This window comes from Gobio gobio (genome assembly GCF_949357685.1).
Source record: "Gobio gobio genome assembly, chromosome: 8".
NCBI classification, from domain to species: domain Eukaryota; kingdom Metazoa; phylum Chordata; class Actinopteri; order Cypriniformes; family Gobionidae; genus Gobio; species Gobio gobio.
The window spans coordinates 48,087,868-48,159,956 of NC_137114.1; the positions used below are offsets into that span (position 1 = coordinate 48,087,868).

Genomic DNA, 72,089 nt, shown 5'->3' on the forward strand with positions numbered 1-72,089 from the left:
TTAATTTACAAATTAATTGCATTGCTGCTGAAAAACGAAAAATGTTGGCTATAAAAAGTATTGTGCGCCTTCTTATCAAACCCGCTAGCCTGACGTTGTCATACTCAATTCTAGTCAGAATATGAGTCTGATACTGCTCCATTGGGCTGTGATTATGGGGCATGTTTCAACCGAACCAGGAAAGACCTCAATTGGATAGACCTACAACCAATCAGAGCAATGACGTTAGTTGTCAAATGTCAACAGAACTCAACTGCACACAGTGTTGTCAAGTCTGCGTTTTTACCGCGGGCTGTTTTTCCACGTCCACAGGTTGAAGCGACCCCAATTATGTGATATTTAGACCCAGGAATGCGAATTTTAGCAGGCAACCCTGCCAATAGGTTTGAGTAGCAATTGGGCAGGTTTTGTTGTGAAAACTTGGTAACCCTGTCTGCACGCACACTGGAAGAAGTATAATCTTTACGATCTTTGCCGATGTTGTAAAAAAGAATTTAAGGATACACAGAGTACTTACCAACACAATCATACTTTCTGAGAGAAATAGTAAAGGTGAATGCATACGAACAAGATCTCCGTTTAGGATTAGAACAAATTCGACCCAAGCGCTCTTTGGTGACGTGGATGATTACGTTACTGTTTATCATCTCATCTGTCCATCATCGTCTACAGCCCGCCCAGGCAATTTCATTGGTCTGAACAGCTTCTGTTGCTCCACAACGGATCAAGTCCAGACCGAACTGCCCCACCTCAAATGTTGTCAGTGGGGCTAAGTTCGGCTGGCATCCAGGCTACAAACCCGCCACAGCAATGATCAACCTCTCCTCCATTTTGCTTGAGAACTAATGTGGTCGGAACCAAAGTTTACAGGACTTAGTTCTCTGTAATCCTCTCAAGTGGAGCACTTCTACATTCAGATTGGTTGCCGCCAAACAGCATCATAGCTAATTACCATAAAGTGTACCTGATTTCAACTCTCCTCGACGCACAAATCTTCCAAGCCGCGCTGCTCTTGTCGGAGCTTGCCGCCAACTCCCATTGAAAATGAATGACTTCCGGCCACTTTGACGCTCTCGCCGTCAGCGACGTGAACGCAGTTACTTAAGTCCCTCTTTTTTTTCAGCTGAGAGAGAATGTACTGACGACTTTCTTGCAGATAAATGTCATGCGTTCAACCCAAGGGTCTTTGGAACTTTTTTCTAAAAATAAAAACAAAGCAAAAAAACCCCAGGTAAAATGTGTTTTTAATTTTCATTTACAAATGTTTATATTTTTCAATTGTAATATTTTATTGATACCAAACAGATTGTGCTACAATAGCATCATTGTTTCATATACAAAACATTCAAATATAATAAGGCAATTTATATTGTAAACTAATCTCATAATTTTAATCTTTTCAGTGTTCCTAATGTAATTGAGGGAGCTCATGTTCGCATCTTTGTAACTTTAAAGGTGATGATGTATGGGGCAAATTTTTGAGCAATGTGGCTTGTGCACTTTTCCCGTTTAGAATGGGCAACAAATTTCTATCTGGATACTTTAGATCAGTCGTGGGCTCAGTGCCCAGCAACATTGCTCAAAAAGTTGCCCCGTGTATCATCAACTTAACTCCAACTGTAAATCAGGGCAATAACATGAATGATATGAAAATAGAAAATCATTCATAGAAATCATAGAAAATGATTCCACTACATCAAAATTAATTTGTGATCATTTTGTACAATGCAAAGCAATTACAAAAAAAAACGAATATTAAAGTTTCAATCTTAATTAAGTGTTTTATTATAATTGCATTAAATGATTGGTGTCATGCTGCTGTGACTTCACCCTTGCAGGCTCACTATTGGCTGATTCAGTGATGGAGGGTGGCCATTTTGTGTTGACATCATTGTAGTCCTGAGTTTGCAACACTTAAGTGCCACTTTAGTCAGCATTTAAGAATCAGTCTTAGACTTGCTTTTATCTTCTTTATAAAAGTCTCCTACTCTTAGACAACTTTTAGTAAGAATCTTTTGACACTTAAGTTAAAGCTTAAGACTAAAAGCATTTCTGTAAGGTTTTATACATACGGCCCCTGATGTCTTGTTTTCTGCTGAGTGTTTTTAATTTTCACATTTAACCTCATTGAACTGATTCTGACTACTTTATATGTTTATTTTAGACCAGATGGAAGTGAAGGAGCAAGGACACAGACTAAATGACATAAAGAAACTCTGTGACTTCAAAACTCAAGAAACAGAAGCCAAAAAGCTGCACACCTGCTCTCAGTGTGGAAAGAGTTTCACACAAAAACGAAGCCTTAACAAACACATGAGAATTCACAATGGAGAGAAACCGTTTACATGCTCTCAGTGTGGAAAGAGTTTTACTCAAACATCAAGTCTCAGTAAACATCTGCTCCGTCACTCTGGAGAAAAACCATTCAAGTGTGATCAGTGCGGGAAAGATTTTATTTCATCATCAGATATAAAAAAAACACCTGAAAGTTCATTCAGGTGAGAGACCTCATGTGTGTTCTCTCTGTGGAAAGAGTTTTTCTCGGCTGAGCAATTTTAAACAGCACCAGAAAACACACACAGGTGTGAGAGATCATGTGTGTTGTGACTGTGGGAAGAGCTTTACTACATTTAGTCATCTGAAAGAGCACCAAAGAACTCACACTGGAGAAAAACCTTACAAGTGCTCATATTGTGACAAGAGTTTCAATCGGTCTGGAAACCTGAAATTACATGAGCGAGTTCATACTGGAGAGAAGCCGTACCACTGCACTCAGTGTGAGAAGAGTTTCAGAGATCCAACAGGTTTCAGAAATCATCTGCGCATTCACTCTGGAGAAAAGCTGTTTACCTGTAATCAGTGTGGTAAAGATTTTAATTTGTCATCAAATCTAAAAAAAACACCTGAAAGTTCATTCAGAAGAGAAGCCTCATGTGTGTTTACTCTGTGGAAAGAGTTTTAAATTGCACCTGAAAACACATGATGAAGTGAGAGATCATGTGTGTTGTGACTGTGGGAAGAGCTTTCCTACATCTGGCAATCTGAAACTGCACCAAAGAATTCACACTGGAGAAAAACCTTTCAAGTGCTCATATTGTGGCAAGAGTTTCACTCAGTCTGGAAACCTGAAAACACATGAGCGAGTTCACACTGGAGAGAAGCCGTACCACTGCACTCAGTGTGAGAAGAGTTTCAGAGATGCAACAGGTTTAAAAAATCATCTGTTTATTCACTCTGAAGAAATAATCCTTCAAATTCATAATGAAATGCACCAATCAGGCATAACATTATGAATATTGTGTTGGCCCCCCTTTTGCAGCCCTGACCCGTCGAGGCATGGACTCCACTAGACCCCTGAAGGCTTCTAACACATCAACTTTGAGGACAAAATTTTCACTTGCAGCCTAATATATCCCACCCACCAACAGGTGCCGTAATGATGATAATCAGTGTTATTCACTTTACCTCTCAGTGGTCATAATTTTATGCCTGATCTGTGTATGTAGCTAGTATGAATAACAAAATGTTTTCTGTGTCCAGATTTGACTTTAATGCAAAACTGATGCTTCAAATCAAACAAAAACTCAACTTTGACTAAAAGTATTCTTTAATATTGTGTAAATATACATATACAAATCAAATGCAGTTATTTATTATGTCTGAATCAAAACACCATGTTGATATGTTTATATATAGGGCTATACAGCCATCTAGAGGTTACACAATGGCATTACAGTTGATAAATTGTGTATAATTTAGAGATGCCCTTAAAATACATGTTGAAGGGGAAAAAACATTATTATGACAAATTTTAGTAAAATAATAAATCAAATAATTCAGGAATTACGCCATATCAGGTGAAATTATGCATGCATAGTGCAAGTTCAAGAATCAAGCAGAATCAAGATTACAAACTAATATAATGGCCTGTTGAGGAGGATAATGTTGAGCAGGATACATGCACTGAATACACAGACATTTTCTTTCTCAACACACCAGCTCGGAATTCAGTATGAACACATATAGTCAGACTAATAGTGCACAGCGTATTAAGCAGCCATGCTTTATTTATTTGTTTATTTATTAACATGTATGTGTGCATCAAAAACGAGAACGATGCTGAGCCAAATTAAGATAAAGATGTGTTCTGTTGTCTGGGGTGTTTATTTAACCAATCAGATACACAAGTTAACGCGCCAAATCATGGGCGGCGCCATTACTCTACACAAATGCATTTCATTTCCGCCGGAAGGGGTTTGCGCAGCGTCTGCCGGTGTAAACACAGCGAACACAAAATTGGAACTATTAACGGTTTGGATTCATATGAAATTTGCAGTTCACAAATGGATGGGTTCAGGAGCTGCAGATCATGAAGCCTATGTAACGTTAACCTTTTACCTTGAAGCATTCTGCACCGTTCTGTGTTCTCAGGTTGCACTACTTGCAAATAAACACTGAAAAATATCTGATTGTGTGACACTTCTTGCTTTTGCACATCATACGGTTATTGCGATTGTGTGACACTTCTTGCTTTTGCACATCATACGGTTATTGCGATTGTGTGACACTTCTTGCTTTTGCACATTATACTGATTTAAGTATATTTATTGTGAAGATTGTGGGTATGGATGCAACAGACACTTATGGCTGTATTTAATGCACATTTATTTCAGCACAACGCTAGGGCTCATGTTTGTCAGAGCACAACATGCATACACAATCTTATAGAGGAATGTCATGTCTTCGTCCTTGCTTGGCAACACCATGTGAATCGGTACTTTATCTGACAAAATAGTGTACTTGTTGCGGACGGTTACAATCACCCTTTCCACGTGAATTCGGAGGTGGGCATTTTTTCTTGTGCTCCCCACATCTCTTGCATCCAGCTGACAGCGTCCTTTTGTGAAAGCAGCGATCTTTACCTCGGCACACATAAGTCCCACACACTGTCCTTTATGTCAAAGCCGCGATCAGCCAACACCATATCCCCAGGTAACAGTTTGTCTTACAGCCGCGATCCAAGCGAGCCGACGACTCTTTGTTACCTTGGATACTTGGTCTCCGTGGTTGCGTCTCCAAGCAGGAAAGCGGTGGAAAGTTAATCCCTTTTCGACCTTTTTCCCATGGCGATTATGTGATGCAGTGTTACACCCCACAATGCAGCAACGGTTTACCATGGTTTCCAATAATAACGCCAAATTAAGACACACGACTGAGAGGGAGCACGTCTACTACCGCACACGTCGTTCCCGAGCCACTTTTCTTCATGTTGTAATTGTTTAACGTTATATCCTCTTTGTAACTGCGATATCAGTGCTTTGTCGGCACAACGGATCCAGCTAGAGAAACAAACCCAGCCCGCCAGAACGGAAGTGGATTGCATCGATGGGAGGAGTTTACGATGTTGAGCGGAAACGGCTCAAAAACTTGTGTATAAGAGTAAATCGAGCGTCAGCTAGAAGCTCATTTGATTGGCTACAGAAGAAGTTGGACCCGCCTTCCTCTTTGTGCTGCGTTCGATTTAGTTTTTAGTTTCTCATTTTCAATAAGTACTTCCTTAAAGGACAACTCCGGTGAAAAATGAACCTAGGGGTAATTAACACATGGTTACCGAGTAGATCGTTCTCTGGGATGCGTTTTCATGAAAACCGAATGTAAAGAGTTTTATCTCTAAAAACAGATTAGCTTATAACGCTAGTATATGGGGCATTGAATAAGTAAAATTAAATCGCTAGTTAATACCACTAACAAGGCTCAAAATAGCTTCACACTAACACGGTAGCATAATGAGGGTCCCTTGTGATTTTTAGATCAAGATTAACTTAAAAATTCACCGGAGATCTCCTTTAATGTTCCTCAATTTATCATCAGTACTGATGGACAAATAAAAAAGATAACTTATGTTTAGTTACTTTATGTATATTTATTTACACTACTGACGTTCATGTAAAGTAAGCAGTGTTAACAACAGTGAACTTATCGAAAATGTTCCTGTCAGATGTTAACTAAACATGTAGTAAGCATCTTTTAGATGTATATGTTTTATGTAAATCCACTTTGGAGATGTGCGTGTGTTACTGGAGCTCACACATAATAAAACGTGTTTTTACAGCCAAATCACAACTATACTATAGCCCAGTGGTTCCCAACCACGTTCCTGGAGGACCCCCAACAGTGCACATTTTGCATGTCTCCTTTGTCTGACACACCCACATCAGGTCTTGGAGTAGCTACTAATGAGCTGATGACCTGAATCAGGTGTGTTTGATTGAGGAGACATACAAAATGTGCACTGTTGGGGGTCCTCCAGGAACGTGGTTGGGAACCACTGCTATAGCCTACTGTCTGTCAACTTCACACCTTCAACAATTCAACAGTTTACTCTACAGTAGCTCAACAAATGCCATTTTAACACAAGGAACCATGATTTTGTTTTGTAATACTCACATTTGAAAACACCCGCATCGCTTTTCTCTGCTGATGTATAATTTCCTGTGGCCTCATGGAAAGGCAGGGATAGAAAAGTATCCGACGATGAGTGCTTTCAGGGTTAGTTCACCCAAAAATGAAAATTCTGTCATTAATTACTCACCCTCATGTTGTTCGACACCCGTAAGACCTCCGTTCATCTTCGGAACACAAATGAAGATATTTTTGTTGAAAGCTGATGGCTGAGAAAGGCTTCAGATAGGCCTCCATTGGCATTCAGTACATTGACAATTCCAATATCCATTAAAAGGCACTTAAAACATCGTTACAAAGTCCATCTCACCACAGTGACTCTACAATAATTTTACAATACGACGACAATAGTTTTTGTGCGCAAAAAAAAATCTAAATAACACCTTTATCCAACTTGTTCTTGTCTTCCGTGTGTGCCTCCACGACGCATGTGCGAGAATATGATGTAGCGCCGGTGTTCGGGAATCCATGAAATGCACACTCTAACCCCATTTTGAGAACTATGCCGAGACCTAAAGCACGATCAATGTAGAATTCAACAGCTTAGACACGCGCGTCTTCCTCTGCTTGTAAACAAATCCCTTCTGGGTCATGTGTCCGAACGCCGGATCTGCGTCATATTCTCACGCATGCGTCGTGGAGGCACACACGGAAGACAAGAACAAGGATAAAGGTGTTATTTTTTTTTTTTTTTGCGCACAAAAACTATTGTCGTCGCATCGTAAAATTATTGTAGAGCCACTGTGGTGAGATGGACTTTGTAACGACGTTTTAAGTGCCTTTTATGGGTCTTGTGAGTGTAAATGTACTGAATGCCAATGGAGGCCTATCTGAAGCCTTTCTCAGCCATCAGCTTTCAACAAAAATATCTTCATTTGTGTTCCGAATATGAACGGAGGTCTTACGGGTGTCGAACGACATGAGGGTGAGTAATTAATGACAGAATTTTCATTTTTGGGTGAACTAACCTTTTAACAATCTGGGTGGAATCAGTAAGCCATCCGGGAACTTCTCGTCTACTCTTTTATGATTACTGAGGTTTCGAACATGCTACTCTTTTCACATACTGTTTTCTACTACTATATAGTAGGTAAGTAGACATATTCGAACGCAACATTATTATACGCACGTCAGAATCTCGCGAGAAATTGTCAAAAACCCTGGTAGTTCTCGCACTCTTTTATGAAAACTATGGATTCGGACATACTATTCGCTCGCCAACTGCTTTTTACATACGATATAGTAGGGAAGTATGCAGTGTCGAACGCAGCCAGTGATGAGTGAATCGTGCCAAAACTATAAGGGCAGCTAAAAGAAAGATGGGACTGTACAAATCTGAAAAATAAAATGTGTCAAAAGTGTTAGCATGGAAAAATGGAAGTCAGAAGAATACAGCTCATATTTGTTTTGCGTTAGCATTAAGCTGCTGTTTCACAATACATGAATTACATTAACAAATAACAGTAAAATGCTGCAAATATGTTTTTTCTTACACTTGAAAGCGATTTATACCTTTACAAAGAATATGCTTTAAGGATATGCGGCCCCTTTAAGAACCATGACACCGTGCGCACGGAGCATGCGCAGAAGAGATAAACGCGAGATGAGACGAGAGCAGACACAACTGATGAAGCTGAAAGCGACGCTGTTAACGATCGTGAATGAAGGACAGAAGTGGAATATTTCTGTCGGATGCCTTATATTTCCAGTCTGCAGGTGAGAGATGTTTCTCAGATTACAGAGTTTAACATTAATCAGCTCCAGAGTTTACATGTTAAAGGACCAATGTAATGAAATGCGTTGTGTGTCCTGGTTTATTATTAGAGTGTAATAATATGTTGGCAGAGAGTTTTTCACACACTCTTGACTCTATTACACCAATAAAATGTGCTTAATGTGCCACTTTACAGAAGATCTCAGACATCGGCATAATGAATGAGGGGAAAACAGGGAACTTTTGGAGACAAAGAGGCTTTTCAGCAGCTCAGTTAAACATGATGGTCCTGTTGTTTCTCTCAGACTTAGGACAGGAGTTGAACAAAACTTTTTTTGTTTTAATGCAATTTTTTGTTTTAATTTCTAACTTATACCAAACTACTCCATATTCCTGACAGAAAACATGTTCACTCACAAGTTTAAGTGTAAATGTAATTGTAATTAAAGTAATCCAGTGTAAATTCAGTAACTTCTCTTTGATTTTTCCAGATCTGGTCCTGTGGGCGTCAGTATCTCAGAGTGATCACAGTTCACACCTGCAGTGAAGCCCCTCCCACAACAATTCACCAATAAATACTGTGAATATTCACATCATCCTACAAGAGAAGGACAAACTCCCGGTGTAGAAGCTGAAATCTGCGTGACTGTTAAAGATGGAGTTTATTAAAGAGGAGATTGAAGACATGAGTTATCCAGATCCATCCAGAATAAAACATGAAGATACTGAGGAACAAATAGGTTGGTGTCCATTCTTGATTCTTGATTTCGGACTGCTTTAGTAGCTGTGAAATAATAAGCAGTAAATAAGAAATAATCAGCAAAAGTGCATCTTTTTTAATTTGGGATTTTGTGTTTCAAGTCAAGTACATCTTTTTTTTTTATACTGGGGAAATATACTCTTGTTCCATGTTGTTAGAGGGTAAGTGTGACATCTGCTATTCTGTATTATGCATTAAAAGAAAATACAGTACACCCAGAAATGTCCTTACGATTTACTCGTTTTTTACCCTCTTGCCATGTGAGATGTATACAACTTCCTTTCTTCAGACGAACACAGAAAAAAAAGAATCCCTGCTAAAGAAAACTAATTTGGGTTCCTAAAAGTTGAAGCATCAAACTGCACATACAGCAATAAATACAGTAATCCATACGACCCCAATGGATGAATCAATGTCTTCTGAAGTGAAACGATAAGTGCTTGTAAGAAAAATACCAATATTTTAAACTGTAGACTACACTGTTAAAAACTACCTGTCGATTTTACAGTAAAATACTGGCAGCAGAGTTTCCAGCCAGTTACTGTAATTTTTACAGTAGTGGTTCTGTAATTTAATTTACTGAATTTTACTGTATTCTTTGATTTCAGTAAATGCAGTACAATTCTGTAAATTAAATTAAAATTACATTTAATATATTAAATTAATATATTAAATAATATATTCAAGTATAAATTACTTGAAACATATTCGCAATGCAAACTGCATAACTTTAAAACCACAAGTTGACCAATATGATCATAAAAAAATAGTTCTAAACATCACAGATACTGATGAATTTTAACCACTTCATGAACAGACCAACATGGCCAAACAAGGCCCTGAGTGAGTCCAAAAAACTTCTGATCAAAAAAGAGAACAATTCAGCTTCAGATACTGTTCCATCACAGGATGCAAAGAGTGGCTAGATATAATAAAAAAAGAACAAATAGGAGATATTAGATATATTACAAAACATAATGATACAGTAGATACAGTCAAATAATGACAGAGGTATGATAGACACAATCATATACAGTCATTAAAATTGGTTTTAGCTTTTAAGGCATATAATCATGTTTTTGAAATTGGGCCATGTATGTTTGAGCAATGTTTCTCAACTCCAGTCCTGAGGACCCACCTCCCAGAACATTTTAGATGCCCCACTAATTAAAACACGTGATTTAACTCATTAGCTTGTTAGTGTTAAATAGGGAGACATCTAAATAATTTGCCCTGATTTTTTTTATTATCTCTTCTCGAGCTGAGAAGTACAGAGAACAGTAATATTGTAATGTAAAGAATTACTTTTAGATAACAGTAATAAGTAATCTATAATGTATTTCAGTTTGAAAGTTACTTGCACAACACTGCTCCAGTCTTGAGAACCAGAATATGTAATATGCTGCGAACAGAGTGGCAAGGCCAGACAGGAAGCTGGGATGAATGCCCTCCTCACACACTGTCAGCATCCAGTGCCCACTAGTCGTCTCCTAAAACAATCATACCACATATGACAATAGTTATTTTTAACTAAGTTATGCCATTTTTTTTTTCTTTCAGCATTTTACATATTCTATATTTTATATTCTATATTTTAGCATTCTATATTTTAGTATCTAAGAGTGAATGGTCTCATTCTTTTAAACCAACGTTGATAAAATAAATTACAAACAAAGTCTAAGTTAAAACATACTGAAATGTAAGCCAACTGGGGATGTCACCAGCGTATAAACTTGTGATAAAACTGGTATACAGCACAATTCAAAATTAATATTCGACACGGCCACCATGAGGCTCACCACCGGTGACCGCGAGGCTTTAGCAACGCGTTTTTATTATGCCGCTTGTATTAACAGATGACTGCATGTGCAAATTCGATTCACAATCACATCACAACGAAGTGTGCTGATCAACACGAAGTTCCCGTAAATACCAACAGTTGTCACTGAAGCATGTAATTCATCACAGTGTAGGACTCCATATTCTGCCCATAGTTGCTATAGCGCCGGGTAATATGTGAAATCCGACCGTGACCTCGCTGCTGAAACCCTGTGCAAGTCTCCTTTGCGTCCTGTGTGTATCCAGGATTACCAGTTAATAAGTCACTTACCACTAGAGATGCTCCGATCAGCATTTTTGGGGCCGATTACCGATCACCAAGATCATGATCTGCCGATTGCCGATCACAGAATGGCAGGGGAATGGGAATCTTTTATCTATAATCTTGCAGAGTTTGCACCATTTGTATAAATGAAACTAACTCTAAATTAACTGTATTGAGAAAAAAAACTGTAGAAATAGGCTAGAGTCAAGATCTTGAAGAACCACCAAGTGTTTATTTTAGAAAATGAGAATTTAAGGCTACAGTAGGCCATCTTTCCCAAATAAGGTAGAGTAACATAAAATGATTCCAAACAAAGAGGGGTTAGGCAGACCAACACACATCATATCAGCGTAATGGGATGTAGCCTCTTAAAACACTGATTACATGTAATAATTGGCAGCTATATGAAAAAACCTTCTTACACCAAAACTGGCTACTTCCACAAAGGACAAAACTATGGCAAGTTTTTTTTTTCTGTTATTATTATGAACGTCTGATGTAGTTGAGAAACCAACTACATCAGATCCAAAAAAACAAAGAATGTAAGCTACATTGTATGCCAATGCCATCCTTCCTAAATAACAAAACAGAGAAACAAGGAGGCCAAGCAGATAGTTACCAACCAGATGAACTTGGGATGGGATGAGGTCACATAGGCCCAGGCTGCTTGTAAAATGTAGCCTTTTTTTAAATATTAAAATTAAACAATTGGCCACAAAACGTTTCAAACCTAAACTTGCTGGGCCTCGGCCTACTAACACAGAGTATTACTGTAAAAAAAATTCAGACCTCCAATTGAACATTTTCTAGTGACCGATCACATCTAAATTTTTCAGTTGGCCAAATTGAATTTCTGTGAATTGATGCAATTTAATTCAATTAAAATTCAAGAAATTCAATTTGGCCAACTAAAAAATGTAAATGATCGGTCACTAGAAAATTTTCAATTGGAGACCTGATTTTTTTTGTACAGTGTACAAAATCATTCAGGTCTCAATCATAAAAGGCAAGTTTCTCTTGATGACTATGAGCATCTCCGCATTTTTTGATGTCAGCCGGTTTCTTTTGTCATCAATAACATTTGCAGTCATGCTAAACAGTCGCTCACAATCCACACTTGTGCATGGTGAACAAAGATATGCTCTTGCTGTCTGTGCAAGTGCAGGGAAGCGGCCTTTATTCGCCTGCCAATAAGCAAGTGGCTGACCACTGCGTGGCATTACGGTCTCTGCTAGATATTGGTTGATCTGTGAGACGATCGTGATTTCCTCATCAGTTTGTCCTGTATCCTCCTCCACCAGTTCAGCAAACATTGCCTGTAAAGAGCAAGCTGGTGGGCTTTTGTCTGTTGACCTGCTGGAACTGGGCATCTCCATGCTGCTTGTACTTGGCAGTTCAGTGTGGCAATGGGCTGTAACAACGTCCCGAAACAGATCACGCACAGTTGGTTTGATTGCCTCTGGAAAGTATCTGTCTTTGTATCTGAAATGGATATAAAAATGAAAAACTATGTGAAATCAGTTATAGTGACATGCCATGCAGGCCACACACATACATTTGTGTCAGATTACATAGTCACAAAAATTAAATACTACCAGAGTAACCCATTTTCAACTATGACAAAAAATATAAAATATTTTAGATTACTATAAGCCGTCCTTCAAATAAGGCATAGGAAAAGCCTAATTATCTATTTAAAACAAAGAGATAGTTGGACAAAGATTGAAAGACGGGAAGACTAATGATAAGTGATATAAGTTTTTCTTACCTTGGATCTAGCACCGTCGCAATTGCATATAGCTTCTGTGTGTCAATGTCAGCAAACCGTCTTCTGACAGCTTCAAGTAGTATGGTTTTTGATGTTTTCACACCATGGTTAGACTCCACCGTCTTCTCCAAGAGTCGGGTGAGAGCTCTTATGCACGGAATCACATCCACAGCGGACGCAGTTGATGAGCTAATTTGTTGTGTGAGCTCTTCAAACGGGGCGAGGATAGAGACCATATTTTCGATTAATTTCCACTGGTGAATTGTGAACGTGCATGGCTATTCATGTTCTGCAGCATAGGCTGCAAGCGCCAATTTCTGTTCTAACAGACTTTGGAACATGTACAATGTACTGTTCCATCGAGTGGACACATCCTGGCGGAGTTTTTTAATCGGCTGGCCGAGTTGCTTTTGAACATTTTCCAGCCGGGTATATGCCAACGGAGAATGCTTGAAGTGCCCAACAATTCGTCTCCCTGAGGCTGTGATATCCAAAATACTTCGCTGGGATAATACACCCTCATGCACAGCAAGCTGGAGAGTGTGTGCTACACACGGCAAGCCAGGGAAATCTGCGTCTCTCATTGCTTTCTGCATGTTTTTGGCGTTGTCTGTTAAAATTGCGTGGATTTTTTCTCTTTGTATCCCCCGTGACTGAAACATGCCGCTAAATGCGTTCACCAAAGTCTCCGCAGAATGTGACCCTGTGAAATCCTGACAATGTACCACAACGTTGTGTCTTTCGAAGTTTGAGTCAATAAAGTGTGCTGTTACACTTAGCAGGGACATTGGACAGGCGTCTGCACTCCATATATCGCTTGTGAAGCTAATATGTACACTATCCTTCAGAAGCCTGTCAATGTGTGTGTACACTGTTTGGTACAACGCGGGGAGACACACATCAGTTAGGTATTTCCTGCCTGGGGGGTCGTATCGTGGATCAAGGCAGCTTAGCAGGCGACGGAACCCTTTATCCCCCACAACGGATAGAGGTTGTTCGTCGAGGCAAATTAATTCCATAATTTTGAACGTGATGTCTTTCCACCTCTTGCTATCCCTGCTGTATGGTTCACGTCGTTTAAATGCATCACTCACAGTCGGCTGGTTGAGGGATGCGGATGTTGTTGGCTTCGGTTGGTTTAGTTTCTCATACTCGGCATATTCAGTTGAATGGCGTGTTCGAAGATGCCTAATCATGTTAGTGGTGTTAAAATGACGTTGCGTGCTTCCACCTCGGGGGATTTCATCACGACATACATTGCAAACGGCTAACTTTACGTCTTTATCGGACACTTTGAAAAACTTCCAGATGGGAGAGCTCATGTTGCCACTGACAAGCTCCGCTCTGCTGTTGTGTACCTGTGCGCCGTGCATGCACGTGTGCTTAAGCCAGTACATGTCCGGGCCCGTCTGAAGTTTGCTAGAGAGCATTTGGATGATCCATGAGAGGATTGGGAGAATGTCATATGGTCAGATGAAACCAAAACAGAACTTTTTGGTAAAAACTCAACTTGTCGTGTTTGGAGGAGAAAGAATGCTGAGTTGCATCCAAAGAACACCATACCTACTGTGAAGCATGGGGGTGGAAACATCATGCTTTGGGGCTGTTTTTCTGCAAAGGGACCAGGACGACTGATCCGTGTAAAGGAAACAATGAATGGGGCCATGTATCGTGAGATTTTGAGTAAAAACCTCCTTCCATCAGCAAGGGCATTGAAGATGAAACGTGGCTGGGTCTTTCAGCATGACAATGATCCCAAACACACCGCCCAGGCAACAAAGGAGTGGCTTCGTAAGAAGCATTTCAAGGTCCTGGGAGTGGCCTAGCCAGTCTCCAGATCTCAACCCAATAGAAAATCTTTGGAGGGAGTTGAAAATCTGTGTTACCCAGTTACAGCCCCAAAACATCACTGCTCTAGAGGAGATCTGCATGGAGCAATGGGCCAAACTACTAGCAACAGAGTGTAAAAACCTTGTGGAGACTTACAGAAAACGTTTGACCTCTGTCATTGCCAACAAAGGGTATATAACAAAGTATTGAGATTAACTTTTGTTATTGACCAAATACTTATTTTCCACTATAATTTGCAAATAAATTCTTTAAAAATCAGACAATGTGATTTTCTGGATTTTTTCGCATTCTGTCTCTCATAGTTGAAGTGTACCTATTGTGAAAATTACAGCCCTCTCTCATCTTTTTAAGTGGGAGAACTTGCACAATTGGTGGCTGACTAAATACTTTTTGCCCCACTGCAAGTGCCACTTTAGTCAGCATTTAAGAATCTAAGAATCTTAAGAGTCTTAGACTTGACTGAAAGTTGCTTTTAGCTTCTTTATAAAAGTCTCCTACTCTAAGACAACTTTTACTAAGAATCTTTTGACACTTAACATAAAGCTTAAGACTAAGAGCATTTCTGAAAGTTTTTTTCTGCGGAGTGTTTTTAATTCTCTCATTTAACCTCATTGAACTGATTCTGACTACTTTATATGTTTATTTTAGACCAGATGGAAGTGAAGGAGCAACGACACAAACTAAATGACATAAAGAAACTCTGTGACTTCAAAACTCAAGAAACAGAAGCCAAAAAGCTGCACACCTGCTCTCAGTGTGGAAAGAGTTTCACACAAAAACGAAGCCTTAACAAACACGTGAGAGTTCACACTGGAGAGAAACCGTATACTTGCACTCAGTGTGGAAAGAGTTTTACTCAAACATCAAGTCTCAGTGTTCATCTGCGCATTCATTCGGGAGAAAAACCATTTAACTGTGATCAGTGTGGTAAATATTTTATTTCATCATCAGATCTAAAAACACACCTGAAAGTTCATTCAGATGAAAGACCTCATGTGTGTTCTCTCTGTGGAAAGAGTTTTTCACGACTGTACAATTTTAAACAGCACCAGAAAACACACACAGGTGTGAGAGATCATGTGTGTTGTGACTGTGGGATGAGCTTTACTACATCTAGTCATCTGAAAGAGCACCAAAGAATTCATACTGGAGAAAGACCTTACAAGTGCTCATATTGTGACAAGAGTTTCACTCGGTCTGGTACCCTGAAATTACATGAGCGAGTTCATACTGGAGAGAAGCCGTACAACTGCACTCGGTGTGGGAAGAGTTTCAGCGATCCAACAGGTTTCAGGAATCATCTGCGCATTCACTCTGGAGAAAAGCCGTTTAACTGTGAACAGTGTGGTAAAGATTTTAATTCGTCATCAAATCTAAAAAAACACCTGAAAGTTCATTCAGAGGAGAGACCTCATGTGTGTTCTCTCTGTGGAAAGAGTTTTTTATGGCTGAAGAGTTTTAAACTGCACCAGAAAACACATGATGGAGTGAGAGATCATGTGTGTTGTGACTGTGGGATGAGCTTTTCATCAACTGGTCATCTGAAACGGCACCAAAGAATTCACACTGGAGAAAGACCTCACAAGTGTTCATACTGTGACAAGAGATTCACTCAGTCTGGAAACCTGAAAACACATGAGCGAGTTCATACTGGAGAGAAGCCGTACCACTGTACTCAGTGTGAGAAGAGTTTTAGAGATGCAGGAGGTTTAAAAAATCATCTGTTTATTCACTCTGAAGAAATAATCCTTCAAATTCATAATGACATGCACCAATCAGGCATAACATTATGAATATTGTGTATTCAATATACACCCCCCCCCCCCCCCTTGCAGCCCTGACCCTTAGAGGTATGGACTCCACTAGACCCCTGAAGGTGTGCTGTGGTTTTTCTACTCAACAGTCAACAACTTTTGCAGTGTAAATAAAGTTGAGTTTTTATTTTCTTCCGACGTGATTGTGTGACTTAGACTTAGATATATTCATAGTCATTTCCTTATTTACTACGTGTACTAAAGTGTGTTCTGAAGATCATGCAATTATGAGAAATAAAACAGAAACAACATCTTTTCTTGAACTTGTCTAGTTTCAATCACATTAATGAGTTTTCTATTGTTGTGGTCAGAATTATTGCCCCCCTTGGTAAATATGATAAAAGAAGCCTGTAAAAATAATTCTGCATTGTTAAAGGATTAGTTCACTTTAAAATGAAAATTTCCTGATAATTTCCACCATCATTTGCAAATAAATTCTTTAAAAATCAGACAATGTGATTTTCTGGATTTTTTTTCTCATTCTGTCTCTCATAGTTGAAGAGTACCTATGATGAAAATTACAGGCCTCTCTCATCTTTTTAGGTGGGAGAACTTGCACAATTGGTGGCTGACTAAATACTTTTTTGCCCCACTGTATGTAGTGAAACCATCGGTAATTTTAAAGATAAATAAACATTTTAAACATTTATTAGTACCGCCCCAAGCGAACGTGTGAAGACTAATACAAACGCACTTTACCAAAAAACCTCTATCTCCAACTTCAAAATTGTCCAACATCGTTGTTTTACCTTTTTTTGCTAAAGGATGTTTGTACTAGTCTTCGCATGAGTGCTTTGTAAACACGGGGCAATACTTCTGCTATATATCTGCAAATAACATCTGCAATCCGTGGTGTGTCACAGAGCAGCGCAAGATGAGCAATTTAGGTTAAATGTATATAAATTTTTATTTATTTTTTAGAAAGTGGCTGATGGTTTTGCTAGATAAGACCCTATTCCTCGCCTGGGATCGTGCAGAGTGGGTGTAAATACTACTCAATTTCATGTTTTTTGCTCAACCTGCAAAAATTGCTCGAGACCATTGCTGCTTCTGCAAACCGCTGATAAACAGTGTTGAGTGTAACGCATTACAAGTAACTTAAAAAAAGTAATCTGATTACGTAATTCAAGTAAATACTAAAGTAACACATTACTTTTAAAATTTACAGCAAAATATCTGTGTTAATTTCTCAAATAAGTAATGCAAGTTACAAGGGGGAAAAAAATCCTAAGTGCAGAGGCTTTGTGTGTAAACGTGATGGTTATTGTAGCTCTTGACTAAATGTGAACACAAAAAAGATTCAATATTTCTCTAAATTAATACAATTCGTCAAATGCTAAATCAGATCCTCCAATAATTAAATATGTTAAACAAAACAAATAGTTTTATGCCTTAAATAGAACAATTATGTTAAAAAAAACAAGCCCAGGAGAAAAAGTAACGCAAAAGTAATGTAACACATTACTTTTCTGAAAAAAGTAACCAGGTAACGCAGTTAATTACTTTTTAAGGGAGTAACGCAATATTATAATGCATTACGTTTCAAAGTAACTTTCCCCAACACTGCTGAACAATGCTACAAACCAACATGTTTGTTGAAGCGTTTCCTGCCTAGAGTTTTCGCGTCGCTCTGCAAAGTACGTCACCCGGATCGTTGGTCTGATTGGTTCTTCAACTGGGTGAGGCTACCCAATTGTGTACATTTGTCATTTGAACTATGCCCATTGATCACGCCTCTTGTGCAGTAGAAAATACAGAGCAGACTAATGTTCAATCTTAAAAGATTGCCAGACAAATTTAATCTGATTTTGCACAAGGCCTCTAGGTCGAACAACTATGCTTTTCCCCATTTGTTAGCTGGCGAGCCTTACCCGTCTGATGCCGTGAGTATTGAACTCCTATCGGACACTGCGAGAGTTTTCCTGGTCAAATGCCTATACTTTCTCTGTTTGTCGGCCGGTGAGACTATAGAATAATTTTGTGATAAAAGCTTGTATATCCGGCCGGTGTGAGACTCCGGATGAACAGTGAAAACATCAACAAGTTTTAATATGGTACACCTACATTTTACTAAGCCACTTGTGTTGGTAGCAGAGTCCGATGAACTGCATCCTGGTCGTCCTTTATTAAGGGACCGTGCCAGCTCCTCAGTCTTTCTATTGGCTACATAGAAAACTAAATTAGATTAAATACTAAATTACATGGCTTCAGTAACAGTTTAGTAAGTTTAGATAAAATTACCTTGATGGAAAATGTTTTTGTACCATTTTGACTTAGGGCTGAGTTCGTCTGGCTCCAGAAGGATTACACCTGATAAAACGAGAAGCCAATATTACTAGCCAAATATGTACATTACTACAGTAATATTAAGAAATGTATGGAGGGCAAAAAGTAAATGTGTCTATTTTTACTACATGCCCAAAATAATTTAGCATCACAATGAAAGGGAAAATAGCCTATATATAATTTTATAAACTAACGCATGTACTCTGTCCGTTATTTTTTGCCAAGCCAACTCTGCAACACTTGCGACTGGGAAAAAATAATGAAAAAAATGATGTTAAAAGTCTGGGCCCACCAGAAATTTCACTTGGCCCACCCTGCATCTCGGGCCTGATCGAGACTTGGATCGCTTTAGACCAATGATGTCATTGATGACTTCAGCCTGACTGGTTCAGGAAGCGGTTCGAATCTTGCCCTCTTCCCAGTTAAACCCTGCGAAATTCCAGTTTTATAGTAATAATAATATTGGCCCTCCTGCCTATGACTAAAGAATTGATTTACACACATTTGATAGCCCATTCATTTCAAGCCAATATGTTTATTACAGTTATGTTATACAATCATTATATATACCACGAGAAAATACACATTATAATCATATAATTAGATTAGTCTATGTGGAAATGTATTTTTCTTCTTCCCCGTTATGGGGGGAATACGCAAAATACAGTGTATTACAGATCACATCAGGTCATCTGTAATGTATCTGCTTGTTTTACACTCTTTTACCACCAGGTGGTATTGTGAGAAAATGAACCATTTGGCTGAAAAGCTTCAATGCTTCATGAGGCTTCATCTCGCTACCACATGCGGCCCCTTTAAGAAAGATGACACCGCGCGCACTGAGCATGCGCAGAAGAGAAAAGCGCGAGACACGAGAAGAGAGCAGACACCACAGTTGAAGCTGAAAGCGACGCTGTTAACGATCGTGAATGAAGGACAAAAGTGGAATATTTTCTCCGGATGCCTTATATTTCCAGTCTGCAGGTGAGAGATGTTTCTCAGATTACAGAGTTTAACATTAATCAGCTCAAGAGTTTACATGTTTCAGGACAAATGTAATGAAATGCGTTGTGTGTCCTGTTTTATTATTTGAATGTAATAATATGTTGGCAGAGAGTTTTTCACAGACTCTGACTCTATTACACCAATAAAATGTGCTTAATGTGCCACTTTACAGAAGATCTCAGACATCAGCATAATGAATGAGGGGAAAACAGGGAACTTTTGGAGACAAAGAGGCTTTTCAGCAGCTCAGTTTAACATGATGGTCCTGTTGTTTCTCTCAGACTTTGGACAAGCGTTGAACAAACCTTGAAGGAACTGTATGTAGGATTGTGGCCAAAACTGGTACTGCAATCACTTTCAAATTACTGTAGAGCGGTGTATCAACTCTCCCTCCCCCCTGACTCGAGGTTGCCAGATAGGCTGCAGCAGAGCAGTTGAAAATTATTAAATGGCTATAATATAATTATTGTATTATAATATTATATGGCTCTGGGCTGCAGGATCGTAGGCTGCTACAAGGAGCTTCCAATGGCAAGTGACGAGTCCTACACAGCTAATTTTTTTCTTCTTCTGTTAGTTATGTTTATGTTTCGAGATGTTTTGTGAAGTAATTATGTGTCGCAAAAAATTACTAATGGCGATTAGCCAAATATAATCGTAAATATGAACGCTCGTATGTGACAGTACATTGTTAGAACAGTAAGTTAGCTGTTAGTCTAACTTGTAACGGTAGTTATCTGTCATTAATGAAAGTATAAGCACAAGCCTAAGTCACTATGTGTCATACAGGTCAACTTGCAGCATGTGTTGTCCACTATATATGCGAACAACGAATGAGGCATCATTTTTACCGAGGTAACGTTAGGCTACTGTCTCAAATACGTTTTCACATTGCCATAATGGGTGTGCTAATGTTGTTTTCTTCAGCGTCTCAGCATAATGACAGAGAAACGGGCTCTGATAATGCATTAATAATGTTAGCAATGACGACTAGCCATTTTTATTTCCCAAACAATTCCTTAACGTAGGGCTGGGCGATATATTGCATGACATTGTTAGGCGCATCTCGCCAGTAAAGCCGGTTCCTTGATTAGTAGTAAATCGCCATCACCTGCTTTCAGATGGAGCGGCATTTAGTACACAGAGCCGTAGTTCACTGACAAGCTGAGCCATATCACATTAATTATCACGGACGCATCGCCTGCGATAATTAAGGCGATATGGCTCAGCTTGTCAGTGAACTACGGCTCTGTGTACTAAATGCCGCTCCATCTGAAAGCAGGTGATGGCGATTTACTACTAATCAAGGAACCGGCTTTACTGACGAGATGCGCCTAACAATGTCATGCGATATATCGCCCAGCCCTACCTTAACGTTACCTTTTCAATTCAATGACCCACCACCTCCTCCATATGCGCTAACCTAACGTTACTTTGCACAAACATGCATAACTTTGTTCGACTGTCATAAATATTTGAAATGTCCATTTCAAAAACATAGTTAGCCAAACATATGAACCTTAACGTTACCTGTCCAGGAGGAAATTAGCAACGTTGGCGTCTGTCTTCAAATACTTCTCCGTTTTCAGCCGTCTCCCTCTTTCAAAGGCATCTCCTATACAAATCCTTTTTTATTTCGTACATTGTCACAACGTTTTTCTGATTCATAACGAGGTCTTTTAGGTTTCGAAAATTTAGACATTTTTTATCCAAAAAGTTTGTAGCTGCAGCTGTGGTAACTACTGCTGGCAACCTCAATGCCGAAACACTACTGACTTTGTGATTGGTAGACAGGTGGAGGGTGGCGCTTCAGGCCAAAACACATGTCAACATCAACATCAGTTGAGGGCTGCAACTTCACTTTTAAAATTACAATATCCTGGCCTGACAACTGTTGTCAGTGATATAAGTATTTGAAATTAACATGATTTCTTAATGTCTAGTGACATATCAGGGCCATTTTATGATTAATTGAGATACAGTTCCTTTAATGACCAATTAATATCTAACTTGTATCAAAATACTCCATATTCATAGCAGAAAACATGTGTTCACCTAAAGGGGTGATGAATTGAGAAATCAACTTTCCTTTGAGCCTTTGATATATAAAAGTTCATTGTGATATAAGAATATCCTGTAAGTTTTAGAGCTGAAAACGTCCTTGTTATTCAAAGAAAAGCTTTTATTGACACCAGGCCCAGAAAACGAGAGATCTCAGAATATGTCGACCATTGACGTCATAGAATGTAGAAGCGCCGCCTTAAGCCGCCCACCGACTCGTGGAGCTAAACGGGTCGCGCTACAGAGCAATTAACATGCCGGTTCCAGCTCACGTGCGTAAGACATTGCGCGTTTGTTCGCTTCATTTCACAGCAGAATCGATTGTAAACAAGATACAGGTCGGGACTGGATTTGCAGACATATTGAGATTAAAACACAATGCTGTGCTTTCTATATTGGATCCGACAGGAACGGTGCAACACACTTATGTGAGTAAAACATGTTTTTTATATGTATTAGTATTGAATTGTTACAGATCGTTTGATATATATTGATTACACACCTTAGCACGCTGTCAGGCTGGAGAATCGTTTATTTTAGGTGTTATTGGATCATTCGTGATCAGACTCGGACTTATAACGTTGTGGACCAGGGCTCGCAAAGTCCAACGTCCTGGGGCTATGTGTTTTTCAGACGGGCTACCAAAACGTATCACTATCTTAAATAGGGAAATAACATTCCTTTCTAGCCTGCGCGTGCACGTGTGTGTGTGTGTGTGTGTGTGTGTGTGTGTGTGTGTGTGTGTGTACGGTTCGCGGTTATATTCACTGATCGGGCCGGCCAAGTAATACAAAAATAACATTCCAATCAATCGCGGGTGGATAAAAGATGAATAATTTTGTTTGTTTGATAAAGATATTTTTCAAGCCCTGTGAGCGTTTCCCCACACGCTTTCAAAACAATCTTAAATATGCAAATCTTATCCAATCCTAGTCGTGGGCGTTTACTTCCAAGTCTTCAGTGTGGCACGCCCATCAAAACTGAGTGTTTCTTCAGAGAGCCTCAAAACCAAGGCAGAAAATAGCCTATTACTTATTCATTATGATGTTTTTGAATGTAAAAACCACGCAAACGTCATAAGTTGACCTCAGACAACAGTATACATTTTTTTAAAGCCAGTTCATGACCCCTTTAATTTAAGTGTATATGTAAATGTAATTAATCTAATCCAGTATAAATTTCAGTGACTTTGATTTTTCCAGGTCTGGTCCTTTGTTAAAGATGGAGTTTATTAAAGAGGAGATTGAAGACATGAGTTATCCAGAACCATCCAGAATAAAACATGAAGATACAGAGGAACAAATAGGTTGGTGTCCATTCTTGATTCTTCATTATTGACTGCTTTAGTAGCTGTGAAATAATAATCAGTATATGGATGATAAATGACAGAGAAATGCATCTAAATGATCACAACCCAGTTTTAATCTTATTAACAAGTGAATGACAGAACTGACCTTTGCACATCAAAGATACTTTATACTAGGGATGTGTGAGACTAGTTGATTAAACGATAGTGCTGCTGCTAGTCAACTTGGAAGATACTAGTCGTAATTTTTTTTTTTCACATTTAATTATTTGGTTTATATTTTTTACAAAGGCTTCCCCGTCATGTTAATGTTACATCTTGAAATTAATATGTTTTTTTAACAATGTATATATGCAGAAAAACAAAATAATTATATTTTACCTCAGGTTTTGTATGCGTTGGGTTTTTTGTTGTTGTTTTTGGCATGTGCGTGTGGCGGCTTCAAAGAAATGTCTGGAAGATGAGCAAGGTAAGGGAGAATTTTGAAGGCTTACACAACTTTTCAGTTTTCTTTTATGTCATGTAAAGCTAGTATAACAATTAAACTTATCAGAACACAGATACTCCTTTTCCACCAAGGCAGTGCTGGTGCTAGTTCGGAGCCAGAGCCTTGTTTCAAATTTCTCAGCGTTACTGAGAAAAAAAAAACGCGGCGTTACTTTAATTGAGCTCACAAAAGCGGTTTTCATCCGAACAGGCTGAAGGCTTGGTGGGTGGGAGACAAGGTTGAGGTTGATAGGTTGAGTTCACACACACACACACACACACCTATGACACACACGCATATGCACAGTCACACACACCAAGTCCAACGACTTCAAAGGTAGCTTTCGCAAACTGGAAGTATGCGCTACTTTTCCCTCGTTGAGGTGAAAGGTAAGAATGTTTATGTAACGTGCAACTTATGCCCAGGAAGAAAGAGTCTCTCCACGGCGGTGGCAAGTAATTCTAATCTAATGAAGCCTCACATCATCACATGCCGCCACAAAATTAGTGGCTAAAAACCCAGGTGATAGCGTGAGCTCCACTACCAAAGGAGTAGTAAAGTACTAGTGCTGGGCGGTATGACCAAAAAATTATATCACTGTATTTTTCTAAATTATATCGGTTTCACGGTATATGACGGTATTTTTTCCCCTATGCATGACTAGGTGTTAACCACATTCTCTACTGATTGAGAGAGGAAATACTGCAGTAGATTGACTAGAATGCCCTGTTTTACTGGAATGACGAGTGCATATCGTAGAAAAACTCCACACTAGAGTTAAAGGGGTGGTAAAACACATTCTTTTGAAGGCTTGACTGTGTTTGTGGGGTGCACTGTAACATGTGTTCATGCTTCGTTTTTAAAAAAATTGCCTTATTTTTCATATATTTGACCTTTATTCTACACTGCTCTGTCCCTCCTTGTAAAACGGTCTGATGCTTTCCGGGTTGTATGAAGCCAGTCCCTCAAAAATACGCAATGGGCTCAGATTGGTTAGCTGGCCCAGTGTGTTGTGATTCGCTAACCGCCTAGTGCACGTTTGTCGGAAACGTCACACCCCTTACCTTTACCGGAGGCTGTGCTTTGGTCAGTATTAGAAACAACGGCGTCAATAAAACCACACCAATCTGAGCCCGAATCAGACCCAGAACATTTGAGTGAAGATGATCGAGCAGAACCTGTTCAGTCCTCAAGAGTAAAGACTGCGGATCTATAATGATCGCTACTGAATGGCACTTTAACTTTTGTATTTTTAGAACGATTATAGCCAAATATCTGTCGCAAGAACTAACCCAAAACGAACACTAAGCACTGGCTTTAACTAGTAAGTTAGCCAAATCACACACAGAACCATGTTTAGCATGCCTGTAGATAAACAATACATAAAAGCTCTAATCAAAGAATCATTTACACTAATGTCAGGTTCGCTGTTGAGATTTTAACGTTAGTGTTTGTAACGTTAGGTGTTCGTCGGATAACGTTAAGTATGAATGAGCATTTAACAGACTGGTTTGCAGAACAGCGTTGTCATCTGTTTACTTCCTTGCTACAACCTATTACAGGAAAACACATCGATGAAAAATAAATCAGACTTACAGGTTGTGGCCCGTAAACAGCTTCTGTTTGTAAATCCAGCTTTCATGACAAGCCGTTGTGCATATCCTGCATTGAACTCGCGAAGTTTGTGGAAGTTTGTGTTGTCCTCCGTGAAATGTGCAGCGCGCGTCGTGCATCCACACACCGGCAGTGTTTTTTTTCACGCAGCTGACGTTGTGCAAATCTGGCATTGAAATCGCGAAGACGGTGGATGTTTTCCTCTGTTAGATGTGCTGCGGGAGCCCCACGCGCGCCTGATTCCCCGCTGACTCAAACACACGTGCATATAACATGCTGTGTGTTAAACGCTCTGCAACGCACCCCCGTCCCAAGGAAGGCTGAACAGAGCAAGTACCCCAGACCTGCAATCCGGATGAAAATAACAGCGTTTCCTTGGCATCGCGGCAACAACACTCCAGCCTAACTATACCACAACAGCGCCGCGATACAAAATGGCCTCACCCCCCCTTATTTAATATTCTCGGAGGAGGGGTTTATGTAAATATTGAGCCTGGTGATGTCACCAACCCTGGAGGAATGTGTGTAGTCGCCTACTGGCCGTTTGCTGTAGTTCTTAGAAACTGATTTCTTTAAAAGCAAATATCTCCCTTTGCTTTAAACTTTGAACGTTGTAACTTTGCAGATGTTGTTTATGCTCAAGCAGCAACATTACACGCTAGCTAAAGTTAGAATAGTGAAATCGTGGTTTACCACCCCTTTAATACAGGTTTGCAAAGCCCCACAAAATGATACTATGGAGAGACAACCAATAAAACACAGACCTGCAACACACTCATTACAGGCATATGAATATTAAAATATGACCAAGGAGAGAAAAAAAAACAGAGTTGAGGGCACCTTAAGCATTTTAAAAATCTAACTCTATATAACAACAAACTGCCGAAACGAGGGAGAAACGCAGATATTTGCAATACATTTAAGAGCACTCTCTGAACAAATGACACATCAGTTTAACGAAGAAATAATAAAGCAGTTTCTTTTTTGCCCATTCTTCTTTGAATTGTCAGTTAATTTATTAACTTACATCATTCATTGTCTTTTGTATAGCAGAATAATCCATCGTGTCATCGCTGTCGTGATCATATGGTTCAGTGTAGCCTAATCAGTGCACATTTCATTTGAAGAAGACGTGATGAAATATATGCTTAAACACGCTTCTGGTACTTGTTCAGAGCACTAGAGTATATGAAATATGTCCATTAAAAACTTAAATGCGCTCGCTCCGGTCTATATATATGTGCTAACATTATATGATCCATGTGGAGAACGCTGTTAATCTCATCACGGCGCTCCGCGCAGAAACCGCTCTCTCTCGCGCGCCGCGTGTAGTTTGAATTCTTCGTTATAATCAAGGGCTGAATCCGAAATCGCCCCCTATACCCTCAAATAGGGCATTATTTGGAGGGGACAGCGCTTTGTAGTGGTGTCCGAAACCATAGTGGACGTTATTGAGTGCACTCATTCTATCCCACATCGCACCGCAATAACTAGTGTACAGCCGATGTACACACAACGGTTGTCCGACTTCACGCACTCGTTTTCATTCACTCCTTCAAATAAAGTGATAACGTTGGGAATAGTGAATGAGGATACATGGGGCGATTTCGGATTCAGCCATAGGCTGTAATGCGATCTCAGCTGTGCTCTGACTGCTCTCACTAGTACAGTGCATCAATGAAATGGGTCCCCTCTCAAACAATGACGCGCTGCGCCGCGTTCCGAACGTTGTTTAAGCGACACATACCGGTATTGCGGTATCATCAAAATTCATATCATAACAAAAATAAATACCCGTATTCGGTATGAACCGGTATACCGCCCAGCACTATATAGTACTGATAATATTTACACAATATTTACACTATAGTAGGTCTACTGATAATATTTACAATAATGTATTGAATTTGATAGGTGTCTCTCACATTGTCCCACAGCAACATTTCAATAGTGTACATTAATGTACAATGTTTTATAATAATAATTTATTCTATTTAGTGTCCAATTCATTCATTTAACATATTTAATGTTGGGGGCACCCAAGTTTTGAAAAAATAAAAAAAAAGTAACTCAGTAGTTACTTTCCCTGGTAATTAGTTACTTTTATGACGATATAACTCAGTTACTAACACAGTTACTATTTGTAAGAAGTAACTAGTAACTATAACTAATTACTTTTTTTAAGGAACGTGCCCAACACTATTCTAAAGTAGCACCAAAACATTGCTGGGCTAGAAGTAAGAACCGATTACGTCAGGCGCTGGGGGCGGGGTTAACAAGACAAACACAAACTTGAGATCCGCCATTGTTGAAACAGCAGCTAATGGAGCTAACAGCTGATGCTCGTTTGTAATCTCCACCTATACAAATTATGGCAAACTGCATGAATGCGTTGGATTCGCTGTGTTTTCGTTGTGTTTTGATGCCGCTGTAGGATCGTAAAGCCATGGGAATCAATAGTAACGCAACGTTTGCATTGTTGATGGAAGGCTTGTTCGCAGCGGTGCTGTGCAGACCGAACGGCTTATGATAATGAGTCCAGCTAGAGCATATGACTCCTTATATTTTAGATTCACTCACGCGTTTTTTTGAATATCATACGTGGATCGGTCTGCGCAGCGCCGATGCATCTCGAACAAGCCTGGTGTGTGTGTGTGTTTCCCGCTGCCTCGCTAGCGCTGCATCTAAAGATGAGATGTATACAGTGACGTAAGACTTGGCTCTGTTGTGGCTCTCAGCATGTGGAAAAGCAAACGGTTCTTAGAAGGCTCTATGAACTGAGACTAGCACTGGCTCTGAACTAGCACCCGGTTCATTCTGGTGGAAAAGGGGAACCATTGCATCACAGTTTGTTGCGTATGGGGCTGCATAGCCGCAGACCAGTCAGGGTGCCCATGCTGACCCCTGTCCACCGCCGAAAGCACCAACAGTGAGTATCAGAACTGGACCACGGAGCAATAGAAGAAGGTGGCCTGGTCGGATGAATCACGTTTTATTTTACATCTCGTGGATGGCCGGGAGTGTGTGTGTCGCTTACCTGGGCAACACATGGCATCAGGATGCACTATGGGAAGAAGGCAATTGGGTGTGTAAGTTGCTATATTACCATTATGGGGCAATGCAGTATAAAATTTTATATCGGGCTAAAGGAGAAACATTATAAATGAAACTTACTTTACACTTTAACAGTTGCTATATTGACATCCTAACAATAAGAAAATACGGTTAATTAATGTATAGATGTCAGTACATGTCAAGCTTTTCTTGCTATTTTGATGCTCACCATCAGGCATAACATTATGTCCTAATATTGTGTTGGTCCCCCTTTTGACCCGTCGAGGCATGGACTCCACTAGACCCCTGAAGTTGTGCTGTGGTATCTGGCACAAGATGTTGGCTGCAGATCCTTTAAGTCATGTTAGTTGCGAGGTGGGGCCTCCATGGATCGGACTTTGGGAATTTGGAGGCCAAGTCAACACCTCAAACTCGTTGTGCTCCTCAAACCATTCAGCATTATCCTGCTGAAAGTGCCACAGCCACCAGGGAATACCGTTTCCTTGAAATGGTGTACATGGTCTCAACAATGCTTAGCTAGGTGGTACGTGGCAAAGTAACATCCACATGGATTGCAGGACCCAAGGTTTCCCAGCATAACATTGCCCAAAGCATCACTGCCTCCACCAGCTTGCCTTCCTCCCATAGTGCATCCTGGTGCCATGTGTTCCCTAGGTAAGAGACACACACACACCCGGCCATCCACGTGATCTAAAAGAAAACATGATTCATCAGACCAGGCCACCTTCTTCCATTGCTCTGTGGTCCAGTTCTTTTGCTCTCGTGCTACTGTTGGCACTTTCGGCTATGGACAGGGGTCAGCATGGGCACCCTGAGTGGTCTGCGGTTATGCAGCCCCATACGCAACAAACTGTGATGCACTGTGTATTCTGACACCTTTCTATCAGAACCAGCATTAACTTCTTGAGCAATCTGAGCTACAGTAGCTTGTCTGTTTGATCGGACCACACAGACCAGCCTTCGCTCCTCACGTGCACCAATGAGCCTTGGCCGTCATGACCCTGTCGCTGATCCACCACTGTTCCTTCCTTGGAGCACTTTTGATAGACACTGACCATTGCAGACCGGGAACACCCCACAAGAGCTGCAGTTTTGCAGATGCTCTGACCCAGTCGTCTAGCCATCACAATTTGGCCCATGTCAAACTCACTCAAATCCTTACGCTTGCCCATTTTCCCTGCTTGTAACACACCAACTTTGAGGACAAAATGTTCACTTGCAGCCTAATATATCCCACCTACTCACAGGTGCCGTGATGAAAAGATAATCAGTGTTATTCACTTTACCTGTCAGTGGTCATAATTTTGTGTATGCTTTTCATACACAAGAAGCATGTTCAAACCCGGCCATGCTAGTGGTGGCCATAGTAACGAACAACGATACCCTAACATGCTGATTTGTATGGACTAACTTTTATTAGAGGAAATCTCTTTAAAATAGGCTATTAGGTTTGAACTTATTGGTGCTGCGTTGCCTGACTCAGTTGATTTGAATAAATATGTCTATAATGGCTACGCTGCGTAAGTGAATGCTGAAGTTTAATACAATGATCATAATGCAAGGCAAGCATCTATTTTTAGGGGCGTTTAGTATGGGATTTGACTATTTGTAGAATTAAAGAGCACCTATTATGGCATTCAAAATGTTCCAAATATTGTTTTAGAAGTCCCCAACAACAGTTTTGCATGCATGCAATGACAAAAAAGACTTTAGTTTTCTTATATGCATTTATTTTTACCTGTTTTGACAGCGATTCTCCAATGATTCCTTTAGTGATTCACTTTTCAAAACCCCGCCTTTACCTGACGCTAATCTGTGGTGATTGGTCCGATGACCCAGTCAGTTGTGATTGGTATAGTCTGTGCAGATATTTTCGGACACGGAACGCCCATCAAAGTCTTATAGTGACAGTGATTTGTGAATATGTGTCAGGAGTAGGGATGGGTCGCGATTTTCGAATATTCGATTAGTTATTTAATTATAGAATATCGAATAGTATGTGCGATTATCGTCCAAAAAAAATCCCCATGTTGTCGGTGCTGATGTGGTGCTGACGCGTTCATGTAACCAGAGGCGCTGCCAATAACGCTCCTAAAAGCTGCCAGTCAGCTCTCAGGGTGTTTTATACTGGACACGTTTGCTGCGGTCCGAGTCTGATTGTTCCCTCCGCCTCCGCAGTGTTGGTCTGGTTTCACACTCAACTTGAACCCTGGTGCGTTTGCGTTCATCTTACATCATCACAAACGTGCACGGGCGTGATAGAAAACAGAACGCGGGTCAATATATTGGGCTTTTTTCAATTAATTTGGTGCTATTATGTGCAGCTGAGTAAACGACACTTGGGTTTACCGTATGTGTGTCGCTTGAAGGCGGCTTTGCTGCTTGCAAACAGACTCTTTTGAGGAGACAGTGAATTGCCATTCATTTGCTGCCCTGATTGCACTCTATGCGCGAATACACTGCAGGCTCGCTCTCGCGATCGTATCTCAGCTAAATCATCAACACTATCATCTCTTACGTGTATGTTATTGAACTAATGACATTGTAATCGGCTAAAACGCATGCGCTGGTTACTTTCTTCCACAACAAGTGCGCACCCGAGTGTTTTTTGCACATTCACGTGAATCACGGCTCAGCTCCGAGAGCAACCGAACTCCGGTTGTGTGTTCTCGGGTTCGGTACCTCAGTGCACACCAAGCTCTGTAGGTAAGCTTTCACATTAGCAATTTTTCATGCTAACCGTGCCCCATTCCGAACTAAAATGCCAAAGTAAAAACGCCCTGAGACAACAGAAGAATAACACATCGTCTCACGCGCACGCTGTAGACTTGTGGCATTTATCAGGTAACTTGGGGCGATGTCACATTACAGTCATATGTTTCAGCATGTTACAATAATATGGCTTGAGTTGATATAGCCTATTCCCTAATGAATTAAACAGTTTGTTATCATACAGATTGAGAGTGTGAATGGTCTCTCTCCCTCCCTCTCTCTCTCTCTCTCTCTCTCTGTTTATGTGTGTAACCTATACATGCGTACATGCGTGCATGCGGGGGAGGAGTTGCGATTTTCGAATAAAAATCGAATAATTCCCAGCGATCTTCGAATATCATTTTTGCTTGAAATGCCCATCCCTAGTCAGGAGTTATGAATATGAAAACCGCGTCAGTACCGTTTGATTGTAATATGAGCCTCAGCTGATCTCATTCATAAAAAAACTCCTCTATTCTCCTCACGAAGACTCACAACAAATCAACATCCCTCAGGGCTTTTAGTTCAAAAGTGTGCAGATGAGGAGACATATTGATAGATTCTCATATGTCTGTGTCAAATTTCTAAACAGAGGAGTATTTTTTATTCAATACTTCCTCAAAATGCCTAATAATGAGCGATTGAGTCTCTTATGTGTTGTTTTCAATTCATACTGGCAGCCGGATGGCGCTCTGTGCAAATGTAGTCCATATATGGTACAGACAGACGAAGAAGATACCATGTGCCATAATAGAAGTCCATAATAAAAGCTTCCTGAGATCGCGAAACATGCAAATAGAGGCATTTGAAGACTAATAAACATACAATCACGACGATATATGGTTTGTCTTCAAGCCACTTAGTCTTCAAATGCTCATCCTTGGGCAGATGAAAAAAGACGCCAAAAAAAGTTTGGCGTCTCGGAGCGCAATAAGTGGGCGTATCGTATTCAAATAACTTGACAAGTTGACGTCATCTAGTCAGAGAAAAAGCTTAGGTCTTCTAACGATTCTTAAAAATGACTCAGAGTCGACTCTTACTTTTGAAAGAAAATAACTATATATACGGTGCACTGTCATATTTCAAACTTTGCAGGATGTTTTTGTTCACTTAGATCTATGTTACACTACATGAAAGGTAAATTTCAAAATTCCATGATAGGTGCTCTTTAAGTGTTCTTTCAAATGGTTTGCATATACAGACTGTCTCCACCGGAGGACGTGCTTAGACTAGTCGGTTACTAAATTTTAGTTTAAACGGTTATGAAATTTGTTGCTGTGCACATCCCTACTTTATACTCACACAGACAGGTGTCTTGTTTTCTGCCAAGTGTTTTTAACTTTAACATTTAACCACACTGAACTGATTCTAACTTCTTAATATTTTTTTTTTAGACCACAAGAAACTGACTGAACAACGACACAATCTAAATGATGAAAAACATCTCTGTGACTTCAAATCTCAAGGAACAAACGCCAAAATGCTGCACACCTGCTCTAGAGAAAACCTTAACACACACATGAGATTTCACACTGGAGAGAAACCGTATACATGCTCTCAGTGTGGTAAAGATTTTATTTCATCATCGCATCTAAAACAGCACCTGGTAGTTCATTCAGATGAGAAGCCTCATGTGTGTTCACTCTGTGGAAAGAGTTTTTCACAACTGAACAGTTTTGAACATCACCAGAAAACACATGATGAAGTGAGAGATCATGTGTGTTGTGACTGTGGGATTAGCTTTACTAAAGCTTGTCATCTGAAACAGCACCAAAGAATTCATAATGGAGAAAAACCTTACAAGTGTTCATATTGTGACAAGAGTTTCACTCAGACTGGAAACCTGAAGAAGCATGAGCAAGTTCATACTGGAGAGAAGCCGTACCACTGTACTCAGTGTGGGAAGAGTTTCAGAGATGCATCAGGTTTAAAAAGTCATCTGCGCATTCACTCTGGAGAAAAGCCGTTTAACTGTGAACAGTGTGGGAAAAAATTTAATTCTTCATCAAATCTAAAAACACACATGATAGTTCATTCAGATGAGAGACCTCATGTGTGTTCTCTCTGTGGAAAGAGTTTTTCATGGCTGAAGAGTTTTAAACAGCACCAGAAAACACATAATGAAGTGAGAGATCATGTGTGTTGTGACTGTGGGAAGAGCTTTACTACATCTAGTCATCTGAAAGACCACCAAAGAATTCACACTGGAGAAAAACCTCACAAGTGCTCATACTGTGACAAGAGTTTCACTCAGTCTTCACACCTGAAATCACATCAGCGAGTTCATACTGGAGAGAAGCCGTACTACTGTACTCAGTGTGGGAAGAGTTTTACACGATTATCAAGTCTTCAAACTCATATTAAAAAATGTCGTAATTGAGCAACATTTATTTTCATGTTAAATAGTAAAAGCTGAGTTTCTTCCACTCATCAGTCAACAACTCTTACAGTGTAAATAAAGCCCTTGTTTATTTTTCTTCTGTTGCTAAGTAGTTCTTTCTAGAATTGGATACATTCATGTAGGTTTCATATTTACTAAGTGTACTAAATTGTCTTCTGATTGTACATGCAATTATGAGAAATAAAACAGAAACAATATCTTGTCTTGATTGATCTATTTATTTAATAGAGAATGAATTATAGTTGTAATCACATTAATGAGTTTTTATCATTCTATCTGTAATACTGTAATAAATATGTTTGAGATGTACAGTATTATTCTCAACCAAATGATCAGGTCTTATAATAGAAGCTGTCAAATATGAAAATGTATAATTCAAGAAAAAACGAACAGAAAAAACGTGAAACAAGTCAAGCTTTATTGAACACAGCAGTATAAAAATGCAGATGGATGAACTGGTTTGTATAGACAATGCAGCAGGAGGATAACAGACGAATTGACACACACACACACGTTTACAGTCACTGATATATATATGTAATAAACACGTCACTTTCCTTGCAGGATGAACACACGTGGCTTGGAAGAGGATATCGAACTGTAGATCGGAGACGAAGAGAATAGAGACTTCGGTGAGGTGACGGACAGTAGGGAAGGAGTCTTCAGGTGAGTAACAATCCAGGAGAATGTAAAGTGAGTCTAAAGCCCTGTTTGGACGGGATTAGATGGAGTAATGTAATTTTACTTCAGGACGTCTGTAATATTAATGGCCAATTTGCACGGGATAAGGTGAAGGTGAAGGAAATGACACTGATTATCTCTTCATCACAGCACCTGTTAGTGGGTGGGATATATTAGGCTGCAAATGAACATTTTATCCTCAAAGCTGATGTGTTAGAAACAGGAAAAACGGTCACAGGCGGCCAAGGCTCATCAAAGGCTGGCCCATGTGGTCCGGTTCTGACAGAAAGGTGTCAGAATACAAAGTGCATCACAGTTTGTTGCGTATGGGGCTGCATAGCCACAGACCAGTTAGGGTGCCCATGCCGACCCCTGTCCACCGCCGAAAGCGGGAACAGTGGAAACGTGAGCATCAGAACTGGACCACGGAGCAATGGAAGGTGTCCTGGTCTGATGAATCACGTTTTCTTTTACATCACGTGGATGGCCGGGTGTGTGTGCCGCTTACCTGGGCAACACATGGCACCAGGATGCACTATGGGAAGAAGGCAAGGGCAGTGTGATGCTTTGGGCAATGTTCTGCTGGGAAACCTTGGGTTCTGCCATCCGTGTGGATGTTACTTTGACACGTTGCACCTACCTAAACATTGTTGAAGACAATGTTGTATAACAGTTTGGTCCCTTCGAACGATTTATTTATTAAATTCTGATTAGATTATGTTGGTAATAGGTAGGGTGAATTCAGGGTGATTGGGACACTTTTACCAAGTCATCTCAATTCACCCTACTGTGTGAAGAAGTTTTGTGCCTCTGACAAGTGCTTTCAACCTTTTTTTTTATCTGAATGGTTAGCAGAAAACACTTGAGGTTTGCCACAGACTTGTTCCACTGCCTAAAACGCAACTGAATGCTGTTTCAAGGCACCTCCATACTTGGAAAAACCATGGAAAACTACTTTTAAACAGGAAATCACTAAATATTTACGTACATACAGTGGGGAGAACAAGTATTTGATACACTGCCGATTTTGCAGGTTTTCCTACTTACAAAGCATGTAGAGGTCTGTAATTTTTATCATAGGTACACTTCAACTGTGAGAGACGGAATCTAAAACAAAAATCCAGAAAATCACATTGTATGATTTTTAAATAATTAATTAGCATTTTATTGCATGACATAAGTATTTGATCGCCTACCAACCAGTAAGAATTCCGGCTCTCACAGACCTGTTAGTTTTTAAGAAGCCCTCCTGTTCTCCACTCATTACCAAGGCTGGGATGGGCTACAGGACAATAGGCAAGCAGCTTGGTTAGAAGGCAACAACTGTTGGCGCAATTATTAGAAAATGGAAGAAGTTCAAGATGACGGTCAATCTCCCTCGGTCTGGGGCACCATTCAAGATCTCACCTCGTGGGGCATCAATGATCATGAGGAAGGTGAGGGATCAGCCCAGAACTACACGGAAGGACCTGGTCAATGACCTGAAGAGAGCTGGGACCACAGTCTCAAAGAAAACCATTAGTAACTACACCGTTATGGATTAAAATCCTGCAGCGCATGCAAGGTCCCCCTGCTCAAGCCAGCGCATGTCCAGGCCCGTCTGAAGTTTCAATGGGAGAAGGTCATGTGGTCTGATGATACAAAAATTTAGCTTTTTGGTCTAAACTTCACGCGCCGTGTTTGGAGGAAGAAGAAGGATGAGTACAACCCCAAGAACACCATTCCAACCGTGAAGCATGGAGGTGGAAACATCATTCTTTGGGGATGCTTTTCTACAAAGGGGACAGGACGACTGCACCGTATTGAGGGGAGGATGGATGAGGCCATGTATCGCGAGATCTTGGCCAACAACCTCCTTCCCTCAGTAAGAGCATTGAAGATGGGTCGTGGCTGGGTCTTCCAGCATGACAACGACCCGAAACACACAGCCAGGGCAACTAAAGAGAGGCTCCTTAAGAAGCATCTCAAGGTCCTGGAGTGGCCTAGCCAGTCTCCAGACCTGAACCCAATAGAAAATCTTTGGAGGGAGCTGAAAATCCGTATTGCCCAGCGACAGCCCCGAAACCTGAAGGATCTGGAGAAGGTCTGTATGGAGGAGTGGGCCAAAATCCCTGCTGCAGTGAGAGCAAACCTGGTCCAGAACTACAGGAAACGTATGATCTCTGTAATTGCAAACAAAGGTTTCTGTACCAAATATTAAGTTCTGCTTTTCTGATGTATCAAATACTTATGTTGTGCAATAAAATGCAAATTAGTTAAATTACTTAAAAATCATACAATGTGATTTTCTGGATTTTTAGATTCCGTTTCTCACAGTTGAAGAGTACCTATGATAAAAATTACAGACTTCTACATGATTTGTAAGTGGGCAAACCTGCAAAATTGGCAGTGTATCAAATACTTGTTCTCCCCACTGTATTTACAGCGGGTCTATTCGCACAGGATTAATATTATCTGAGGTAATTTTTCTGGACCCTTTCCATAATTTTTCCGGACTGATGTTTCCATTGTGTTTCAGAAACTATCTCTGTCTCCACTGCACGACTGAAAACACGTCACATGACTGTTCATGCACAATAGTTGTGCACGTACAAACGTAAACAGTTGTCTCTTGCGCATTTAGGCAGCTGCAGTATTAGTCAATACAGCGTTTAACTGCACAACGGCTGCTAAAAAGCATAACATTTTATTACTAATATTAAAAAAAGGTTATTGCTCTCTGTTTGTTCGTGTTGGTTAATGCATTAACAAATTAGACCTTACTTTTAAATGTTGCTAAAAATTATATTGCCTAACAAAGAATTTAAATAAAATACCTAAATGATGCCAAAAAAAGTAATTGTACAGCATCACTTAGGCTGCATATAAGGAATCAAAATGCATGTGCCATGCATGAAATTGCCTCCGCCCGGATAATAAAGAAATAATTTTAATCAAACCATATTGTTGATGAAAATAATACGAGAACAATAAAAGTGCTAGTTATTAATAATAATGCTCTTTGAAAAAATATATGTATAATATTACATAAATACTAAAAACCTTTAATATTAGTCTAATGTTTCAAACAACGCCTAGCTGCGCGCCGAAGTTGAAGAGCATGAACAACCGAAAACTGAAGTGCTTAGAAGGTTAATTAACCAAACGTATCCTATATGAGAACAATCAGATATTTATTAAAAAAAATTATATAATATTACAACTTATATTTGCACAAAATCACGCCCGTGAACTAAGTTACGTAGTCAGAAGACCTAGTGGATGCCCTCTTCCCGTTTGAGAGCATGCGCTGAAACTGAAGATAATCAGCGGTACAATGCAGCGCTGGGGGTTATTAACTCAACGAAACACATCCTCAGTGTTGGGCACGCTACTTTAAAAAAGTAATTAGTTATAGTTACTAGTTACTTCTTACAAATAGTAACGGAGTTAGTAACTGAGTTACATCATTATAAAAGTAACTAATTGCCAGGGAAAGGGATTTTTTCAAATATGTCAAATAACTTGGATGCCCCCAATATTAAATATGTTAAATGAATGAATTGGACACTAAATAGAATAAATTATTATTATAAAACATTGTACATTAATGTGTACTATTGTAATGTTGCTGTGGGACAATGTGAGAGACACCTATCAAATTCAATACATTATTGTAAATATTATCAGTAGGCCTACTATAGTGCAAATATAGTGTAAATATTATCAGTACTCCTTTGGTAGTGGAGCTCACGTTATCACCTGGGTTTTTTGTGGCGGCATGTGATGATGTGAGGCGCTTCATTAGATTAGAATTACTTACCACCGACATGGAGAGACTCTTTCTTCCTGGGCATAAGTTGCACGTTACATAAACATTCTTACCTTTCACCTCAACGAGGGAAAAGTAGCGCTTATACTTCCAGTTTGCGAAAGCTACCTTTTAAGTCGTTGGACTTCCCATCGCTCTGACTCCTCCTGGTTGTTGGTGTGTGTGTGTCATAGGTGTGTGTGACTGTGCATATGCATGTTCGTGTGTGAACTCAACCTCAACCTTGTCTCCCAACCACCAATCATCATCAGTTATGTGTACCAAAACACGCATGGCATGCACGCACGCCCGCCCGCACACACACACACACACACACACACACACACACCAACCAGCCAGAGGAAAAAAACACGTTGCAGGTCCGACTGACAGAGAGCCTGTTCGGATGAAAACCGCTTCAGTGAGCTCAATTATAGTAACGCTGCGTTTTATTCTCAGTAACGCTAACGGCGTTGTAACGTGAGAAACAGTCATTTGTTTGATTACTCATTACTGAAAAAAATAATTCCGTTAGTAACGCCGTTTATCTATAATTCCCATCACTGCACATCCTATATGAGATTAATCAGATGTTTATACTACATAAACTTAATATTACGACTTGTATATGCTTAAAATGGCGCGAATGCACAAGTAAGCAACTTAGACGGCTGGTCTTCCCACAGCAAGATAAAACAACTAAACCCAGAGAATTCACATTTTATTACAAAAATGTTCTCATTACAGTGTTAAGAATATGACAGTCCCAGTGGTTATTAATGATGTGCATTTCTGTTTGAACTGTGCGCACTGAGGCTAAAGACTGGTACAATAAAGCACTTTACTGCGTTGTTAATTAACTCCACCGAATGCATCCTATATGAGATTATTCAGATATATTTTTGATGATTTGACAGATCCCAGATCTTTTAATCGTGATAAATTAACTATTCAAACGAATTTGTGGATTGGATTAAAATATCTGGATTAAATATCTAAGATTACTTGCTGTGGAATAATGTGAGAGACACCTATCAAATTCAATACATTATTGTAAATATCGTTCATTATTGTAAAGAACGTTCTTGTGTTCCCTGAAGAGGGCAGATGCATTGATACTCAAAACCACGATCAGTAAAGCAGTGATTGGCTGGTCAAGACAGCAAGGTAATGACATCATGCCTAATTAAAAAAAAAAACTTGACAAATTACACAACACCCCCCCCCCCCCCCCAAACAGCCAAACGACCAGACCAACATAAAATGTATAATTGATAAATGAAAAAAAAAATTTCAAGTTAATTTGAAGCAGATTTGTTACATTAATTATAGTTTCTTAAGGGTCAAGATCAAATTATCTGCATCTCTTGCGCTACATCAAGCCACTCTCATAATATCTGTCACCACTAAAATTCATGCATGGCTCAGAGTAACTGTACAACATGTGTGTAAGACTCCAATAAAAGGATAAAGTAATTATTCCATCACAAATAAATCTCTCAATCAAGTGGCTGTGTCTACAGGTGCTGGTCATATAATTAGAATATCATCAAAAAGTTGATTAATTTCACAAATTCCATTCAAAAAGTGAAACTTGTATATTATATTCATTCATTACACACAGACTGATATATTTCAAATTTTGATGATTATAACTGACAACTAAGGAAAATCCCAAATTCAGTATCTCAGAAAATTAGAATATTACTTAAGACCAATACAAAGAAAGGATTTTTTTGAAATCTTGGCCAACTGAAAAGTATGAACATGAAAATTATGAGCATGTACAGCACCTCAATACTTAGTTGAGGCTCCTTTTGCCTGAATTACTGCAGCAATGTGGCGTGGCATGGAGTTGATCAGACTGTGGCACTGCTCAGGTGTTATGAGAGTCACTGCAGAGGCAGATGTGGTGATCCTCAGCTCTCCATCAAGGTAGCTGTTCACAAAATTAATCCACCTCTTCTTGATATTATCATTTTTTATTTGTAAGCTGTTTTGTAAGTTGTAGGCTGTAGCAACTAAACGCTACTGACAGTAACGGGTTAATGAGCGGGCGAACTGATGCGAATGTGCTCTAGTTATTAGTGATGATTTGTTCATGAACGATTCGTTCATTTTGAACAACTCTTTAATATGACTCGAGAACGAGTTGTCTCAGAGAGCGATTCATTTTGTGTTGATGCGCAACATCCCATATATCGTCATCTCTCAAGTCTTCGGGTTCGAGTCGTTAGTTCAAGTCCCCATAGGCTGAATTAGAGTTTAGATTCTTTTAGCAACCATTTTAGCCCCGCCCAAAAAATCCTGAACACAGCAATGATGAAACACTGTTTAACGGTCTAACTCCACAATTCAGTATTACACAGTTCACAGTCTTTGTAACGTGTTTCAGCAATATATTTCTAACATTTATAATGTGTTTAGAAACAAATATCAGTATTGCCTTTACATGGACTGAAAGCTTTATTTCTTGTACATTTAGCCACTGTATCAAATAAATACCTGGGGTTGTGTTTTTTTTTTCTTCTATAAGAATTGAACAGCAGTTTTAAGGCCTTTCTAAATGCAATCATGCTCTCTTTCCATGAAATGCAAAAAAACTCCAGTTTAGTTTTCTTCCAGCTACTGTACATTTTTCTGGCTGCTGTTTTAAGGGCCCAGAGTGTGCTCGTTGTACGACTGATCTTCTTTAAGCGCAAATGAGCAACTGTGTCTAAAGTGCTGGAATAGAGAGAGTCAATAGTTTTCTGTTGCAACATTGAGTTCCTCTAGGCTATCTGGGATACTGAGGAGATGAAACTGATCAGGAAGATTATTTATAAAGCAATCTTTAGTGGTAGGAATGATAGTTCTACCATATTTGTAACAATGAGACAGCTTTGCAGCCTTGGCTATATGAAGTATACACACAATTAGATAATGATCTGAGATGTGATCGCTCTGCTGCAGAATTTCAACGGCATCAACATTGATTCCATGTGACAATTTTAGGTCTAAAGTATTATTATGACAATGAGTGGGTCCTGACACGTGTTGCCTAACTCCAATAGAACAACAAATATAACACTTTATTATAATGTTCAGTAGGGGTGCGATTGTGGGAGTAACAATCCGATTCCCAAAATGATTCTTAAAGGAACTGTATGTAAGAAATGTATTTCAATTAATCATAAAATGGCCCTGATATGTTACTAGACATTAAGAAATCATGTTAATTTCAAATACTTATATCACTGACAACAGTTGTCCGGCAAGGATATTGTCATTTTAAAAGTGAAGTTGCAGCCCTCAACTGATGTTGATGTTGACATGTTGTGTTTTGGCCTGAAGCGCCACCCTCCACCTGTCTACCAATCACGAAGTCAGTAGTGTTTCGGCATCCGGGTTGCCAGCTCTGCTCTAGTTACCGCAGCTACAAACTTTTTGGATAAAAAATGTCTAACTTTACCAAACCTAAAAGACCTCGTTATGAATCTGAAAAACGTTGTGACAATGTCTGAAATAAAACAAGGATTTGTATAGGAGATGCCTTTGAAAGAGGGAGACGGCTGAAAACGGAGAAAAATTTGAAGACAGATGCCAACGTTGCTAATTTTCTCCTGGACAGGTAAGGGTCATCTATGTTTGGCTAACTTGTATTTAATGTAAATGGACATTTCAAATATTCATGACAGTCGAACAAAGTTATGCATGTTCGTGCAAAGTAACGTTAGGTTAGCGCAGATGGAGGAGGTGGTGGTCATTGAATTGAAAAGGTAACGTTAAGGAATTGTTTGGGATTAAAAACGGCGAGTCCTCATTGCTAACATTAGTAATGCATTATCAGAGCCCGTTTCTCTGTCATTATGCTGAGACGCTGAGGAAAACAACATTAGCACGCCCATTATGGCAATGTGAAAACGTATTTGAGACAGTAGCCTAACGTTACCTGGGTAAAAATGATTCCTTATTCGTTGTTCGCATATATAGTGGACAACACATGCTACAAAGTTGACCTGTATGACACATAGTGACTTAGGCTTGTAACTTGCTTACGTTAATGACAGATACCGTTACAAGTTAGACTAACAGCTAACTTACTGTTCTAATAATGTACTGTCACATACGAGCATTCATATTTACGATTATATTTGGCTAATCGCCATTTGTAATTTTTTGCGATACATAATTACGTCACAAAACGTCTCTCAAAAAGCATAAACATAATTAAAAGAAAGAAAAAAATGTTGCAGTGTAGGACTCGTCACTTGCCATTGGAAGCTCCTTGTATACAGCCTACATTCCTGCTGGATCCTGCAGCCTATCTGGCAACCTCAAGTCGGGGGATACACCGCTCTACAGTCATTTGAAAGTGATTGCAGTACCAGTTTTGGCCACAATCCTACATACAGTTCCTTTAACATACATTTTTGTAACTAATTATTCTACTGTGCAAATACATGAACTTTACATTTTAACCAAAATTGGAGTTACTATGCTTTTTGTTTACAGTTAAAATATCTGTTTGACAATATTAACATATTAAAAATGATTATGAAGATTTCTTTCAGTACTTTTATTTTATTAACACATAATATATTCAGGATTAACAAGCTCTGAATGAAACATGGTAAGCCATACAATTGCAAAGAAAAATCATTATGAATAAACAGTTCTTAATTTACAACTAAGTGACAATTTTTCAGTTTCTTTAGAACATTTTAACAAATGACGTTAGCGATGTGAGGGCAAATTGTATCGTGGCTCAAGTACCTGTAACTTCGTGCAAAATCCTTGGTTATCCACAACGGAGTAAGGGCGCAAATTGGCAATAAAACCCGCCGATGACCGGGTAATTCGTTTTGCCTCTTCAGAATTCAGTGGAAGCTTTGCTACTTGCTCGAGGGTCCTTTGACTGTAACCGGGAGTGTTCGTGATTGGAACAGAATGCTGTTTCTCTAGCTCTTAGTGGAACCGCGTAATAGGTTTTTTTCATATTAGTCGTGTTGCCGAAATATTGGAGCAGGCTGTAGTTTGTCCATTTTATCTTAAATGAAGCCAATTCACCAGCATACAAACGTTCGTCTATCTACAGGTTTTTCTGTTTGGCCAGTGACCGCGTGAGCGCGCACAGTGATGAAGTGGAGGTTTGAATTGAACTCAGAATCGATTCTGAATTTTTGAGAATCGATTCTGAATCTTTAGATAACGAATCGCAATGCATCAACCTTTTCTCCCACCCCTAACGTTCAGTTATAAGTCACTTATAAGTTATTAGTTAATGAAGAACTAATCATTTACAAAACATGACTATATGTTCATAAATTATTAAAATTTGGTCTTTATATGCAGCCAGAACTAACTCTGATAGAAAATCAGCAATTATTTGATAAAGTTTGTATTGTGCCCTGGTGGCCTGTATAAAGTAGACAGCACAAATGTAACCCTGGACCGCAAAACCAGTCATAAGTCACACGGGTATATTTGTGGCAATATATTATTTATATATGTATTATTAGTAGTGATATGCCTTGCTGACTTCATTTGGAGATTTTTTTGCACCCTCAGATTCTAGATTTTCAAATAGTTGTATCTCGGCCAAATATTGTCCTATCCTAACAAACCATCAATGGAAAGCTTATTTATTCAGCTTTCAGATGAGGGTGGTGCTCTAATTATGATTGACAGACACATGACAAACGCATAGAATGGTATTTATTGCATCTGAATGTTGCTTTAACATGAAACAGGAAACTTGTGAAATTCATGTAAGGAATGCCCAGTGTCACTGAAAATCTCAGATATACCGAATATTTCATGGAGGGGTCTGAAATTGTAATCGTAGGTGCATGTTCACTGTGAGAGACATAATCTAAAAAAAAAAACCAGAAATCACAATGTATGATTTTTTAACTATTTATTTGTATGATACAGCTGCAAATAAGTATTTGAACACCTGTCTATCAGCTAGAATTCTGACCCTCAAAGACCTGTTAGTCTGCCTTTAAAATGTCCACCTCCACTCCATTTATTATCCTAAATTAGATGCACCTGTTTGAGGTCGTTAGCTGTATAAAGACACCTGTCCACCCCATACAATCAGTAAGAATCTAACTACTAACATGGCCAAGACCAAAGAGCTGTCCAAAGACACTAGAGACAAAATTGTACACCTCCACAAGGCTGGAAAGGGCTACGGGGAAATTGCCAAGCAGCTTGGTGAAAAAGGGTCCACTGTTGGAGCAATCATTAGAAAATGGAAGAAGCTAAACATGACTGTCAATCTCCCTCGGACTGGGGCTCCATGCAAGATCTCACCTCGTGGGGTCTCAATGATCTTAAGAAAGGTGAGAAATCAGCCCAGAACTACACGGGAGGAGCTGGTCAATGACATGAAAAGAGCTGGGACCACCGTTTCCAAGGTTACTGTTGGTAATACACTAAGACGTCATGGTTTGAAATCATGCATGGCACAGAAGGTTCGGATGATCCAGAGGAGTCATGGGAGAAAGTCATGTGGTCAGATGAGACCAAAATATAACTTTTTGGTCATAATTCCACTAAACGTGTTTGGAGGAAGAAGAATGATGAGTACCATCCCAAGAACACCATCCCTACTGTGAAGCATGGGGGTGGTAGCATCATGCTTTGGGGGATTTTTTCTGCACATGGGACAGGGCGACTGCACTGTATTAAGGAGAGGATGACCGGGGCCATGTATTGCAAGATTTTGGGGAACAACCTCTTTCCCTCAGTTAGAGCATTGAAGATGGGTCGAGGCTGGGTCTTCCAACATGACAATGACCCGAAGCACACAGCCAGGATAACCAAGGAGTGGCTCTGTAAGAAGCATGTCAAGGTTCTGGCGTGGCCTAGCCAGTCTCCAGACCTAAACCCAATAGAGAATCTTTGGAGGGAGCTCAAACTCTGTGTTTCTCAGTGACAGGCCAGAAACCTGACTGATCTAGAGAAGATCTGTGTGGAGGAGTGGGCCAAAATCCCTCCTGCAATGTGTGCAGACCTGTTGAAAAACTACAGGAAACATTTGACCTCTGTAATTGCAAACAAAGGCTACTGTACCAAATATTAACATTGATTTTCTCAGGTGTTCAAATATTTATTTGCAGCTGTATCATACAAATGAATCGTTAAAAAATCATACATTGTGATTCCTGGATTTTTTGTTTTTAGATTATTTCTCTCACAATGGACATGCACTTACGATGACAATTTCAGACCCCTCCATGATTTCAAAGTGGGAGAACTTGCAAAATAGCAGGGTGTTCAAATACTTATTTTCCTCACTGTATTTCTACATCACTATAGAATATCTATACATCTGTGTTTGTGGAACTAATGGTCACTCTTTTATTTGTTAAACACAATCCAGAATCCACTAAGTACACATTCATTATAGAAAAAACAATAAATGAATGAAAATATATAATCATAAGCTATGTCAAAAATATATATTAAATTTAGGTGAGTGGATAGTTAAAAAAATTGCAATTACTAAAAGTTATTCTTGAAAAAAAATCTTTGGACTAATTTTATAAAATCTAAACATGTTAATGAAAAGGTACACATTACTTTGTGTTCTTATTAAATACATTTATGAAAAACAATTTATATTTAATTTTTAATTTATATTTATATATGAATAATATAAAAATAATATAAACACAAATACACAAATAATATAAAATTACAAGATTTATAGTTTATTGTAAACGTAACATGCAGCTCTGTAAAGGGACAACAAATATATGATAGATACGTGAGAACAAAATATTTTTTAAATAATCTTTAAGTGCACAAAACTATGAAAATATATGAAACGCTTCAAAACAGAGCGACAAAGCGCTTATGCACATCCCGGGTGCAGAATGATGTGCTTAAAGCAACATGGAGTCAGAGTGCGCAGTGCAGTGCGAGTGCACATTGAAAAGTTCACGGCATAAAGAGAAGATGAGCGTTGAGCGCACAAATCCTAGTCTACTATGTATATCCGTCCAAAAGTTCACTGATTATTTGTTATGTTGTATTAAATTCCGGTTATTGTACGTGTGATGCTAATTAATAGTCCTTGTGTTGTCACCCGGGTAGCGAGCACAACATCGTTCAGGAACCACTAGATAAACTCCAGGAAGATAAATTATTTTATCTACATATCAAGTATTATAACTGGAATATATCATCTTGGAGTGGGCTTTATCGTGCTGCTGACTGTAACCGAACGCGACTCGCAGTTTGAATGCTGAACGGAGAATGAATGACAGCTATAGCGAAGGAAAGATATTCAGCTATGGAATGGCTTTAGATGACTTTGTACTAGCAAATCATAATATACTAATAATGATTGCTGAAGGATAATTTGACAATATATATTTCTGATGATTTATTTAATTATCACGACATGCCTAATCTGAGCAAGTGACTGCCTGTCTTGAGTTTTGTCGATAGACGGAGGCGGCACGAAATTCGGCCACCTCGTAATTCTCTATGCAGGAAAAACCCTGATTACACCAATAAAATGTGCTTAATGTGCCACTTTACAGAAGATCTCAGACATCAGCAAAATGAATGAGGTGAAAACAGGGAACTTTAGGAGACAAAGAGGCTTTTCAGCAGCTCAGTTAAACATGATGGTCCTGTTGTTTCTCTCAGACTTTGGACAGGAGTTGAACAAACCTTGTTTTAATCCAATTAATATCTTACTTGTATCAAAATACTCCATATTCCTGACAGAAAGCATGTGTTCACTTAATGTAAGTGTATTAAAGTAATCCAACGTAAATTCAGTAACTTTTCTTTGATTTTTCCAGATCTAGTCCTGTGGGCGTGAGTATCTCACAGTGATCACAGTTCACACCTACAGTGAAGCCCCTCCCACAACAATTCACCAATAAATACTGGGAATATTCACATCATCCTACAAGAGAAGGACAAACTCCAGGTGTAGCAGCTGAAATCTGTGTGACTGTTAAAGATGGAGTTTATTAAAGAGGAGATTGAAGACATGAGTTATCCAGATCCATCCAGAATAAAACATGAAGATACTGAGGAACAAATAGGTTGGTGTCCATTCTTGATTCTTCATTATTGACTGCTTTAGTAGCTGTGAAATAATAATCAGTATATGGATGATAAATGATAGAGAAATGCATCTGCAAATGACAGAACTAACCTTTGCACATTAAGGATACTTTGGTAACACTTTACAATAAGGTCTCATTTGTTAACATTAGTTAATGTATTAAATGTACAGTATGCAAACGTTGTTGAAGTCAACATCACTGTTGAGTATTTTCTCTTTAAAACTGCAGTGAACCAAAATCGCTGGTGTTTCTGACATCACAAACTACCTTGTAACCAATCACGTCAACGTGTGGGTGGGCTTTAGTATATCATTAATTATTCTCTGAAGCAGTGGACGGAGTCTCAAGAGAAGCCAGGTTATCCCGCTATGTTTTTCTGTTGATATGAAAAATCGGGTAGATTTAGCAATATAGCGGGTGAATTATGTGTATGATGTACTTTATGATGTTATGATGAACTATATGTCTTTCTCCACTGACGCTCTAAGTTGTTCAAAGCGTTTCTAAGGATACTGACTGATACTGAAGGCAGACTGAGATGGCAAACAGGGACTTTAGTAACTTTAGTAACACATTATTAGCTGTTTGATAATGTAGTCAAGCAAAAGGATAATCATAACAATTACCGTTATGTGTCTGATGTTGTAGAGAGCGCCATTGTGCAGTGTTTACCTCAGTAAGTTGGCCGACTGTATTTCTGAGCGTGCGCGTGTGAGTGGGCCAGGACTCATTTGCATATTCATGAGGCAAGGGTGTAGAGTTACATTCAAGCTATTTTAAGGCACAACTAATTATTTTTTCACAGGAAAAAGTGATTTAATATGTAATTTTGGTGATCAAAGTTGAGTTTTGAAGGATAAAATCATTGAGGACTTTAACATGAATTAACAATGAGCAATACATTTGTTACATTATAGTACATATAATACATTACAGTATTTTTTAATCTTTGTTCACTGTTTGTTCATGTTACTTAACAAATGTTAACTACTTTTAATTTGAATAATGTTTCAGTAGATGTTGAAATAAGATTAATAAATGCTGTAGAAGTGCAATTCTTTATTAGTTCATGTTAACTAATGAAACCTTATTGTAAAGTGTTACCGATACTTTATACTCACACAGACTGTGTCTTGTTTTCTGCTGAGTGTTTTTAATTTTCACATTTAACCTAATTTAACTGATTCTGACTACTTCATATGTTTAATTTAGACCCGATGGGAGTGACGGAGCACAGACAGAAACTAAATGATATAAAGAAACAAAAAGCCAAAAAGCTGCACACCTGCTCTCAGTGTGGAAAGAGTTTCAGACAAAAAGGAGACCTTTACAAACACATGAGAATTCACACTGGAGAGAAACCGTATACATGCACTCAGTGTGGAAAGAGTTTTACTCAAACATCAGCTCTCAATGTTCATCTGCGCATTCACTCTGGAGAAAAACCATTTAACTGTGATCAGTGTGGTAAAGATTTTGTCTCGTCATCAAGTCTAAAACAACACATGATAGTTCATTCAGATGAGAAGCCTCATGTGTGTTCTCTCTGTGGAAAGAGTTTTTCATGGCTGGAGAGTTTTAAACTGCACCAGAAAACACATGATGAAGTGAAAGATCATGTGTGCTGTGACTGTGGGAAGAGCTTTACTAGAGCTGATTATCTTAAACTACACCAAAGAATTCATACTGGAGAAAAACCTCACAAGTGCTCATATTGTGACAAGAGTTTCGCTCGGCCTGGAAACCTGAAATCACATGAGCGAGTTCATACTGGAGAGAAGCCGTACCACTGCACTCAGTGTGAGAAGAGTTTCAGACGGTTATCAAGCCTTCAAACTCATATTAAAAAATATTGTAAGTGATCAACATTTGTTTTCATGTCAAATAGGTAAAACTTTGAGATAATATGGAGTTTTCCAGTCAAAAGTCAACAACTTTTACAATGTAAATAAAGCCGTTGTGTTTTTATTTTCTGTCAGGATGGATTGTGTGCCAAATAGTTATTTCTCGAATTGGATATATTCATGTCATTTTTATATTTACCAATTGTACTAAATTGTCTTCTGAAATATCATGCAATTATGAAAAATAAAACACACTACATCTAGTCTTGATTGATCTATTTAATGAACAGAGAATGAATTATAGTTGTAATCACATTAATGAGATTTTTTATCATTCACTACTGTAATAAATATGTTTAGGGTGTACAGTATTATTTTAAACTAAATGATCAGGGCCCGTATTCATAAAGAATCTTAATGCAAAGAGTAGCTCCTAGTGACAAAATTCTAAGAAAATTCTTAGAAATGTGGGCTTTTACTCTTAAAATTAACTAAAAAATCCTAGTAAAGAAAAAAGTAATTCAGAAAGCATCTTAACCCTTAAAAGAGGTCTTAAGGTCAAATTTGTTAGGAGCACGGACGAGGACTTTTAAGAGGCTTAAGAGTTTCGTTAGTAGCGGAGAAAATGGCAGAAAGACGAAGAGGGAGAAGAAATGTGTTGCAGACAATGGATGACAGTGACTTAAGACGCTATAGATTAGATTGTGCAGGGATCATGTTTGTTGCATTAAACCCAACTTTCAAACCACCAATTAAATAGACATGCCAGCAATTGCCAAAGAGTGGAACAATGTTAATAATTCTAAGCCAATCAAATACCTTATAGGAAATTAACAGCATGGTAAATAATAAAACGATGTGTGAGTGAGAGAGAACGGTAACATTTTAAAAAGGACAATTTGTGCTTGTAATTTCAAAGTGAAGGCTTAGAATAGACCCTATACTTAAAAGCGCTACTTTTTCCCCCTTTTTGGACAACCAACCAATCACAGTCTTCAAAAGACTGTGTCATACGTAGCAACGGGGTCAGCCCCGCCTCTTCACTAAGATAAACGTTTTTGTATTTTCCTTGCTCAGAGTTTCTCTCAGATCGGTCCCGAATAGCTCTTAAGCTAAGACTCCTACGTAAAAGTTTTTAAGCTAAATTAGGATTTTTCTGAGAGGATCTTAGAATCTTTATGAATACGGGCCCAGATCTTGTAAGAGGTTGGAGTTCAAATGTCCTTCATAATTGACTGCACAGGAACAATAAAGTACCAAAGATTCAGTTCAACAGATTTGATGGATGTCGTGAGTAAATAATATAAGCTGTAAAAGATGAAACAATAAACAAACTGTTGATCATTTGCATTATTTACAGATGGTTTTAAATATCCCAGGACTGTTAGTTGTATGTGTGCACAAATATAATGGATTTACAGGACAATCATCAGGATCTCATAACTGTAGAAAAGAACGTAATTGTTGAAAAATTTCTCAAACATACGACTAGAACAGAAGCCAAAAACTCTTTCACACGTCATCAGTGTGGGAAGAATAAATGAAGGACTTTAAGCAGTGTTCGACATTAAGCCTGTTCACACGCTTGTCCTTCGGACAAGTAAATCTGTCATTGACTAAGTAAAAAATGTGCTTGTCCGGATTTTTTTTGTAACTATAATCTATTCTGAAGCAATATTCTCACCAGTGTTCAATCAGCTTTGACATATTTAAATATGCATATTTGTGATATTTTTACTTTTTTATAAAGGGCATTTTTCCATAATCTTATTAAATATAGGATATGCTTCAGCTTTCCTTTTATATTCTTAAATTTGATCTATAAATTAAATTAGAATAAGACACTATAGGCTGTTACCAATCAAATTAAATCATTTACACTGAAAAAATACAACTGCATTAAATAATGTTACGAGATTATTTTAAATATTTTTGAATATACAAATAAGAAATGTTGGAAAGATGAATCTAAACCACCAGTAGGTGGCAGCATGTGACCGTCTTAATGAGCGAGTCATTGAGTCGATTCAGTGAAACGGCTGATTCATTCAAGAATTAGGCGGTCGTTTACGAATGGGTCATTGAATCTTTGATTCAACCGATTCATTAAAACGCTGAATCATTCAGTAACACGCTGTTGCTGTGAGATGCGGTTCTGCTGTGATATTTGTTTTGAACTATTTTCGCTGCTGAAATAGAACAAAAACAGTCCATATTGCATCTAAAATGTAAGTGACTTAATGTTAATTAATTGTTTATGGAACTGGCGTATGAAATCAGTGTCATTTTCAGTCGTGATGGTATTCTGGAAAACAACACTCTTGTTAGTGTTGCTTAACTGTATAATATGTTATAAATATAATAACTACACCATTTTAACCGTGTATATTAACTGAGTTTCTTTGTACAAGCGGCGCTCATTTGTTTTCGATTTTCTCCTCAAGAGGCTGTGCGAGCCTCAACAGCACAACCTTGTCAGTTCGTTTTATATTATCCACCATCAATCTCCACTTACACTAACTGAATGCAGAATCATTATTGCACTTTGGTGATTCCCTAGTTATTTTTTGTTTTGACGTTTTAAACCAGGATACTTGTCCGTCGGGCAAGTAAAATTATTTTTCACTTGCCCCTTCAAAAAATCCACTTGTCCCGGACAAGCGGACAAGCGTTAATGTCGAGCCCTGCTTTAAGGAACTCTTGATAATTCCCACTGGAGAGAAACTGTTCTCCTGCTGTCAGTGAAAGAGTTTCAAAAGGGCAAACAGTGTCAATCATCATATTCTACCAGAATTTATTAATTAAATTCAAGCATCTTACACAACACACATGGCAATGTGCTCTTCATCTTTATTGCTCATAGTGTTATTTCAGGGGTTTGATGTCCTCTGTCAAGTGTGAGAGCACTGCCTCTGTTATTGTGTTAAATGGCTGTTTAAACAGCATTTTTAAAGAAGTGTAATTTATTTGTTTTCAGGGGATAAACATTTATAAACGGTTTACAGTCAGGGGCTTCCAGTAGGTTTAGTAAGTGCTTTAATCTAGTGATAATGTGAACCAGTTCCATCTAAGCTCACATCAGCTGCACAGTGTTTAAAGACCCCATGTGTGTCAGAGAAGACAGCAGTCCATACCCTCACCAGACCGCACTTACACTACAGTACACACTGCAATTTTCAACGCCTGTTATAGATGATGTGTAAATCATGTACAAAGCTTTCTGCATCCTCTAATCTAAAGGGTAAACTATTCATCACTTGCATATACACGGATATAGGCGGTTGTCACGTAACGTGTTGATCAAAACTCACGAAGACGATGAAGAACTTGAAACAGGAACTCAAATAATAGAAACCTCAGGAAACTTTCAAATAACACAAGTATACATTGACGACGACGGACAAACACTGAGGGAGAACTGAAGGCTTAATACACAGGGCAAATGAGATAATTAACAAGACAGGTGATTGAAATACCTCATTAGACAGACTGGGGAAAACTAGCTCACAGGGACTGAACTTAAAACACAATGAAAACAACAGACGCAGAGCATAGATATAACATTAGCTCCCCTTCCTGGTAGACGCGTCCTCGCGCCGTAAACAGTCCATCTGAGGAGGGGGCTCTGGAGGAGGGCGTGGAAAGAAAAAATGTCCATGGAGGATGGATGGAGGGAGGAGCCAGGAGCAGGAGAAGCCAGGTGTAATACCAGAGACCAGCCAGGACGAGACCCCAGTGCGGAGTCGGAGGCGGGAGGAGCCATGGTGTTGCCAACTCGATGGAATCCACCCTGGGGACCAATGAGGATACAGCCACCAATGATGGGGCCACTGAAGGAGATGCTGGGTCGATGAGCCCACGCGAGACCGGATAACCCAAGAGACTGAGGTGGAGCCATGGCAACAACTGTCTGAGGTGGAGACCGATGACTGCAGGAAAGAGGCTGAGCTGGTGGGACAGAGGATGGAGGCAAAGCCGGGGGGAAGACGGGGCCGAAGATGCCGGCAGGTCGACGGCTGACCAAGGCGGAGACTTCTGGAGATCCTGAAGAAGTATGGGGTGCTGGAGAGACAGGGGGCGCTAGAGAGACCTCAGAATAAAAGTCAATCAAATTCTCACCTGAGCATACATGTAACAACGGTATAGCATACCATTGATTAATAATTTATGAATGTATTAACTAATAATTTATAAATTACAATTAAATGAACAACACATTTATAAAATGTTAGCATATCACTTATAAATCATTTATGAAATATGAATATTTTGTAAATGATTAGTTCATCATTAACTAATAACTTATGAGCGACTTATAACTGAACGTTATTATAAAGTGTTACAGAGTTTAGAATGTTTCAAAATGACAATCCCACAATGTGTCTTTTTCATTATCTATGTGGATATTAAAATCACCAACAATTTGATCTTTATCTGCAGCCAGAACTAACTCTGAGAGAAAATCAGCAATTCTTTGATAAAGGCTGTATGATGTCCTGGTGGCCTGTATACAGTAAACAGGACAAATGTAACCCTGGACCACAAAACCAGTCATAAGTCACACGGGTACACTGTAAAAAAAAAAATATTGGGGGAAAATTTTTGAAAATTGATCATAACATATTGGCCCAATAAATGACTTCCAAATATTTATCCCCATGCAAAAAGATGCTTTGTACTAATCATAGCTTAAGGTCTTCACTCAAAATTAAAATTGATATTCACCGAACATATTTAATTGTGCTCAGTCAATTTATGAAGTCGAAATGAAAAGTCCTACGTCCGAAAAACTGTATACGCATGCGCAAAATGCGCTTGAGGAAAACCGTTTGTGTGGAGATTTCAAATGTGGAGCGCGGGAGCGTGAGCGGAGCCGAACCGGCCGGTGCTGAAGACCGAAACCAACATTCCCAAGAGAATAGAGATATTCATCGTCACAAGACGTTGGTGAGTATTGAGCAGTGAAATTATTCTCCAGAGTTTTGCTTTATGACCCGGTATGAAGTTTAGAAGACATTTTGTATAATAACGAGTTCATGCATTCATTGGTTTCATGAGCGTGTTCTCGGTTACCACATTGTTGTCTAATGGTAGCCAATAGTTTTATTTTCCTCATGTCTTATATGTCTAAAATAATAGGCAATAAGTAAATTAAGTCATTTGTGTGATATATGCGCCATGCGACCGATGAACACGGTTCAATTGCATTTGGTGTCGGCCTCTTTCAGGGCTTAAGTTATTGCCTTTTAATATCAAACATGTCAAGCTCGTGATTTTCTTATTCGTCCATTCATTCGTCTCATCCTCATTATATAATGAATTAACTTATTTTCTGGTATTTGCCAGATGTGATGCAGGGGAGCTTTGTCATTAATGTTATTTTATTTGCAGGTTTTCTTCACCACATTAAGACATACTGTTATGCAGAAACTTCTTGAATGTATATTCAGAGTTTTTCCTTATTGAAAATAATGTATTTTGACCAATTATCCTGTGTTGGAATTGACTTGTTAATAAAGTAATGTGATAAAATGTCAACCCTGTTGTCTGTGTTCTGTATTTTGCTTAATATATTTATGTTTTTAGTCATTTTTGTCTTTTGGGACAATGAGAAATAAACAATTGTTACTACAATTTAAAATATTTAATTGGACCAACCTCACAGTTTCACTGTAAAACATTTCTTCAATTTAAAATTTTCTAGTGACTGGTCACATCTAAATTTTTTAATTGGCCAAATTGAATTTCTGTGAATTAAATTGTATCAAATCACAGAAATTAAATTTGGCTAACCGAAAAATGTAAATGTGACCAGTCACTAGAACATTTTAAATTGGAAAGGCCTGACATTTTTTACAGTGTATATTTGTGGCAAAATATCATTTATATTTGTATTATTAGTAGTGATATGCCTTGCTAAGGACTTCATTTGGAGATTTTTTTGCACCGTCAGATTCTAGATTTTCAAATAGTTGCATCTCAGCCAAATATTGTCCTATCCTAACAAACCATCAATGGAAAGCTTATTTAATCAGCTTTCAGATGAGGGTGGCGCTTTAATTATGATTGACAGACACATGACAAACACATAGAATGGTATCTTAGAACTGCCTTAATGTAGTATTCATTGCGTCTGAATGTTGCTTTAACACGAAACAGGAAACTTGTGAATATTCATGCAAGGAATGCCCAGTGTCACTGAAAATCTCAGATACTGAATATTTTAGTTTAACATTACACAGCTCCAGAGTTTGCATGTTAAAGGAGGTTTAATGTAATGTATGCGTAGTGTGTCCTGGTTTATTATTAGAGTGGAATAATGTTGACACCAATAAAATGTTCTTAATGTGCCACTTTACAGAAGATCTCAGACATCAGCATAATGAATGAGGTGAAAACAGGGAACTTTTGGAGACAAAGAGGCTTTTCAGCTGCTCAGTTAAACATGATGGTCCTGTTGTTTCTCTGACTTTGGACAGGAGTTGAACAAACCTTGTTTTAAAGTGATCCCATGGTGTTAAGATTTGTATGGCTTAATATAACATAAATGTTGTCTCTTACTGAAATATGTTGTAGAAAACCCATGAAAGATCCACGTTATTTAAAAAAATCCATTATATATTTGGACAATGGGCGTTGCCATTTTGTTTGCGTTCTAGGTTGATGACGTAGAATGGTTGCACTCGGCAATCCACTGGCGCTACCAGCAGCTATTCTTACCACAACACAACTCGAAAAATGTGTCAGAGTTAAATAAAACCAATTAATTGCTTTGTGATTGCATTTAAAACACACTCAAACACACGTGCACACACACTCTCTCTCACAAACACTCATAGGCTACACACCAACAGATCGGCGCGCGCGTAGATGCTCACACACACACACACACACACACACACACACACACACACACACACACACACACACACACACACACACACACACATCTGACAGACTGCTCTGTCTCAATCGAGATGTGTTATGGGCTGCCCTCGTCAGTCTCTACGACAGGGGCTGAATCTGAAATTGCCCCCTAATTCACTATTCCCTAGTCCACTAATACAGTTCACTTGATGAGGGAATGAAAACGAGTGAGTTAATTCGGGCAGCTGTTGTGTGTACATCGGCTGTACACTCGTTATTGCGGTGCAGTGTGAGATTGAATGAGTGCACTCGATAACGTTTCGGACACCACTGGCTGTCCCCTCAAATAATGCCCTATTTGAGGGTTTAGGGGCGATTTCGAATTCAGCCAGGTAGTGCTGGCCTGCCGAATCGGAACCAGGTGACAAACTAGGCATGTGAACCTCAAGTATAACATTACAGCTGTTTGAGTGTGTGTGTGTGTGCGTGCGTGCGTGCACAGTGTGTGGATGTGTGTGTGTGTTAGTTCGCGCGCCGATCTGTTCTGTGTGTGTGTGAGTTTGTGTGCACATGTGTTTGAGTGTGTTTTAAATGCAATCGCAAAGCAATTAATTGGTTTATACTTAACTCTGACACATTTTTCGAGTTGTGTTGTGGTAAGAATAGCTACAGATAGAGCCAGTGGATTGCCGAGTGCAACCATTCTACGTCATCAACCTAGAACGCAAACAAAATGGCGGCGCCCATTGTCAAAATATATAATGGATTTTTTAAATAACGTGGATCTTTCATGGGTTTTCTACTACATATTTCAGTAAGAGACATAATTTATGTTATATTAAGCCATAAAAGTCTTGACACCATGGGATCCCTTTAAATGCAATTAAAATCTAACTTGCATCAAAATACTCCATATTCCTGACAGAAATCATGGGTTCACTTAATTTAAGTGTATCAAAGTAATCCAACATAAATTCAGTAACTTCTCTTTGATTTCTCCAGATCTGGTCCTGTGGGCGTCAGTATCTCACAGTGATCACAGTTCACACCTGCAGTGAAGCCCCTCCCACAACAATTCACCAATAAATACTGGAAATATTCACATCATCCTACAAGAGAAGGACAAACTCCAGGTGTAGCAGCTGAAATCTGTGTGACTGTTAAAGATGGAGTTTATTAAAGAGGAGATTGAAGACATGAGTTATCCAGAACCATCCAGAATAAAACATGAAGATACTGAGGAACAAATAGGTTGGTGTTCATTCTTGATTCTTCATTATTGACTGCTTTGGTTAGCCTGACAAGCCAGACCCACCTCAGGATGTTAGGTCTGGGAACACACCCTTGGCAGGGCTCAATCCGAGGGGGTGATAAACGGTGGTCTAAATTCCCTCTGCACGCAATAGGATAGCACTACAACCAACCAGAGTGCTATCAGGGGTGAGACAACAATCACAAGCGGGTTGTGGCTGAGTCCCATGTGTTTTCCCACCAGCGGAGCTAGTTGATAGATTACATTTTTGCTGTATCCGGTCGGCAAAAACGTGAACACATCTTCCTTTTTTAAGAATGACTTCAGCGCCATTCTTTGGCAAATTGCATTTGCTGCCGCTAGGGTGCGTCTAGATTTCTAGGCTATGTTTTGGTAGCTGTGAAATAATAATCAGTGTATGGATGATAAATGATAGAGAAATGCTTCTAAATGATCATAACCAAGTTTTAATCGTATTAAAAAGTGAACTGACCTTTGCACATCAAAGATACTTTATATTCACACAGACTGTGTCTAATTTTCTTCTGTTTTTAATGTTGATATTTAACCTCTTTGAACTGATTCTGACCTAATATGTTTATTTTAGACCAGATGGAAGTGAAGGAGCAACAACACAAACTAAATGATGTAAAGAAACTCTGTGACTTCAAAACTCAAGAAACAAAAGCCAAAAAGCTGCACACCTGCTCTCAGTGTGGAAAGAGCTTCAAACAAAAACGAGACCTTAACAGACACATGAGAATTCACACTGGAGAGAAACCGTATAAATGCACTCAGTGTGGAAAAGATTTTATTTTGTCATCAAATCTAAAACTACACCTGATGGTTCATTCAGATGAGAGACCTCATGTGTGTTCTCTCTGTGGAAAGAGTTTTTCATGGCTGAAGAGTTTTAAACGGCACCAGAAAACACATGATGGAGTGAAAGATCATGTGTGCTGTGACTGTGGGATGAGCTTTTGTAGAGGTGACCAACTGAAACAGCACCAAAGAATTCATACTGGAGAAAAACCTTACAAGTGCTCATATTGTGACAAGAGTTTCTCTCAGTCTGCACACCTGAAATTACACGAGCGAGTTCATACTGGAGAGAGGCCGTACCACTGCACTCAGTGTGAGAAGAGTTTCAGAGATGTAACAGGTTTAAAAAATCATCTGCTCAGTCACTCTGGAGAAAAGCCATTTAACTGTGATCAGTGTGGTAAATGTTTTATTTCATCATCAAATCTAAATCAACACATGATAGTTCATTCAGATGAGAGACCTCATGTGTGTTCTCTCTGTGGAAAGAGTTTTTCATGGCTGAAGAGTTTTAAAAATCACCAGAAAACACATGATGAAGTGAAAGATCATATATGTTGTGACTGTGGAAAGAGCTTTATTAGAGCTGGTAATCTGAAACGGCACCAAAGAACTCATACTGGAAAAAAACCTTTCAAGTGCTCATATTCAGGCCCGGATTAAGAACATATAGGGCCCTGGGGCTATAACAAATCCAAGGCCCCCCATAGTAGCCGATCTTGGTGTCACAACGTTTTCTACCACAGAAATAATTAGTATTTAAAAAAAACTAAATCTTCAAATCACATAGATACAATGAGTATATACTGTCTGAATATTCATTTTTAATATTAAGTAGGCCTATATATAAATATTCCAGGCTGCAACACATTAACAGCATAAATGCATTAACTTCAGATATGAGGTCAAACAAAACATCTTTTGAGCATAGGCCTACAACTGCCTTAAGGAGTGTTAAAACACATGAGGCCCCAAATTTTGTGGGGTTTGAGGGGCATGGTCCCCCAAGAAAATTTAGATTTTTCTGATGTATATATGTGCATTTTAAGGCTAAAAAAAATTAATAGCTTTCAAAACCATGTTATTGGTGCAGTAGATTATATCATACCTGCTCTCTCCTCATTTCTATCACTCTTTCACTCTTTATTTGTATAGATTGTTGTATCAATGTTTTGGTAGTATGTGTTCTTTTGATAAAGTTCAGGCCCCACTGACACTGACTAAAGATGCAATGCCCTAGTGCTTGTGTGTGTGTGTGTGTGTGTGTGTGTGTGTGTGTGTGTGTGTGTGTGTGTGTGTGTGTGTGTGTGTGTGTGTGTGTGTGTGTGTGTGTGTGTGTGTGTGTGTGTGTGTGTGTGTGTGTGTGTGTGTGTGTGTGTTACACGTTCTATGCAGATCTGCTGGAGCAATCTGACCAGTCCTCATGACACCCCCAGACCCACAGGCGTCAGTTTGCGACATCCGAGGCCAACAACTATCCTAATTTAGGGGGATTTTGTGACACACAGCCTGACACTCTCATCTATCTATTCATGTGACAAATTGTTTGGACTTTATATGTTTCTTGAACCAATCAGAATCATCCACCTGGCAGTAATGACGTGGCTAGACCATGAAAACAAGGCTGGGAGAGGGAGCGCGGCCTACGAACTCCTTGTGAGACTTGAAGCTGGCTTCTGCTGATGAAACTGCAAACTATTCTTCAGTAAATTTCTCTTTAATTAATTTAACTCCTGACTCTTGGTCTTCATTTTTCACTACTGGTCCTGGGTCTTAAACTGGCGCCTGTGGGTCTAGATTTTTTTTGGGTTAGATTGCTCTAGCAGAGGGGGGTCAAATAGTTCTAACTAGTTTGAATGCTCTGTTTCAAGGGGCGTGTCTGCTGTGAGACGAAACGAGCGAGTGAAAACGCCCACTATTGTGATTGGCTGACATCTTTGCATTTGAAATGAGTATTAGATTATGTGGCGGAGGGGGCGTGGTTTAGAGAGATACCGTCAGACTCTGCAAGCACTGCCAGTCCAGAGAGAGACGGACTGGGCACTCGTGGAGCAGAGAGACGGAGAGCTGGGGAAAAATAGCTGAGAAAGTTTTATTGTTTTATTGAGTTGTTTTATAGTTTTATTGAGTTGTTGAGAGCGCAAGTTTATTTTGTTTGTATCTGAGAGCTCTGAATAAACACCATGCGTCCCAGCCATGTGACCCTGTCTTCTTCCTTTTTATTCTACAAACTTTGTAACATGTGGATCCCCTCTAAACCCACTAAACTACGTTTTTTTACCATCACAGCCGTCGAGATGAACGAATTGTGAAAGTGTTGATTATAGCATTATTTTTAGATCTTTTTCCATCACATGAACGGCTGCAGTGATGAGCATTAAGTACACAGACAGTGTATCTCGTCATTGAAATGCTATTTCTCTCACAAATGCTTTTACCACAATTAACAGCAAACACAACGTCGACATGAAAACAGTAAGAGCTTTGTTGTGCAGCATAACAGTGTCATTCGTTATTAGGGCAGTTTGGGCAATTGTGCAGATACACTCGCGACATGTGATTGACAGATCCGAATATTATAAAGAGAGTGTTCTTTGATCGCTTTCTGTAGTTTAATCATTTAAATAACAAATTTGTGTCATGCTACTAACAGAAACGCTGTGAAGTTGATCGTTTTAGTCACTGGCTTGATTCACTGATGCATGAACAGTATTAAGCGATGTATAAAGAAAGTCTGTGTGAACTTGAATGATTAGCTACACATCAGAAATCACATGATCACAGATGGTAAATGGTAAAAGGACTGCATTTATATAGCCCTTTTAACAGACCAATGGCCATCCAAAGCGCTTTACACATTGCCTCACATTCACCCATTCATACACCAACGGCGGTGTCAGCCATGCAAGGCTCCATCCAGCTCGTCGGGAACAGCTGGGGTTAGGTGTCTTGCTAATGGACACTTGGTCAGCTGGAACCGTGATCGAACCACCAACTCTGATACCAGATCAGGCATTAATGAACACTGTTACTCACTGTTTGTGGCAGTGCTGTCGAATCCATATCACAAAATCACTGCTATCACAAAAACCCACGAGGTGAAGACGGATTAACTTTACTTTTAAACTGTTGGGAATTAGGTTCATACAGATGTGCGACTGTGTGGTTTGTTCCCACCCCTTTCAATCAAATGCAGTTTTGACAGGCGCCAACTGATGAAACACTTGAAGCTTAATTTAGCCGTAGTCACGTGACATGGGTATTTCGAATCACAGTTCGTAGAAGTGTTTCGAAACATCTGTGCTTTGGGATCTCGACAAAGCGCAGAAACGTCAGATTCACGCCAGCATAGTTGTATCTGTTCATGCTGTAAATAAACTGCACTGCACTGGAACTTCAACTTGCCTCCAGTGGAAGTCTGTTACAGAATGAGTATTTTATCATTCTATCTTAACCTTCATTTTATGGTCTTGGCCATCTTGTGAAAAAAAATATTTGTGCCTTAAATTAGCTTGAATGTAACTCTACACCCTTGCTTCATGAATATGCAAATTAGCCCCGTCTACTCAGGGCTGTTAGATTCACAAATTTTTGGATTTGATGGCTCAGTTTTGTTTTCAATTCTTTAAAAAAAAAAAAAAAACATAACAGGCCTCATTCACTTCAGCACAATTTTCAATGGAAATGAAAACTAGGCTGTGTCTCCACAGTATCTCTTGTGTGTCTTGAAGCATCTCTTCAGTGGCTTGTACTGTTATTGTGTTGTTTTTGGATTGTGCCTCGCTTTCATACCTGTCAATTCACCTCATTCATTATGGTGAGGTCATTAGTGTCAAGATGTGGTATGACTTGAAACGCAAGTGGAGAGGAGAGGGCGCTGGCGTGGCTTTTTTGCCACTTCTCCGTTTTCTCCGTTTTCTCTAACTGAAAACCCTCTACAGTACAACAGTTGTTGTTACGGTATAACCTATAGCATAACGTTTGTCAACCAGCAATACGTTCAGTAAGTTATACAAGTGTTGCTCCTCACTAGTAAATATTGTGGAATTGTATGTGTTCTGTACGGATTCCGCCGACTCAAGCGTCTGTTTACCTACCAGTTTACAATCGCTTGGGGATTCTCGTATTTGTTCATCACTGTCTGTTACCGTGAGGCTTTCACCCACTGCCGATGATCGCGAGGTATCCTCCCATAGTCACAGTTATTTGCTTGCTGTGTCTGTTGCCTTTCCTCTGTGCATCACGGACATGGTTTATGGCTAACTGACCACTGTCCACGACTGGCATAATGCTGAACTATTCAGCCACTCAACTAAAGAAATTAAACAACTATTCCACTCCATCGGGTACATCAGTGATTAAACACCTTGGACTCCTTTGCCGGCCCAGTTACATTCACAGAAGTTGCAGTCAAAAGTTTGTTTTCTCCTGGTCTGATCACATCTCATCCATCTGGTCTGGTGTGTGCATCGTTGCATCTCGAACATGTCATCTGGGCGCCGTTACTCCAAGGACTAGTAGCATTCGAGTTTCCATGACAACGCTACGCACCGACTTGGATGGAAACCGGAGAAAACATGGAGTGGATCTCAGTCTACTTCGGCCAATACAGAGACACACTGCTGCATCGAATATCAAGATTGAACTTTTTAATGCACAATCCATCACAAACAAATCTTGCCTCATACATGATCAAATTCTAGAAAAGTGTTTGGATATGATGTGCCTTGCAGAAACCTGGCATCAACCAGATGTTTACTCTGTTTTAAATGAGACCTGTCCCCCTGGTTACTGCTACTTACAGAAAGCCTGCAGCATAGGGCGTGGTGGTGGTCTGGCTGTCATCCACCGAAGTGATCTGATCTTGTCCCCTATAACCCTGCCTGAGCTGTCTTCGTTTGAATGCCTAGCATTTAAATGTAAGCACCCTCTTTCCACTACGATACTTCTTATTTACCGGCCACCCAAACCAAACTCATCATTCATCCCAGAGATGTCCAATCTTCTTTCAACTTTCTGTATAATGTCTGCTAAATTCATCGTACTTGGAGATATGAATATTCATGTCAACTCTTCAACCTGCCGTTTCGCAGTAGAATTTCCCCAATTACTTGACTGTTTTAATCTGACACAACTTGTCGATGACCCCACTCATACCAGGGGCCACACTCTCGATCTAGTCATTACAAACTCTGTTTATCTCCGCAATCTTCTGGTGTATGATCTGGAAGTTTCTGACCATAAGGCCATCTCCATGAAGATGTCTTCACTGTCCAGCCTCATCAAGCCCAAACGCCAAACCTGCTTCAGAAATCTGAAAAACATCAACCTAGAGACTACGGCCAATCTCCATTATCTCCTTTCTGTAAACTGTCTACCACCCATGGACTCAGTGGACTATTATAATAACACCCTCAGAAGCATTCTGGATCTTCATGCCCCAGTCAAAACCAGAACAGTCACTTTCACCCGATCAGCCCCCTGTTATACCGGTGAACTATGAAAAATGAAGGCAGCCGAGCGTGCCATTGAGAGGAGATTCAAAACCACAGGTCTCACTGTGCACAAGCTCGCTTTTCGGGAACACCAAAAGGACTACTCAAAGTCACTTATGGAGGCACGGTCAAATTTCTACTCAAATGTCAGAAATAGTCCCGGAAACTCCAAACAGCTGTTCTCCACCATAAATCATCTACTCAAACCACAAACCCCCTCACTTACAGAAACTACAGAAGAGCACTGTAATAATTTCCTGGACTTTTTCAAAACAAAAATAGACTCAATTCCCTCCACCTTTCCTGGATCCTCACCACTATCCACCCTGACTATCCACTCACAGCCTGCAATTTTGGAGCCTCTACATCGCTTTCCAGAAATCTCTCAGCAAGAGGTTGAGAAGATAATCAAAAGGATGAAACCCACCACCTGTGCCCTCGACCCTTTTCCTACAGCTCTAGTGAAAGTAAACACCTCTGTCCTAAGTCCTCTGATTACCACTATAATAAACCACTCCCTCCAGTCTGGCAATGTTCCATCTGCCCTAAAAACTGCCATAATCAGACCACTTCTCAAAAAACCCACCCTTGATGCAAATGTGCTTGCAAATTACAGACCCATTTCCAATCTCCCATTCGTCTCCAAAGTACTGGAAAAAGTTGTTCTGCACACAGTACGGAAACAGCCCTGGTTAGAGTCACAAACAACCTACGGATGACAGCTGATGCATGTTCACCATCCCTCCTCATACTCCTCAATCTGTCTGCTACTTTTGATACAGTGGATCATGGCATACTCCTTAACTGTCTGCATCAAACCACTGGACTCACTGACACTACTCTTAACTGGTTTAAATCATACCTCACTAAAGCCGCGTTTCCACCGCAGGAACTTTCCCCCGGAAATAGGAACTTTGGGGGGGAACTCGGTGTGTTTCGACCGCAGGAACCAGGGTCTAAATGAAGTTCCGGGTAAATATTTCCCCCTCCAAACGGCCCTGCTTGCGAGATGGTACTTTTTAAAAGTTTGCGAACTTTCGGGGGTGGGACTTGGGCGCTGAACATGCTGATTGGTTGAGCTCTCGCAGCATTTTTTTTTTCCACCGCCATAAGTCTTTTGCGAGGTGGGTTCCGTGTTCAGTAAATATTTTCTTTGCAACAATGGAGTTCAACAAAAAATTCGACCGATGGACCGACGACGAGGTTCAGGCTTTATTGAGCATATATGCGGAGGAGGACATCCAGCGGGAACTGGAAACGGCGACCCGCAATGAAAAGGTATACCTGAAGATATCGACTCGGTTCCAGTCACACTGGAAAACAGTGCAGAGAGAAGTTGAAGAAATTAAGACAAGATTACAAGAAATTAAAGGATCATAACAACCGGAGCGGTTCCGACCGGCGTATCAACAAGTGGTATGACCGCCTGGACGCGTTGCTGGGACACAGACCGTCCTTTTCTGGTGCAGCGGTAACGAAAGACTCAGCAAGTGCGTTGTTGGAAACCATCCAGGAATCCGAGTGGGTTGAAGGTAAATATCTCATCTTGCTATCATCTATTAAACTCGTTGCAGTGTTTAAACACGTTGCAGTAACTTTTTTCAACGTGCTTTTCCAGACGTAACGAGTGGCCCCAATTAATCGCAGGCAACGGAGACCAGCGTGTTTTCCCCCGCGGTCACCAGTAGCCCTCGTCCCGTGTCTCCTGCTGAACCGCACACACGCCTAGGTATAAAGCTGACAAAAATGTGTATATATTTAAAAACTGATGTGTAATCCTTAATGGTTTTGAGTAGTTTTGTTGTTTTTAATTGTAAACTTAAATTGCCGATGATAAAAATTGCACTCTGGGCATTGTTCAAGCTGGGCAAACAATTGTTCATTATTTGTAGTGAAAACACTTTAAATAATTAATTGATGGTTTCTATTGTTTCATGGTTGCCTTGTGTATTAATTTCCATGTGTTTCTGTGCAATTTTTCTACTTAGGGAAAAGGAAAGGGGACTGTGACTTTCTTGATGCACTGAGGGACATGGAGGATGCTAACCGGGCCGTCCTGCAGCATGGACAAGAACAGTATTCAGCTGTTACTTGAGAGCCAGGCCGAGGAGAGAGAGATGAGGAGGCTTGAGCTGGCATTCCACCAGTCAGAAACAGAATAAAGCCAACGGCAGCAGAGGGACTTCCAGACCAAGTTTCTGTCTGTTCTTGGACAGTTTGTCCAGTCGTTCAAGAAGTAGCCACAATGACCAGCTGCTTGAATGAAGCATTTGCACTACCACATTTGTACTTTATATATTGTACGTGTTGGCACAGCTCTTGGACAGGTTACTGAAAAATACACCTTTTTTATATTGTTGTTTTCACATTTTATATTTTCATTTTATTGTTCTAGTAATTTATTTGTCTTTGCACACTTTTATTTAAATTTTGTAAGAACTAATCTGTCTAAAATAAAGTCAAATGTGTAAAATGTCACTGTGTCTTTAATTTCCACATTCTAACTATATAACCACATTCTAATTGTATTCATATAGTGTAGGAAGCAAATAAAAGGGCTGCTGCTCGCAAGTCTTTCTGAATGTGCACATAAACATATATAGAAAACCTAAATATAATATTTTTAAATGTATAACTATGTGACTGTAGTATAATAACTTATAACCACAACTTAAATGAAGCCATAAGTGTGGTCCTGTTTCATTTCAAATTTGAGGAAGAAGTCTCTAAAATTATGCATTTAATGAAGCATATTGTAATACTAGTCATGTGAATTTTTTTTTTTTTGTGAATGTTAAGAGATGTTATTGTGATAAATAAAATACTTGCAGTCTAGTACCTAATCTTTCAACCGCTTATTCAGTCTATTGTTTTCATTCAATTAACTTTTCACACATCTGTCATGAATGACTGAAACCTCATTATCCTTTTATAGAAAATATTTTGTTTTGGAATTGAGCTATTACAACACATTCAGATTTTGGATTGCCCATCATCCCATTTAGCATTTAAATGGTCAAACCAGGTGAAAGTGCACGTTTAAATAAGCAGTGTTGGTAATGTGTATACCAGCAAAAGCCTGCATCTCCTCCACTTGTTACTGTTGCAGACAGTATCGCACAAAATTGATTACTGTCCGTCGGTGACTGGGAGGAGCAGTCGCGCGCATTCCCACGTCACCGGACTAATTTGCATAATCTCCCCGGTACTTTAGACCGCGGTGGAAACGCAGATTGTAGCAGATCTGGGGGAGAAAAAGTTCCTGGGAAAAAAGTTCCTGGTACAAATAGTTCCGGGTAATTTCGGTGGAAACGCGGCTTAACAGAACAGAGTACATTTCACTTGGAAGTGCAAGGTCCCGGCAACACACAGTTACCTGCGGGGTCCCTCAGGGGTCAGTCCTTGGCCCCATTCTCTTCATTATTTACATCATCCCCCTCGGCCATGTCATTAGCCGCTATGGAGGCTCATTTCACTGCTATGCTGATGACACCATGAAATCGGAAACACACACCTCTGCAATTTCACCAACATCATCACTCCGTCTTCAACACTCACTGCCTGTCTGGAGGAGATAAGGGTGTGGATGAAGCCCAACTTCCTCCAGTTAAACAGCTCTAAAACTGAGGCAATTCTTGTTGGCACACCACATCAAACCTTATTTTGTTATGGGTGTCTGGGTGGAAGAGGTTGAGAGACGGGGGAGTGATAAATCGAAATCCCTCTGGCGCGAGGACAATCCGTTTAGATCTGCTCTGACGGATAGATCTGTATAGCCTTGGTGGAAAGAGGAAGGACCGTGTAGATCCGCTCTGACGGTCAAACAAAGTAGAGATAGCCCTGGTGTTCCTGTCCAGGAAGATTTGTCTGTAAGGGTAATGTTTAAATGCAAAGTTACCTGACAAATATTTTTTTGAGTACTCCCTCCGGTGTGAGGAAGACCCGCTCTGCTCTGACAGTTAAAACATCTAGAGAATGCCCTCAAGTTTGGCCAAGAAGATTTGTTTGTAAGGGTACTGTTTAAACAACTGACAAATATTTTTATAGTAAACCTGACTCTCCATTTTCTTCCACTCCAGATAGGGGATTTCATCGTTATTTTTATTTTAATAAATATTTTAACAACACTCCCTCCGGTTACACACACATACACTTGGATTCAGCTGTTCCTCGTTACCTGTTGCCATCACGCTCATTCATTCCACACCTGTCCCTTCTTCCTCTCTGATTAGCTTCTCTACTTCTAGTCCTCGTATTTCCTTTGTTCTCTGCCAGATTATTAACCTTGCATACGTATGTGTCAGATCTCTCTACCACCTAGTTCTTGTCTTGTCTTGTCTTGTCTTGTCTTGTCTTGTCTTGTCTGGTTTACACGACCGTCTCGTCTTCCTAACCATCTCAAGTATATGTGCTAAATCTGTGCTCTGCCCAGCTCACCTGCCACTGCATGCAGTGATCGGTTCCTTGAGTTCACCTGTCTATGGCCACTACACAGTAAAATGTAATTAGTTGACCTTACTTAAAAAAAGTATGCAAAATTGTTGCCTCAAAAAAAGTTATCTTAAGATGAGTGAGTTAGAAAAGCTTGTTTATTTTGAGTATGTAGTAATAAATCAAGAAGTACCACTAACATGTTTTTTTATGTACATGTAACTTAATAACCATGCTTAGTGTTAACAATTTTTTTTTTCATTTTGTATGGATTGCTGGATATAAATTTAATCCCACTTAAAATTACTAAATACCTACAACTTAACACTTTTAGTTCTGCTCACTCATTTTTCAAGTTCACTTAAATTAAAGAAAACTAATGTGAGATGGTGGTCCAGTGGGTTAAACCGTGGAGCTGATATGCAGAAGGTTGCTGGTTCGATCCCAGCGGTACCAGCGGTGACCACCAGTGTGTCCTTGAGCAAGGCACTTTACTCCATGTTGCTCCAGGGGGATTGTCCCTGTAATAAGGACTTTGGATAAAAAAAGCGTCTGCCAAAACACATAAATAAAGAAACCAATATCCTTGAATGGGTCCTTGTTGCAGCTGCCCAGGTTTGGGTCCAACCTGTGGCCTTTTCTCTCCCCCATTTCTTATCTATTTTTGCTGTTACTATCTAATAAAGGTACAAAACAGCAGCTAAACAACAAAGTTGTGGTTTGATTTAACTGTAGAAAATGACACAGAAGAATATAAAAAATAAAACAACATTTCTGTGAGCTAATAACAGTCTCCCAATATTAAACAGGTAAACACCTGATAACTACAGGACTTCAGTGCATTCAAAATCAGTGCTTTTTTTTTATAAAAACTGAAAGTACAACAAATGCTTTTGTTTCCCAAAGTGAGCAGTCCAAGGATTAAACCAACACAAAGAAAAACATCACTCCTTGGGGTTTGTAGTCCACGCAGAAACGAAGGGTGCCGTCCTTCTTTCTGACCAGCACCACAGGCGCTGCCCAAGGGCTATAACTCTCCCTAATAATACCATTTTCAAGCATGTTACTCAAAAGTCCCCTCACTTCTTGGTACAATTTTGGTGGAATCCTATTATACCGTTCTCTAACTGGGGCTGCATCACCTGTTGGTATCACATGTAACACCCTATCAGTACACCCATAATCCTCATCATGTTCTGAGAACACCTTCTGGTGCTTGGATAACAATTTGGCAATCATCTCTTGTTGTTCCGTGCTAAATTGCAGTGGATCCAATGGGACCGTTACCGGGCCAAACACCTGCTCTTGTTCTACCTCCTGCACTCGATTCTGCCTTGCCCCCACCTCCGCGGTCTCATCGTCCAACGATCTTAACTCTACATCTCTTTGCTGACTTGGGCACAAATCAACATTAAAAATCTGCCCTATTTGACGACGCTGAAAAAGTGTCACTGGGACTGGAGAAAGATTTAGAATTCTAACCATAACTCTACCTTTTGAAACTGTACTCAGTGATGGCCCGGCAATACAGCTTGACAAGGTTCTACCAAACCCAAATAATACTTCCTATCAGGTCGTACACGTGCACATGCCTCTATCTGCACCTCTGACTGTGCTGGTATCGTCTTTTCGTCGTCCCTGCGGCCAATAAATTGAACTTATCTGTCCGGACTCATCAGCAAACTTTAAGAGATCTTCACACACCGAAAACATCTGATGCCACACCTTATAACCTGCATTTCACCTTCTGATCCCACACAACTATCCCCAGTCTGTGTCATCAGGAAATCTCTGCACTCCTTAATCACATTCATGCAAATCAGTCCTGGATATGATGAACCATTTGAGTCTTTAACAATCAACACTCCCCTTTTTGGTATAACCTTCCCACATATGTTCAAATCCACCTCGATATATCCAAAATATGGAATAACTAACCCATTAGCAGCCACCAAATTAAACTTTTGGATGGGTGGGTACATCGTTGGCCCTCTAGCCTAAATATTTCTTAAAATAACTTTCAGTCAATGTAGTTACCTGTGAACCTGTATCAATCAAACATGGTGTTTTATCCCCCTGTCTCATCACTTCCACAACTGGACATTGTCCTACTACATGATCTTTCTTTTCTGAATGGCCACTACTCAATGTACCCACTGTTTGGGCCTGTACAGTGGGTTCTAACAGTTTAAAGGCCCCTGAGCTCCCTCTACAACCCCACAACGTCTTTCAATATGCCCAACTTGTTTACAACGTCGACAGATAGGTCTTCCTTGATGGTCAAATTGATCGGAGCTTCTTCGACCCCTCATAAACTCATACCTGGGTCTTGCATTATCACTGCTGGGCCTTAAGTTCTGTACTCCCTCACACACTTCATTAATCATTCCAGCAACCATTTCCTTTATCTCTCCTTTTAACTGTAAAAAAAACCTCCTTTTTAATCTTCTCCACCAATTTTGATGTATCTGGGGCTGATTTTAACTGTACCGTTGCAGCTACTGCCTGCCTCACCTCCCCAAACTCCTCTGCTCGTAGAATTGCTTCTTGTTTAACGTCTACAAAAGAACTCTCAGGAGCTGCTCTCACCATACCCCGAAGTTCCCGACGCAATACTGCATCACAGAGTTCTAAAATAAATTGATCACGTAAGACATTACCCACAATGGTACCATCGCCCCTGTTCTCCAACCAATTACTCAATTCCTGAAGTGCCAATGCAAACTGTCTAACATTCTCATCTGTCCTTTGTTTTCGAGTAAAAAACTGGGCCCGAAGGGTTGCAAGGGGGACTATGTCTCCATAACTACTTTTCAAAAAGGACAATATCTGTTCAGCTGTTGTACGCTGTGCTGTTGGTAAAGCTAACACTTCCCTTTTTGCTTCCCCATCCAAATTAATTATTAAAGCGGAGACCTTTTGCGCCCAAGGAAAAGGGGTATATATATTGAACATTGATGTCTGCATATTATACCAATCCTGAAAATTATTCCCCTGCGCCCTTTGATCTCCATAAAATTTTTGACACCAAGGTGTTTTTTGCTTGATTCTGACCCATGTCAGGTGTGCCATCTACTCTCTGCTGCTCACTTGATGTAGAAGGTAACTGCTCTGATTGTTGTGTAGTTGACATTTTCCTGGCTATTGCCCAAAGTCCAGACTGCCAAAACTACGCCAAGTTGTAACAGACCCCAAACACACTACGTGTCATCTACAGGTTCTCCACTGGACCATGAATTTGATTGGGCTCAATAACCAAGAAAACACTCAAATACAAGATGAATAAGGTGCAAAATGTAACAATTTTATTTATAAACAATCCAATGTTAAAACCCAGGGGGCATCAGGTTAAAGTAGTCATAAGAGGCCCACTTCACTGGAGATTTGGAATTAATAAACATCAACAATAGGTTAACTATGAAAAGAGCAGGCTACAACATCAACACACAGGATACATATTCAGCACGGGGGTCAACACCCAATCAGTTAGTTCATGTGGTCACTAAACATGCATGAGTTCATTACACAGCAAATCTCAGAGTCATATAAATAAACATTAGTCAATCAATTAAATAACACCCCAATAAATACACACCAAATATCAATCAAAATCAATACCACTCGGGCTAAATACATAGCCGTCGTCAATATGTAGCTTATAGGAGCGATATGGGAGATTTACTAACCAATCCTCATACCCCCTGCACACATACACACTCACTTTGCAAACAAATAGCGCCAGGGGACCGGTATAGGCACACACACATTACACAGGGCCGCCCCGGCGAACAATGCAATGCATATCGATTAACACCTCATACAATAATGAAAATAAAAGTGTACTGCTGGCTCCCTTACTCGCTACCGGACGTGGGATACAGCATTCGGAGAAATCAACGGCGGTCGCCAACTTAGTAGGGGAAAACCCCAATACAACAAACTATCCCTCCCATCTATACGCACGCGTCATGCAATAATCTTCAGCCCACGTCCCGACACGGCAGCCCCGGCAAGGAACTCAACAGCACTCACAGCAAAACCCCCTCCCAACAACAAAAACATTATACCCTTATAGCTCTGATTGCTAATGCAACACAGGTGTTTCTCTCTTGCCCGGCACCACAAGGAAAACACTGTAGACGCTGCTGAAGTCGCCACTCCCCTTATTTGAGATGAGCAGCTTACAATAGAGATTGCTAATGTGTCGTCATCATGACGTATTCCCAGTGGTAAACGCAAAGCATTTTGGGAATCCGCGGCACAACGGGCGCCGGTCGCCAGACTTCTTTGCATGGAGGGAAGAAAGCAGTGTTCAAGATGCCGTCTACCTGCTGTGTTATAAACTGCAATAGTCGTTCTCACGATAGA

General features: G+C 39.6%; 2 protein-coding genes and 1 long non-coding RNA gene across 6 annotated transcripts in view; all 3 read left to right on the forward strand.

The window, feature by feature from the left end:
• The window catches only part of LOC307130717, a 6,174-nt gene extending 1,717 nt beyond the window's left edge, over positions 1 to 4,457 (forward strand). Inside the window, exon 4 of the long non-coding RNA XR_013817075.1 lies at positions 2,165 to 4,457. This is a non-coding gene — a long non-coding RNA (uncharacterized lncRNA). The remainder of the gene's footprint in view (positions 1 to 2,164) is intronic.
• A 3,594-nt stretch (positions 4,458 to 8,051) lies between these two features.
• Positions 8,052 to 16,914, forward strand: LOC307130459 (uncharacterized protein). Its single transcript, XM_079823432.1, has 3 exons — positions 8,052 to 8,178; positions 8,668 to 8,916; positions 15,308 to 16,914. Exons 2-3 carry the CDS (start codon positions 8,832 to 8,834, stop codon positions 16,450 to 16,452), a joined length of 1,230 nt encoding a protein of 409 aa, XP_079679558.1. The 5' UTR covers positions 8,052 to 8,178; positions 8,668 to 8,831; the 3' UTR covers positions 16,453 to 16,914.
• Positions 16,915 to 19,608: 2,694 nt separating this feature from the next.
• LOC307130457 (uncharacterized protein) lies at positions 19,609 to 59,987 on the forward strand. Of its 4 annotated transcripts, none has more exons than XM_079823425.1 (5): positions 19,609 to 19,743; positions 23,028 to 23,131; positions 34,024 to 34,125; positions 56,724 to 56,972; positions 57,581 to 59,987. In XM_079823425.1, exons 4-5 carry the CDS (start codon positions 56,888 to 56,890, stop codon positions 58,456 to 58,458), a joined length of 963 nt encoding a protein of 320 aa, XP_079679551.1. In that variant the 5' UTR covers positions 19,609 to 19,743; positions 23,028 to 23,131; positions 34,024 to 34,125; positions 56,724 to 56,887; the 3' UTR covers positions 58,459 to 59,987. The 4 variants fall into 4 exon arrangements, 2 of the variants coding, with proteins under 2 accessions (XP_079679551.1, XP_079679552.1); XR_013817033.1 differs by lacking the exons at positions 56,724 to 56,972; positions 57,581 to 59,987 and adding exons at positions 46,738 to 46,986; positions 48,223 to 49,116 and having other exon boundaries at positions 19,615 to 19,743; XR_013817032.1 differs by lacking the exons at positions 23,028 to 23,131; positions 56,724 to 56,972; positions 57,581 to 59,987 and adding exons at positions 46,738 to 46,986; positions 48,223 to 49,360 and having other exon boundaries at positions 19,611 to 19,743.
• The last annotated feature ends 12,102 nt before the right edge of the window (positions 59,988 to 72,089 follow it).

Coding starts and splice junctions, on each gene's coding strand:
- LOC307130459 (XM_079823432.1), top strand. CDS start 8,832: ATGGAGTTTATTAAAGAGGAGATTGAAGACATGAGTTATCCAGATCCA. Junction 8,917..15,307: donor AGATACTGAGGAACAAATAG/GTTGGTGTCCAT, acceptor TGTTTATTTTAG/ACCAGATGGAAGTGAAGGAG.
- LOC307130457 (XM_079823425.1), top strand. CDS start 56,888: ATGGAGTTTATTAAAGAGGAGATTGAAGACATGAGTTATCCAGAACCA. Junction 56,973..57,580: donor AGATACTGAGGAACAAATAG/GTTGGTGTTCAT, acceptor TGTTTATTTTAG/ACCAGATGGAAGTGAAGGAG.